The sequence below is a fragment of the Macrotis lagotis genome, chromosome 1 (assembly GCF_037893015.1).
Source record: "Macrotis lagotis isolate mMagLag1 chromosome 1, bilby.v1.9.chrom.fasta, whole genome shotgun sequence".
Taxonomy (NCBI): Eukaryota; Metazoa; Chordata; class Mammalia; order Peramelemorphia; family Peramelidae; genus Macrotis; species Macrotis lagotis.
Genome location: NC_133658.1, coordinates 833,757,966 through 833,830,054, shown reverse-complemented (window position 1 = coordinate 833,830,054; position 72,089 = coordinate 833,757,966). Strand labels below are relative to the sequence as shown.

The window sequence follows — 72,089 nt, the reverse complement described above, 5'->3', positions numbered from 1 at the left end:
AATCTGCATCTTAAAATTTTAAAAGATGAAAATGTTTTTAAAATAATAATCTTTTAATTTAGGAATTAATTGTAGCCTAAAAATCCTAAAGAAAGGGCAGGTTGAAAAATCTTAGAAATAATATATAAGTTCATTAAAGAAAATGAAAACAAGTATTTTGTGCCAAGTTCCTCACAGTTACCATTCTCTTTCTTTGGAGTTGCTTCACTCAACACTTCACTGAAGTGACTTTCTTAGCCACAACTATTCAAGACACTTGAGGAAGTACAGCATGGAGAGATAGAGGTGGGGACTTTTGCCTTTCAGGCAGATATTACCCAGCTTATGTCCTTGATTATCAACACCCTTTATTCCAATAAAAAACAATCTTCCTTCTACATGAAGGCATTTCCAATGCTTCTGATGCCCAGGACAAGATCCATTATGAGACTCTGACAGATTCTCCCAAATTGGACAGTGATAAAGAGCTGAAGATTGGCATCATTCAACACTCAGGAACATTCTCTAACCTTGGTGTACACCAGCATTGGCATGACAAAAGATGATTTGATTAATAATTTGGGAACCATTGCCAAGTCTGGCACCAAGGTTTTCATGAAGGCTTTGCAGGTTGGAGAATACCTTGGTCAGTTTGGTATGGGTTTTTTCTCTGCTTACTTGGTGGTAGAGAATCTAGTTGTCATCACCAAGCACAATGATGATGAACAGAATGCCTGGGAATCTTCTGCCTGATGGCTCCTTCATAGTTCATTCTGACCAAGGTGAGCCAATTGAGAGAGGTCCCAAGATGATCTTACATATGAAAGAAGATCAGACAAAGTATCTGGAAGAGAGGCAGGTCGAGGAGGTGGTAAAGAAGCGCTCATAGTTCATTGGCTAGCCTATCACACTTTATTTGGCGAAAGCATGAGATGATATGGCTGAAGATAAGGAGGAAAAAAAGAAAAGTCAGCTAAGGATGAAGAGAAAACCAAGACTGAGGATGGAGAATCTGATGAAGAAGATAAAAACAAGGACAACTACATTGATCAGTAAGAACTGAGCAAGACCAAGCACATCTAGACATAGAATCCTGATGACATCAGCCAAGAGGAGTATGGCAAGTTTTATAATAGTCTCACCAATGACTGGGAACATCATTTTGCAGTAAAGCACCTCTCTGTGGAAGGTCAGCTGGCATTCAGAGCTCTGTTGTTTATCCCCTGCCAGGCTTTATCTCTTTGAAAACAAAAAAGAACAACAGTAAGCTTTCTGTGTAGTATGTGTTCGTCATGGACAGTTGTGATGAGCTTTTTCCTGAATATCTTAATTTTATCCGAGGTTGGTGGATTTTTGAGGATTTGCCTCAGAAAGATGCTGTAGTAGAGTAAGATCTTTTCACAAGAACATTGTGAAAAAGTGTCTAGAATTCTTCCCTGAACTGGTGGAAGACAGAGAGAATTTCAAAAAGTTCTATGAGACCTTTGTGAAACATCTGAAACTTGAAATCCATGAGGACTCAACCAACAGGTGCCCCTTTTATGAACTACTATGCTATCACATGTCTCACTCAGGAGTTGAGATGACTTCCTTGTCTGAATATATATATAATATATATATATAAAATGAAGGAAACCCAGAAATGCATCTACTATATCACTGGTGAGAACAAGCGGTTGGTCAACTCTGCTTTTGTGGAATGGGCATAGAAGCATAGCTTTGAAGTAGGCTATATGACAGAGTCTAGTGATTAGTATTGTGTGTAGTTGATAAAGGAATTCAATAGAAAGATCCTTATCTCTGTTACTAAGGAAGGGTTAGAACTTCCAAAGGATGAAGAAGAAAAGAAAAAAAATGGAGAAAAGCAAGGCGAAATTTGAGAACTTGTATAAGGTAAAAAAGGAAATTCTGGTTAAGAAAGTTGAGAATGTAACAATGTCCAATTGACTGGTGTCTTTTTCTGTTGCATTGTGACTAGTACATATGGCTCAACAGTCAACATGGATCACATAATGAAGGCTCATTTTACAACTGTACAATGGGTTATATCATGACCAAGGAAAACCTAGAAATAAACTTGGATCAACCCATTGTGGAGACTCTCAGGCAGAAGACTGAGGCAGACAAGAATGACAAGGCTGTGAAAGACCTGATGGTGCTGCTTTTTGAGACAATTGCTATCTTCAGACTTCTCCTCTGAAGATTCCAAGATTCACTCAAATTGAATTTACCACATGAATAAAATCAGGTCTTGACAATGATGAGGATGAGTTGACAGCAGAAAAACCTTATACTGCTGTCCTAAAGAAACCCCACCTCTTGAAGATGAAGATGCATTCCCATAGAGGAAGTACATTATATAAACCTCTGCATCAGATACCACCTTCTGTATAATTCCCTTTGATTCCCACAGCAACAGTAGAGGCTCTGTCCTGCCTAGTTCCATTTGTCCTGTAATGTTTTTTTCTTTTTTTTTTCTTTCTTCCTGTTTTCTTGTGTATTAGGGAAGGGTTTACAGGGTTCCTGTTCCCCCTCTCCTGATCTAGAGAATAGGATGTTGTGTATTGTGGGCTGTTAATATTTGTCTTCTTCTGAAATTAAAGTATGCAGAATAAAGAAAATGCAGTTTTACATAGAAAAAAATGAAAACAATATACTAAAACATTTAATATTAACAAAGTAGCCCTTAGGGAAAAAATATCTCTAAACGCTTCAACCATCAAAAGATTTTAAAAAAGCAGATAAGGGGCAGCTGGGTGGCAAAGTGGATAGAGTACCGGCCCTGGAGTCTGGAGTACCTGAGTTCAAAACCAGCCTCAGACACTTAATAATTACCTAGCTGTATGGCCTTGGGCAAGCCACTTAACCCCATTGCCTTGCAAAAACCTAAAAAAAGAAAATAGAAGAATTGTTAAAAAAAAAAAAAAAAAGCAGATAAGCAAATTAAACATGAAACTAAAATAAATAGGAAATCAACAAATATTTTTAAGTCGAATTAAACCTTAACATGGAAATTTTGAAAATCAAAGAAGGGATTAATAAAATTAAAAGCAAAATTCTATTGAATTAATAAAGAAAATGGGCTGGTTGGTGTTTTTTAAATATATAAACCCTTTGCTAATTTGATTAAGAAGAAAAAGCAAAACAAAATTATCAGAAAAAAACTAAATTTAAAATAAATGAAGAAAAATATTAGAAACTTTTTTTGCTCAATTTTAGCCAGCAAAATATAATCCAAATGAAATGTATAGATATATACATGCATAGTAACTGCCCAGATCAACAGAACAAGAAATAGATGACTTAAACAGTCCAGTATTAGAAAATGAAATTGAGGGGCGGCTAGGTGGCTCAGTGCATAGAGCAATGGCCTTGAGAGTACCTGAGTTCAAATTACCTAGCTGTGTGGCCTTGGGCAAGCCTCTTAACCCCATTTGCCTTGCAAAATCCTAAAAAAAAAAAATGAAATTGAGTAAGCCATAATGGTGATCCTAAGATGGATTTACAAGAGACTATCATTCAAAGCATACTTAAAGACAATATTACTTAAATTGTTTGAAAAAGTAACTAAAGGGGGCAGCTAGGTGGCATAGTGAAGGGGCAGCAAGGTGGTGTAGTGGATAAAGTACCTGCCTTGGAGTCAGGAGTACCTGGGTTCAAATCCGGTCTCAGACAATAATTACCTAGCTGTGTGGCCTTGGGCAAGCCACTTAACTCCGTTTGCCTTGCTAAAAAACCTAAAAAAAGTAACTAAAAGTTTCTGAAGTTTTTTCTATGATATAAATATAGTCTTGATATCAAATCCATACAGACAGAGAAAAAATATAGACCAACATCCCTAATGAACATCTGAAGGAACTTTAAAAAAATACTAACAACTTTACTACAGCAACATATATAAAAGATTATACACTATATTTAGGTTAAATTTATGCCAAAATACAGGGTTTAGTCTGTAGTAGGACAACTGTCAACTTATTAATAATAAAAACAAAGAAGGTATGATTATAAATAAATTGCTTTTAACAATGTAGAACACCCCCATACCTAATTTTTTAAAAAGCACTATTAAACAGGAACAAAATTTCCTTAATAGGATAAATATCATCCACCTAAAACCAAGAACTAGCATTATATTTATAAGGAATAAAGTGGAAGTCCTTCAAATAAGATCAAGTATAAAGCAAAGATGTCTATTACTACTATTTGAAATAGAACTTCTACAGTAGTAAAATAAAATTTAAAAAAGAAATTGAGGAAATAAAGATATGCAAAGGAAAAACAAAACTATTACTTTTAGCAGATGTTAGGATTGCATCCTTAGAGAACTCTAAAGAATCAACTAAAATTAATTGAAAAATCTATCACTTTTTCAAAGTTTCACATAACTTTTGCAAAACCACATAACTCACAGACACTGATATATATTTTCAGGACGTAATTATCAGCAGGAGTATACCAAAAGAGAAAATTCATTTAAAATAACTACAGTAAATATAAAACACTTGGGAGTCTACCAATAAAGATACATAAAGGAATTATGTGAAAGCAACTTCCAAAAATTCATTACAGACTCGAATAACTAGGGAAATATTAATTGTTCATAAATCAAGCTAATAAAATAAAAATGACAATATTATATAAATTAATTTCCTTATTCAGTGTTATTACACTCAATTGTGAAATAATTACTTTGTAGAACTAGAAAAAATGACAATGCAGATTATTTGGAGGAATAAAAGATTAAGAATCTCAAGGGGAAATAATTTTTTTTAAGTGGGATGCTACAATGCAGTAATCATTAAAATGATTTGACCCTAATTAAGAAATAAAAAGATTGACAAATGCAACAGATTAGGTACAAAATGTGCAGAAGCAAACAAATACAGTAAACTAGTGGTTCATAAACTGTAACTAGTGAGGTAATAAATCTCAAAAATGGAAAGTAGTTTGCTGGAGACTACCTTCTCAAATCATATAAAATCTACATTGATACATGACTTAGACGTGGAATGTGCCAATGTGACAATAAAAAATTAGATTAAGGAAAATCACCTTTCCTCTGAATAGAGATGTCACATCCAATAAAGAGATTGAGGGAATCACAGAAAGCAACATGTATAATTTTGACTATATGAAATTTAAAAGTTTTGCCCCCAAAAATCTTAATGTAGTAAAAATTAGAAAGGAATAACTCCTTAGGGAAAAAAAATCTTTGCAACAAATTTCTTTGATTAGGGTATCATTTTCAAGGTATATATTTTTTATTTTTATTAAATATATTATTTGAGTTTTACAGTTTTCCCCCAATCTTGCTTCCCTACCCCCACCCCCACCCCACAGATAGCACTCCGTCAGTCTTTACTTTGTTTCCATGTTGTACCTTGATCCAATTTGGGTGTGATGAGAGAGAAATCGTATCCTTAAAGAGAACAGAATTCTCAGAGGTAACAAGATCAGACAATAAGATATCTGGGGGTTTTTTTTCCAAATTAAAGGGAATAGTCCTTGTACTTTGTTCAAACTCCACAGCTCCTTATCTGGATACAGCTGGCACTCTCCTTTGCAGACAGCCCAAAATTGTTCCCAGTTGTTGCACTGATGGAATGAGCAAGTCCTTCAAGAACATCACTCCCATGTTGCTGTTATGGTGTACAGTGTTTTTCTGGTTCTGCTCATCTCACTCAGCATCAGTTCATGCAAATCCCTCCAGGTTTCCCTGAAATCCCGTCCCTCCTAGTTTCTAATAGAACAATAGTGTTCCATGACATACATATACCACAGTTTGCTAAGCCATTCCCCAATTGAAGGACATATACTGGATTTCCAATTCTTTGCCACCACAAACAGGGCTGCTATAAATATTTTTGTACAAGTAATGTTTTTACCCTTTTCCCTCATCTCTTCAGGGTATAGACCCAGAAGTGGTATTGCTGGGTCAAAGGGTATGCACATTTTGGTAGTTCTCCAGAAGGGTTGGATGAGTTCACAGTTCCACCAACAGTGTAATAGTGTCCCAGATTTCCCACATCCCTTCCAACAATGATCATTATCCTTCCTGGTCATACTGGACAATGTGAGAGAGGTGTGAGGTGGTACCTCAGAGAAGCTTTAATTTGCATTTCTCTAATAATTAATGATTTAGAGCATTTTTTCATACGGCTATGGATTACTTTGATCTCCTCATCTGTAAATTGCCTTTGCATATCCTTTGACCATTTGTCAATTGGGGAATGGCTTTTTGTTTTAAAAATATGACTCAGTTCTCTGTATATTTTAGAAAAGTGCTTTGTCAGAATCATTAGTTGTAAAGATTGTTTCCCAATTTACTACTTTTCTTTTGATTTTGATTACATTGGTTTTATCTGTGCAAAAGCTTTCTTAATTTAATGTAATCAAAATCATCTAAGTAGTTTTTAGTGATGTTCTCCAACTCTTCCCTAGTAATAAACTGTTCCCCTTTCCATAGATCTGACAGGTAGACTAGTCCTTGATCTTCTAATTTGCTTATAGTATTGTTTTTTATGTCTATGTCCTGTAACCATTTGGATCTTATCTTGGCAAAGGGTGTGAGGTGTTGGTCTAGTCTAAGTTTCTTCCATACTAGCTTCCAATTATCCCAGCAGTTTTTATCAAAGAGGGAGTTTTTATCCCAATGGCCAGACTCTTTGGGTTTATCAAACAGCAGATTACTATAATCCTCTCCTACTTTTACACCTAGTTTATTCCACTGGTCCACCACTCTATTTCTTAGCCAATACCAAACAGTTTTGAAGACTGATGCTTTATAATATAATTTTAGATCAGGTAGGGCTAAGCCACCTCCTTTTGTGCATTTTTTCATTAAGCTCCTGGAAATTCTTGACTTTTTATTTCTCCATATGAATTTACTTACAATTTTTTCTAAATCATTAAAGTAATTTTTTGGAATTTTGATTGGTAGGGCACTAAACAGATAGTTTAGTCTTGGTAGAATTGTCATTTTTATTATATTAGCTCTCCCTATCCATGAGCAGTTGATATTTGCCCAGTTATTTAAATCTGATTTAATTTGTGTGAGAAGTGTTTTATAATTGTTTTTCAAAAAGATTCTGAATCTGTCTTGGCAAATAGACTCCCAAATATTTTACAATGTCTGAGGTTACCTTGAATGGGATTTCTCTTTCTAGCTCTTCCTGCTGTTTCTTGCTAGACATATATAGAAAAGTTGAGGATTTATGAGGGTTTATTTTATAACCTGCGACTTTGCTAAAATTGCTAATTGTTTCCAGTAGTTTTTTAGATAATTTCTTGGGATTCTCTAGGTAGACTATCATGTCATCTGCGAAGAGTGAGAGTTTTGTTTCTTCCTTCCCAATTCTAATTCCTTCAATTTCTTTTTCTTCTCTAATTGCTGATGCTAACATTTCTAATACAATATTGAATAGTAGTGGTGATAATGGGCACTCTTGTTTGACCCCTGATCTTATTGGGAATGCCTCTAGCCTCTCCCCATTGAATATAATGCTTTTTGATGGTTTCAGATAGATACTGCTAATTATTTTAAGATCAGTCCATTTATTCCTACACTCTCTAGTGTTTTTAATAGGAATGAATGCTGTATTTTGTCAAAAGCTTTTTCAGCATCTATTGATATGATCATATGATTTCTGATAGGTTTGTTGTTGATATAATTGAGCATACTAACAGTTTTCCTAATATTGAACCAGCCCTGCATTCCTGGAATAAATCCTACTTGATCATAATGTATTATCCTAGTGATGACTTGTTGTAATTGTTTTGCTAAGATTTTATTTAAGATTTTTGCATCTATATTCATCAGGGAAATAGGTCTATAATTTTCTTTCTCTGTTTTAACGCTTCCTGGTTTAGGTAACAGTACCATATTGGTCTCATAGAAAGAGTTAGGCAGAGTTCCATCTTTCCCTATTTTTCCAAAGAGTTTATATAGGATTGGAACCAATTGTTCCTTAAATGTTTGGTAGAATTCACTTGTGAATCCATCAGGCCCCGGAGATTTTTTTTTAGGGAGTTCAATAATGGCTTGTTGAATTTCTTTTTCTGAGATAGGGTTGTTTAGATATTTAATCTCTTCTTCATTTAACCTGGGCAATTTATATTTTTGTAAATATTCGTCCATTTCACTTAGATTATCAAATTTATTGGCATAGAGTTGGACAAAATAATTTTGAATAATTACTTTAATTTCCTCCTCATTGGTGGTGAGTTCACCTTTTTCATTTATAATACTAGCAATTTGGTTTTCTTCTTTCTTTTTTTTAATCAAATTGACCAGAGGTTTATCAATTTTATTGGTTTTTTCATAATACCAACTTTTGGTTTTATTTATTAATTCAATGGGGTTTTTTTTTGCTTTTGATTTTATTAATTTCTCCTTTAATTTTTAGAATTTCTAATTTGGTATTTGATTGGGGATTTTTGATTTGTTCTTTCTCTAATTTTTTTTATTTTCATGTTTAGTTCATTGATTTCCTCTTTCTCCAATTTATTCATATAAGCATTTAGAGCTATAATATATCCCCTGAGAGTTGCTTTGAATGAATCCCATAGGTTTTGCTATGTTGTTTCATTATTATCATTATCTAGGATAAAATGGTCAATTCTTTCTATAATTTGTCTTTTGGTCCACTCATTTTTTAAAATGAGGTTATTCAGTTTCCAATTTGCTCTGTGTCTATATCTCCTTGGCCCAGTATTGCATATGACTTTTATTTCATTGTGATCTGAGAAAGATGTATTCACTATTTCTGCCTTTCTGCACTTGATCATTAGGTTTTTATGTCCTAGTACATGGTCAATTTTTGTATAAGTTCCATGTACTGCTGAGAAAAAGGTATATTCCTTTCTATCCTCATTCAGTTTCCTCCATAAGTCTACCATATCTAACTTTTCTAACAATCTATTTACCTCCCTAATTTCTTTCTTGTTTGTTTTATGATTTGATTTATCTAGATCTGATAGCAGGAGGTTGAGGTCTCCCACTAGTAGAGTTTTGTTGTCTATGTCTTCCTGTAATTCTTTCAGCTTCTCCTCTAAGAATTTGGGTGCTGTCCCACTGGGTGCATATATATTCAATATTGAAATGACTTTATTGTTTTTGGTACCTTTTAAGAGGATAAAGTTTCCTTCCTTATCTCTTTTAATGCTATCTATTTTTGCTGCTGCTATGTCTGAGATAAGGATTGCTACCCCTGCTTTTTTTACTTCAGCTGAAGCAAAATATATTTTGCTCCAACCTTTTCCTTTACTCTATATGTATCTCTCTGCTTCAAATGAGTTTCTTGTAAGCAGCATATTGTAGGATTCTGGTTTTTAATCCACTCTGTTATTTGCTTATGTTTTAAGGGAGAGTTCATCCCACTCACATTCAGGTTATGATTACTAATTCTTTATTGCCCTCTGTGCTATCTTCCCTCTGTTTGTATTTTTCCGCCTTTCCCCCCCTTTTATCCATATTCCCCAGTATTTCATTTTTGAATACCACCCCCTTCAGTGTGTTTGCCCTCCTATATCACACCCTCCCCTTTCTTTCCCCTTTCCCTTTTTCCCTTTTCCCTTCCCTTCCTTGTTATTTCCCCCTTATTTCCCCCACTCCCCTTCCCTTTCTCCATCTCCCCCTCCCCTTTTCCCCTTTTAATACTTGAAAGGTTAGCTGTTTTATAAGTTAACTGAGTATGTGTAGGTTTACTTTTAGCCAAGTCTGATGAGAAGAAGATTCAGGTGTTTCTCCTCTGCTCCCTTCTTGCCTTCTATTACCATAGGTTTTTTGTACCTCTTAGTGTAATGAGATTTGTCCCATTCAATCCCCTCCCTCCTCCCATCTCTTTCCTGTCCCCCTTTTTAGGGAGGTAGTGTATTTTTTTAGATCATTCTATCTGGGTCATAGAAAATTCTGAGTGTCTGTCCCTTCTAGTTCAGTATATTCTATTGAATAGAGTCAAAATTCCTGAGAGTTATTGGAGTCTTTCTCCCAAGTGGGGTTAAAGCCAGTTACATCCCATTAGATAGCAGTCTCATGGATAGGTCATGGATGTCCATCATTTCTGGCTAGGTATATTCTTTCTGTTAGAGTTACATTTCTCAGGATTTATGAGAATCTCTCCCCGCCCCCTTGCTGGGATATAGCCAGTTTCAACTTACTGGACTGCATTTTTTCCCTTTTACTGCCCCCCCCTTTTTTTACCTTTTCTTGTGTCTCTTGAACCTCCTCTTTGATGTCCAAATTTTCTGTTTAGCTCTGGTCTTTTCATCAGAAATTTTTGGAATTCTTCCATTTCGTTAAATGTCCATCTTTTTCCCTGGAAGAGAAGGCTCAGCTTTGCAGGAAAGTAGATTCTTGGCTGCATTCCAAGCTCCTGTGCTCTTCGAAATATCTTGTTCCAGGCCCTTCGATCCCTTAAAGTTGATGCAGCCAGGTCCTGCGTGATCCTTACTGTGGCTCCTTGATATTTAAATTGTTTCTTCCTGGCTGCTTGCAGGATTTTCTCTTTTATCTGATAGTTCTTCAGTTTGGCCACAACATTCCTTGGTGTTTTCATTTTAGGATCTTTTTCTGGTGGGGATCGATGTACTCTTTCAATAACTACTTTGCCCTCCGATTCCATGATATCAGGGCAGTTTTCCATCACTAGATCCTGTAATATTAAGTCCAGGCTTTTTTTCTCTTCAGTGTTTTCAGGAAGTCCTATAATTTTCATGTTGCCCCTCCTCAATCTATTCTCAAGGTCAGTGGTTTTGTTGATGAGGTATTTTACATTTGTTTCTATTTTTTCTATTTTTTGATTTTGTTTAACTGACTCTTGCTGTCTCATGGAGTCATTAGTTTCTGTAGACTCCATTCTTTTGTGGGGGGAGGAGTTTTCTTCATTAACCTTTTGCAACTCCTTTTCCAATTGGTCAATTCTACTTTTGAAAGAGCTTTCCATTTGACCAATTGAGGTTTTGAGAGAATTAATTTCTTTTTGCATTTGCTCATTTGAGGATCTGAGAGATTTATTCTCCTTTTGTGTTTGTCCAATTGTAATTGTACTTTCTAAGGTTTTGTTTTCTTGTTGCAAGGTATTAATTGTCTCTCCCAAATTTTTAAGCTCCTTCCTTATTTCTTCAAGGAAGTCTTTCTGTGCTGGAGACCAGATTGTATTCACCTCAGATATTCCAGGTCTCTCTGCGTTGGGGTCTTTCCCCTTCCAGGAATTTTTCTATGGATCCACCTTTCCGCTGACCCTTCTTCATTATGCTGAGACCTTGAGTTGGGTGGGGCTGGTTCACCTGGGCTTGGGATGCCAAAGGCTTTACTGAGTGCAGTTTCTCTGGCTGGCCAGTAGGAGGTGCTGGTTGCTTTCTAGGGAGTGTCTGTGACCTTGGTTGCGATGCCTTCTCCCTTTGCTTGAGGGAAGGAATTGGAGCTATTGAATTCTTTTGCCTTCAATCAATGGTGGCCTTTACCCTGGCCTGAGGTCATTCCTCAGCTGGGCTGGTTCTTTTGCTCACACACCTGAGGCAGAAGTAGTTTGCAATTGTTTGTTTTGGAGGAGGTGTCAGTGCAATGGAGGCGTGGACTCAGAGTTTCTCAGACCTGAGGTGCCCAGGGATGGCATCCTCAGCTCTCCTGCACCAGACCTCTCCCCGCAGCCCCTTCCCCAAGCTCCAGGGGGACAGCACCAACACCAGGGCCTCTGCTTCCCCGTGGACCCAAGCCCCTTTCATCCAGCCCCACCACTGATCCAGCAGGTCCGGCTCTCAGGCCCTCAGACTCCCAGTTCCAATTCAGCTGTTAATTTGGCTGATCCTGGGCTGTTCCTCCCTCGCCTGTACTGGGCCAAAGCTGCTGTGGGAGACAAATCCTGAGGTAGATCTTCCTCTCCTGGCTTTTCTTTCTGGGTTTCCTGGTTCAGCTTTCTTTTAAAAGGTTTGTTTCATGTGATAGATGGGGAAGAGATCAGGAGACTTTAGAACTGTGCCTGTCTTCTCTCTGTCATCTTGGCCAGAAGTCCCCAAGGTATATTTTTAAATGGTACAAATTAATAAGAATATCATTCCTCATGTGGTCAAAAGATATGAATAGCTAGTTTTCAAAGAAAGAAATACAAACTAACCATTTGAGAAAAATCTCCATATTATATAAATGATTAAAAATATAAATTAAATAACTGTGAGGCTTTACCTCACTGCTATCAGATTGAAAAAACTGACAAATGTTGAAAGAGCTATGGGTAACACGCATTTAATGCACTGTTGGTAGAGCATTGAATTAGTGCAGCTTTTTTGAATTTCAAACTATGTCCCTAAATTCACTAAATTATTCATATTCTTTGAACCAGTCATTCCCCAAAGAGACCAAAGAAAAAAGGAAAATATCCTTATATACAAAACTATTTATAGCAATTCTTTTCATAGTGGCAAAGAAAAGAAACTAATAAGGTGCCCATCAACTCCGGGGAATGGTTGATATATGATCATATAGCACTATTGTGTGTGGCATGAAAGGCATGAAAGAGGTTCTTTAAGAGAAATGTGAGTTAACTATCATGAATTGATGCAAAATGAAGTAAGCAGAAGCAGGAGAATGATTTATATAATACAAACATTTTCAAAACACACAATTTTAAAAGACTTGGGAACTCTGATAGACATAACAATTCCAGAAAACTCATCATGAAACATGCAACCCACCTCCTGAAAAAGAGATGATAGATGCAAGGTACAGATGAAGACATACATATACATAGATATAGATATATTTTAGACATAACCAATGAAGGAATTTGGTTTGCTTGACTAAGAATATTTGTTGTTAGAAGAGTTTTGTTTTTCCATTGGAGGATTGGAAAAAAGAGATATTTTTTGTTAAATGAAAAAATAAATCTTAGACAAGTTTTTAAAAGAATGAAATTACAGAATGTGAAAATTTTTCCTTGTAAAGACATATCAAATATTAGACTGTTATGGTGTTAGGTGCACTAATAAAGGCAATATCAATGATTGAAAAAAGAGTATTCATTTTTCTAGATGCAAGAGGTTATTATTCTCAGTCACTTCACAATTCTCTATTGGGTCTGAATAGATGTTTTGTACTATGGTTATTTATTATAAAAATAAGAGCAAAATAATAATTATTGATAAAATAACTTTTTGCTTTACTTGTTGCTTTACTTTTTCTTTCAAAGCATTGTCAAACATGGTACAATACTACATTCCTAAAGTAAGAAAGTTACCAGCCTCATTTTATATATGAGGAAACTGAAGCATAAAGATTGAATAATTGTCCCAAATTTATAAGCAGGTCATTGGTGGAGCATGTAGCAATACGTAGCTCCCCAACTTCTAAATCTTGATCCTGCAAGAAACTCACTATGATTGTAAGTTGTGGCAGAGTTGGCAGTGATATTGTTTTCTTTATCAATGAAATCATAAATCCAAACAAAAAGTCAGACAATAAGAAAAATCCCTAATCTAGTGTTTTCTCTATTGGACTATAAACAGAATTCCCTAACACTTTGTACTATATGCTGTCATCATATAAAGATATTCTATTGTCACTTATCACCACTTATACAGTCTCTGATCATGTTTAATTATCCTTACAGTAAATCTCTGGGGAACTAAAGGTCTTTTGTAGAGTTGACCCAGTCTTAAAACCATCACAGTTGATCTGAACCTCCTTTAGACTAAACTGAGACCAAAACTACTCCAGTATCCTATGAATCATAAAGTCACACATTTAAAGATAGAGGGACCTCAGAAGTCACTTTTCCAACATTTCCATTTTAAAGATAAGGAAATCCAGGACCAGTAGGGGTAAATGACCTGTCAAAGTTCACACAGGTTATAAATGTCAAAGTAGACTTTGAAAACTTTATATTTCTGTTATTAAATCTAAACATTAGGTAGACTCTTAGAGGTCCCATAATCCAGTCCACACTTGAGAATCTGGGTGGCAGGGAGGGGAGATAATCCCTTTGTTTGAAGACCTCCAGCAATGAAAAATTCACCTTCTGAGGTAGCACATTACATTTTGGTCAATATAAAAAAAATTAAAAAGAGGAATCAAAACAGTTAAGCAGGAAATAAAATTATTGGAAGATAGTGCTCCCAATTACATGTCAATAAAATTGGAAACAAACGAAATAGGTGAATAGTTTTTTAAAATATGAAATAGATTCAAAGAAGAAGAAATACAGAATTTGAAGCATTTAATCTAAAGGGGGAAAATTAAATAAACAATGATTTAACTCTCAACAGGGGAAAAACACTATAGGCCTAAATAGATGTTACAAATCATTCTTTTGGGGGGGGGTTGTTTTTGTTTTGGGTTTGTTTTTTTTTTTGCAAGGCAATGGGATTAAGTGATTTGTGCAAGTCACACAGCTAGGTAACTATTAAATGTCTGAGACTGGATTTTAACTCAGGTCTTCCTGACTCCAAGGCCAGTGTTCTAGCCACTGTACTGCCTAGCTGCCTCTGATTTTATCAATTATTCAAAGAACAATCAACTCCAATACTATTTATATTTGTTATAGAAATAGAGAAGACATTTTATCAGTTTCCTTTTATGAAACAATATGACCTTGATACCAAAACTAAAGTAAGATAAAGACAAAAAGAAAGAAAACTATAGATGAGTATCTCTAATGAATAGTAATACAAAAATATTGAATAAAATGTTAGCAAAAAATTCTACAACAACACTGTCAAAAGATTATTCACTATGATCTGATTAGCTTCCTATCAGAACTTGATAACTGTTTCAGCATAGAGGAAACTATAAATATAATTAATAGCAAAAATAATTATAAATAGCATAATATAGCTATAGATGCAGGAAAAACTTTTGTCAAAATATGAGTGGTCTTATAGGAAAAGCAATCTAATGTGGAGTTTTATACAGTTCTAGAATGCTAACTGCAGTAAAAAGGAAAAGAAATCAAAGACCTAGCAACAGGCTACAAAAAAAAATAAATTACTTTTGTACGACCTAATAATTGACTTACAGAATTCTAAAAATTAAATTAAAAATTCAGGAAAATAATAACTTCTACAATGTAAAAGGATATGAAATAAAATAAAAATAAAATAAAATTAAATTAAAAAGTCACAAAATCATCCTTTCTACATATTTGTAACAAAACTGAGCAAGAAGAGATAGAAAATGAAATCTCATTTGAAATAAATATGCACTATATAAAATATCTGAATTCACCTATCAAAAATAGTCTACTTAAATGAATACATTTACAAAACACTATTTGTAGATATGTAACACTTAAATAGGAGTCAAAATATCACTTGCTTATGGATGAACCATGATGACAAAATAATAAGGAAATGATAATTCTACCCATATTAATTATTTTCACTTTGGGAGATTTTTAATCTCTCATTTACTAAGTCCTCAGTAAATATGCTTTATCTATTCAGATGCAAAACTTCATAGTACTTATTAATAGCATCTCAAAATCATGAGCTTTTCAGTGCTACAGTATTTTATAGTGATGAAAATATGAAGTCCAAATAATTAATCGCTTCACTGAAATACTTAAAGGAGTCCTCTGGGAAGAGTTTGAAAGCACTGCTTATAAATAACGATTGCTGGGTCTTTAGACAGGTATTGAAGATAAATGCCTCTGATATAAAACATTATTTCAATAAATCTTTCCAGTAATGAGACTACTTTTAAGACTTTTCATCTTAAGATTGGAAGAAATAAAACTTTATCTTCAGATTTCATTCATAGGAATCAACTGAAATGCTTTGTTTCTGGTGATAATAAACAGGTATATTTTGTGATATTTTGTAGCAGAAACTGAAGGAGGCTACAATTAAAAGAGGCCATATTTCTACATTACACTTTCTTCACTTGAATTGACCATTATGGGTGGTAAAATTAATATAGATCAAATATTTTAAAGTTTGTGCATCCAGAAGGCAATTAAAACCTCAACTACAGTAAAGGGAAAAAAAAGAATACAGAACACTGAATACTTTGGGTAAGTCATTGCAATTGCATATCAGTATGGCAATTGAAACTTCACATCTACTTGAGCTTGTTCAACTAAGATGACTATTTCTGAGAGTTTTATCACCATATTAGCAGCTTAATCCAGTTCAAAACAAACAAGATGCTATCAGTGCTTCAGCAACACCAATTCCTATACCTTGTAACCATAACACAATAGATCTTTTAATTTCTAAATCCTTTACTGTCTTGACTGTACTTTGTGCAATAGCATCACATTTTATGATTCCTCAAAAAATATTAACTAGAATAACCAGTACTTTTTATCTGAAATTATAAGTTTAAATGCTTTTGTCATTTGATCAACTAAAGCACCACCACCAATATCAAGAAAATTGACTGGAGTGTCTCCACGAAGTTTTATTATAACTATGTGTATTGTGGTCATAGCCAAAACAGCACCATTTTCTAAACACCCTATGTTTCCATCTAAGCCTCCATAGCTGAGATGTGCTTTAGCTGCTTCTTTAACTCTCTTATCTTCCTGAGCCCAGTCTTGCAGATCAAAGATTTTATTTTGACAATAACATAAATTAGAATCAACAACCAAACACAGCACATCTCCATCTGCATCTTCTACCACTGGATTTATTTCTACCATGGTTGCATCATATTTCAAAAATAGTTCATACAACTTGATCATATTATCTGTTACTGAATCCATAAGATTTGAAGGCAATTCCAAGTCTAGTGACTTGTTAATTTTTGATGCCTTCCAAAATAACAGGATGCTCTGCTGTAACATCCTCATTGTTGACACCACCTTGAGAGCTTCCAATCAGAACAAGTCTTTTCCAATGTTATTGCAAAATAATTTTCTTTCCAGGGATGTCTATGCTCACAGACCAAAATATAATTTCATATTCTACCCTTTTCCCCTGTTTACATGGTAAAAAACTCCTTCCCAAACATTTTAGCAGAAACAGTTTTTGCTTCTTCTGGAGAAAAAACTATCTTCACTTCACTTTTGAGAATACACTCAAATGCTCTTTTTTCTCTACCGGTAGCTAAAATTTGTGTCTTTATCACAGTGCCATTAGAACCTAATTTTTTGGCAACTGCAGAAGCTTCAACTGGTGATTTTGTCACTTGTCCCTTCCATGCTCAAGTATTCATGGAGAGAGTTTCCCTTGTTGCTGATATTGTAGTTTGAAGTCTTGGTTATTCAATGGTCCAGAAATTCCCAATACCTTAGTAGCAGTCCCTGATGCCTCAGCACCACTACACTCTACCCATATTAATTTGTAGATTCAGTTTGATAAAATATGATTTATAATAAATTATTCATCTATACAAAATATTCATCTGGGAAAGTAAAAGATTAAGAATCTCCAAGGAAAGGTGGAAAGAAAATCCAATAGTAGCATGTTTCAAACTATACTATAAGTTAGTAATCATCAAAAGCTTTCTATATTGGTTAAAAAATAGAAAATTTGATCAATGTGGCACATTAGATAAACAAGACTCAAAGACAACTTCACATAGAAGCATAGAGTTCAATAAATAAAGAACAATAATTACGCAGATAAAGACATCCTATTAGACAAAAAGGTGCTAGGAGAACAGGGAAACAATCTGGCAGAAATTAAGTTTAGACCAACATCTTCTGCTATATTCCACAATGAAGTGCAAATGAATAAATAAGAAATGTAAAAGTCTTATCAAGGAAGGAGGTAACTTTCACATTGATGGTTAAGGGGAAGAATTCTTACCAATATAAAGTGAGAAGATTATCACAAATGGCAAAAAGAACAATTCTGATGACATGAAAGTGAAAAACTGAGCATTCAAGGTAAATGTATTTAATATTAGAAGTGAATCAATTAACTAGGAAAAATCATTGCAACATCTATCATCTTTCTCTCTCTCTTATACACACACACATATACACACACTCAGACACACATACACACACATGCACACCCCATGTGCTCTGTATGTCTGTCTCTACTTAAACACATACATGTAACTGATCCCACGTTAGATTCCACAATAGATCCAGGTCAAATGAAGAAATGCAAGTTAGCAATAACCACATGAAAAAATGTTTTAAATTACTAATAATAAGAGAAATGCAAATTGAACATCTCTATAATTCAAGCTCATAGCCCTCAACCTGGCAAAAATGGAGAAAGAGGGAAAGAGTTATTATTGGAAACTATGAGAAAAGAAAAAAATGCTAATTAATATAGTATTAGTGATGCTGTGAATTGGTTCAAACATTCTAGAAAATAGTTTGGAAAAATACCCCCAAAGTTAATTAATTGTACATGTTTTTTGGTTCAAAAATGTCAGAAACTGTCGGTCATGTATATTTCATTCCAAGGATATTAAAAAAAAAGAGGTAAAGAATCTATATGATAGTACTATGTATAACAACACTTTTATTGTGGCAAAGGGAACAAAGTTTTTGCCTATCATGAGAAATGACTAGACAAATTGTGATAGATGAATGTAAAGAAATAACAAGAAATAATTAATAAGACAGTCAGAGAAACTTGGAAAAACATCTGTGAACTGATGCTATAGAAACAGAGTAGAACCAAAAGAATAATTTACTAAAGGATTACAACAGTAATGTGAGGGAAAATAATGTTTAAAAAAAAACTTCAAAACTCTAAATTAACCATTTCAATCAGAATATTTCAATGACATTACCCAAACCTCAAACCTCTACTAAACCATTTCTTCCCTTTCAAGCAGAATTACATTAATATTGTATCCTATTTTTAAGTTTTCAGAGGACAATTCTACAAGTGTCCTAGAAAGTTTGATTTGGCTAACTCAGATAATAGTTTAAGCATAACAAAGAAAAAGAAGAGAATTCCCTCATTTATAATCAGACTTCTTTAATCTAAAATCACTGTTCAAGGGGAAAAAAACTAACTTATTCAAAGATCATAAATATAGAGGAAGTCAAATGGACCTATATAATAAAACAAAGTAAGCTTAGCAGTACCAAGTAGAGGGATAATTGCATATGTGAGGCCCCTAGAAATCTCAGAAAGCAAATATCTGCCAAAATGTAAAAAATCATTACTATTGGTCTTATTATGCTATTTGTATTCATTTAGTTCAAAGGGAATTAGCCTATAAAGATTGCTCAACAGCTTGACACCATCACTGTCATAGCTTTACTTTAAAATTTCATTTTGCAATTTTATTCTTTATGTGTTCTCATAGATTCCCACTAAAAGGAAAGAGTCTGAACAGTCTTTTAAATGCTTTGAAAATAACGTACCCTCTTATTCTAGATTACTAACTGTCTCTTTGAATAATAAACTTCCCTACAGTTAAAAAAGTGGATAATAGAATAACCAACAGTCCCTTTTTGAGAGAGGTGATTTCAAAGAAATAGAGCTCTGTAATTAAAGTGAAAATGAAAAGTGGTCAATTGTATAACCAACAGCTTCACATTTACATTTAAAAGGAATTCTGGGTCGGGTACTATATTTCATTCCAATTACCCAGTGGGCCCTCCAGCTCTTTCTCTGTCATCCAAATAGACTTAGGGTTTCAAAAAATGGCAATATGCCCTGTCATTTTTGTGAAGTAAGGTAAATCTGGATGAAAAAACAGTAAGTCTAATACTATAGAAGTTGAAGAATGCCAGAAGGAAAGCAAGCGTATTCTAAACTGCCTGGAGGGATAATTGTTTAGGAGAACATAAGAGCTAAAAGTAACCAAAAAGATCAACTGATCCAAAATTTCTTTTTTGGAGAAAAATAAAATGAGGCCCCAGAAATGAAATGATATGGACAAAGTCACACAGATAATCTGTGTGGGAAGTGCAGCTTGACCTGGAGGCAGGAATACCTAAATTCAAATCTGATCTCAGCTATAAACTTACAGCAAGTACCCTAAGTGACTGTCTCAGTTTCTTCATCTATAAAATGGTGATAAAATAGCCCTGATCTGTCCAGGGTTGTTGTGAAAATAAAATTAAATAATATATATCAAAATAATCTGTAAATCTTAAGAGAAAACAGAAATAGTTTACATCTGTATATGCTTTACATACAATCATACCACACCTAACATTGTCATTGAGTTCAATGAAAAGAAAATTTAATAGAAACATTACAGAGCATAATGATACTAAAAATAGAAGGAAAGTACATTCCTTAGATGATGTAGGAGACAGAAGAAGGTGGTTGTTGGGGTGATGAAGGGGAAGAACATATAAGAAAGTGGAAAGATTTGGGGCTAAATTCATCAAAGCAAGGAGAAAATATCTCAGGATATTATGACTTAAGGCACAACTGAACTGAGTTGAGTTGATCAGAAAAGGGTGAAGGACTAGTGATCTTTAGTTAAGCATTTACAGCATTTAGATGAGGATATTATTGGAAAACATAGTTCATGAAGCAACAATATATAGAACATGTCACAGAGGCTAATTAGATGGCATAGATGATAAGCCATTGAACTTCGATTCAGGAGGACTTGATTCTCAAAACCTGCCTCAGACATTTACTAGTTATGTTACTCCAAGCAAGTCACTTAACTCCAAGCAAGTCAGTTTTCTTATCTGTAAAATGGGGTTAATAATAATACCTAACTTCCAAAGTTTTTGAGAAGACAAAATAACATTGCAGAATGCTTCATAAATTGCAAATCACTACATGAATGATATCTATCATCCATGATTTTCCTTGAACTAATATGTTGCTTTTATTCCCCATTTCGCAGTTGAGGATACTGCAGCTCTCAGAAATTAAATGACTTGTCCAAGTAAGCAGAATTAATAAGTTTTGAAATCTTCAACTCCAAGTTGAGAGTTACTCAGCATGTTTAAGTGGAAAAAGCACTGTCAATAGAATCAGAATTTCAGATTCAAATCCTAACGCTTATATTTTCTAACCCAGGATTAGACACTGAATCTCTCCAGGTCTCAGATTCCTTATCTGTGAAATAAGGTAGTTGAATTAGAAGGATTTTGATGGATGTTCCATCTATAAATCTATGATCCTATGAATTTTGACTGCCATCACCAACTTTAGACAGATGTGACCTTTAGCAGCTCACTTTTCTTATGTTATGGTGATACAAAGCTGAGATAATCTAGTTCATCCAGCTTTCCAGTGAATTTAATTTTATCCAGTCACAGGGAAGAAAATAAGGAAGATAAATTTCTAGTAGGAAGGAATCTTAGAAGTCATATAGTTGGGGAAGCTAGGTGGCACAGTGGATAGAGCATCTACCTGGAGTCAGGAGAACCTGAGTTCAAATTAGACCTCAGACACTTAATAATTACCTAGCTGTGTGACCTTGAGCAAGTCACTTAAACCCATTTACTTGCAAAAAAAAAAGGAAAAAAAGTCATGTTCTCCCATTCCTTCATTTTGCAAAAGAAACTGTGTTACAGTTACCTATCTGAGGTAGAATTTGAACTCAAGACTTCCTCATTCTAAATCTACTTGCCTAATCATTACCTATCACACTACTTATTCGTTACAGGTTTGAAAAGCAAAAGCAAAAATTCTGATCTATACCCAACCAATTATAATTCCATTTTGACCAAAAGATCCAGTTGGTCTTTGTTTGCACAAGCAGGAAAACCAACCACAAAGCATTTTGGTACCTACCATGTTGGTAAAATGAAATAGTCCTTCTCCTCAAAGAGTTTACATTTTCTAAAAGGAGATAGAATGCTTACAAATATTTATAAAATATATACCTTAAAATTTGTAATTGGACAAGTAAAGCTAATGACTTCATAACAAATCAAGAATCAATCAAACAAAATCAAAAGAATGAAAAATAGATGAAAATATATAATATCTCATTGGAAAATCAACTGACCTGGAAAATAGATCCAAGTAAGATAATTTAAGAATTATTGGACTACCTCAAAACCATGACCAAAAATACAAAGAAACAAACCTGGATATCATACTTCAAGAAAATGCCAAGGAAATCTGCCCTGATATCCTACAACCAAAGGGCAAAATAGACATTGAAGGAATCTAACAATCACTTCCTGAAACTGACCCCCAAAATGAAACCTTCCAGAAAAATTATAGCCAAATTCCAAAACTCCAAGGACATGGGGCAGCTAGGTGGCGCAGTGGATAAAGCACCAGCCCTGGAGTCAGGAGTACCTGGGTTCAAGTCCGATCTCAGACACTTAATAATTACCTAGCTGTGTGGCCTTGGGCAAGCTACTTAACCTCATTGCCTAGCAAAAACCTAAAAAAAAAAAAAAAAAAAAAAAAGACTCCAAGGACAAGGATAAAAGATTGCAAGCAGCCAGAAGGAAAAAAAAATTCAAATATTAATCAGAATTTAGCAGCTTCATTACTAAAGGATTAGAGACAATAGAATATGATATTTCAGAAAGCAAAGGAACTAGGACCAAAACCCAGTATCAACTACCCAGCAAAATTGAACTTAATTCTTAAGTGGGGGGGGGGGGGGGGAATGGTCATTCAATCAAATAGAAGGCTTTCAAAACTTCCTGATCAAAAGATCAAAGGTGAACAAAAAATGTATTTTCAATTTCAAGACTTAAGAGAAGCATAAAAAGTTAAAAGGAAAGAGAAAATATAAGAGAATTGATAATGCCAAATTGTTTACATTCCTAAAAGGAAGATTATCCTTATAATTCTTAAAACTGTATCATTTTTTTGTACAATTAGAAGTATACATGTATAGAGTACAGATAGAAGGTGACTTTGAGAGGATGATGTAAAAAAAATTAAGTGTTGAGAAAAAAAGATTACATTAGGAGAAGAAGAAAGGGAAAAGTAGAATGGAGTAAAGTATCTCACATGAAGAGGAACAAAAGACTTTTCATAGTGGAGGGGAAGATGAGAAGGTAGGCAGTGGGTATTGCTTGAAGCTTACTCTCATCAGAATTTACTCAAAAGACGGAATAACATGCATAAACAGTAGAATATAGAAATTTATCTTATCCTACAGGTAAATCGGAGGGGAGGAGGCTAATCAAATGAGTAGGGGTGACCTGACAAAAGGGAAGGAAGATCTGGGGAGGCAATAGAAAAAGCACACCACTGGTGAAGAGGGAAAAAGTGAAAGAAGAGAAACAGAATGGGTAAATACAGAATTATCATAGCTTTAAATGTGAATGGGATGAACTCTCCCAAAAAAATGGAAGTGAATAGCAGAGTGGATTTAAAAACCAGAATGTTACAATATGTTGCTTACAAGAAACAAACTTGAAGCAGGGACACATACACACACAGAGTCAAGGTAAGGAACTATAGCTGAATATGCTGTAACATATAGTTTTTAAAAGTAGGTGTATCAATCATGATCTCAGACAAAGTAAAAGCAAAAAAATAGATTTAATTGGAAGATATATGGAAGAAAACTGTCTTGCTAAAAGGAACAATGAAGTAATATCAATTCTAAACATATATGCTACAAGTAGTAAAGCATTCAGATGCTTAAGGAGAAGCTAAGTGAGTTACAGGAGGAAAATGATGGCAAAACAATACTAGTGGAGAACCTCAACTTTTCCCTCTCAGAACTAGATAAATCTAGCCACAAAATAAAAATAAAGAGGTTAAGGAAAGGAATGGAATTTTAGAAATGTTAGAAATGACAGATATCTAGAAAAAAAGAATGGGCATAAGAAAGGTAGACCTTTTTCTCCATGGTATATGGCACTTGCACAACAATTGATCATGTATTAAGCCCTACAAACTTCAAAATCAAGTGTAGAAAGACTAAAATATTAAATGCATCCTTTTCAAATCATAATGCCATTAAAATTACATTTAATAAAGCATAGAGGATAGAGTAAAAATTAATCAGAAACTAAATAAATAACCTAATTCTAAAAAAAGTGGGACAATGAACAAAGATATAGTAAATAATTTCACTAAAGAGAATGACAATGAGACAACATACAAAATTTATAGAATGAAGTCAAAACAATACTTAAGGGAAAATTTATTTTTTTAAATTCTTACATCAGTAAAATGGAAAAAGAATAGATCAACAAATTGGGCATACAACTAAAAATCTAGAAGAAAAAATTTTAAATCCTCAATTAAGTAATAATTTGGCAATCATGAAAAGCAAAGATGAGATTAATAAAACTAAAAAAAATTATTGATCTAAGAAATAAAATTAGAAATTGGCTTTATGTAAAAAATAGGATAAAATAAACTATTCTTTAATATGATTTTTAAAAAAAGAAAGAGGAAAATCAAATTTCCATAATGAAAAATAAAAAGGATAAATTGACCACCAAAAAAGAGGAAATTAAATCAGTAGTAACAAAATATTTTGCCCAATTATATGCCAACAGCACCAACCCTGGAGGCAGGAGGACCTGAGTTGACCTCAGACACTTGATTACCTAACTGTATCCTTGGGCAAGTCACTTAACCCCATTGTTTTGCAAAACGCCTAAAAAAACCAATTATATGCCAATAAATCTGACAATGAAAAATGAAATATATTGCCAGATTAATAGTAGAGGAAACAGAATACTTAAACCCATCTTAGAAAAAGAAATTGTACAACCTATCAGTGAATTACAGAAGGAAAGAAATCCCTAGGGACAGATGGATCCACAAGTAAATTCTACCAAACATTTAAAAACAGTTTATTTCCAATACTAAACTTTTTGAGAAAAATAGGTGAATGAGTTCTACCTAATTCCTTTTAAAACAATAAAGAACAGCTAAAACAGAGAAAGGAAAACACAGACCAATTTCTCTATTAAATATTGATGCAAAAAATTTAAATAAAATACTACCAAGTTGATTATAGCATTATATCACAAGAATCATATACTATAACCAGGTGGGATTGATGTCAGGAATGCAGCATTGATTCAATATTAGGAAAACTATCAGCTTAAGTGACCATATCAATAACAAAACCAGCAGAAATTATATGATTATCTTAATAGATAAAGAAAAAGATTTTTTTACAAAATACAGCATCCATTCCTTTTAAAAACACCAGAAATATTAGGAATAAATGGAGCCTCCCTTAAAATGATAACTAGTAGCTACCTAAAACTATTAGTAAGCCTTATCTGTCAGAGAAATAAGCTAGAAGTCTTCCTGATAAGATAGGGATAAAGCAAGGATGGCCATTATCACCACTATCATTCCATATTGTACTAGGAATGTTTCCTTTAACAATGAGAAAATAAAAATAAAAATAAAGGAATTAGAATAGGCCATGAGGAAACAAAAGCCATCACTTTGCAGATGATATGAATACTTAGAGATTCAATTAAAAACTACTTGAAAATAATTAACTTTAGCAAAGTTTCAGTATATAAAATAAGCCCACATAAATCATGAACATTTCTATATATTACTAATAGTCCCAAAGCAAAATGTAGAAAATTTCATTTAAAATAGCTGTAGACAAAATTAAATATTGGGGTTTCTATCTGCCAAGGCATACCCTTAAATAACTGGAAAGACAAAGTAGTAAATGAACATAGTAACCTAGCATTTGGTAAGCCCAAAGACCCCAGATTTTGGGATAAGAACTCACTTTTTGACAAAAACTGAAGGGAAAACAGAAAAAAAATATGGCAGAACCTAGGTATAGGCTTATATTTACACCATTTACAAAAATAAGGTCAAAATGAGTGCATGATTTCGACAAAAATGGCAACACCATAAGCAAATTAGAAGGGCAAGGAATTGTTTACCTCACAGATAATTGGAAAAGGGAAGAATTTATGACCAAACAAGTGATAAAGAGCATTATGAAATGTAAAATAGATAATTTTGATCATATTAAATTAAAAGTGTTTGCACAAGTACAAGCAATGCAAAAAAACAACTGGGAAGCAATCTTTACAAGAAGTATTTCTGATAAAGGTCTTGTTTCTCAAATATAGAGAGAACAAGTCAAATTTAAGCAAATACAAGTCATTCCCCAATTAATAAATGGTCAAAGGATATGAACAGGGAGTTTTCAGATGAAGAAATCAAAGCTAGCTACAGTCATATGAAAAAAAAATGCTCTAAATCACTATTGATTAGAGAGATGCAGATTAAAACAGTACTAAAGTTTAATACTTGCAGTTTGACTAATGTAATAGAAAAGGAAAATGATGAATATTGAAGGTATTGTGAAAAAAATGGAACACTAATGCAGTGCTGGTAGAATTGTGAACTGATCCAATCATTCTGATGAGCAACTTGGAACTATGTACTTTGATCCAGCAATACCACTACTAGGTCTGTATTCCAAAGAGAGCATAATGAAGGGAAAAGGAACTATAAGTACAAAAATAATCTTAGCAGCTGGTGACAAAGAATTGGAAATTGAGAGAATGCCCATAAATTAGGGAATGGGTAAACAAGTTGTGGTAAATGAATGTAATAGAATACTATGCTGTAAGAATTGAGGAGCAGGTGGATTTCAGAAAAACCTGGAAAGACTTATATGACCTGATCCTGAGTGAATTGAACAGAACCAAGAGACCATTTTACAAGATAATAGCAACATTGTATTATGAATGCAGATCAAAGCATACTATTTTCATTCTTGCTATTTTAATGGTTCTTTTCTTTTGGCCTGCTTCTTCTTTCACAACATAACTAATTTGAAAAATACTTTACATTTTTGCACATACATAAGCTGTATAAAATTACTTACCATCTTAAGGAAAGGTGAGAAAGGGAAGGAGAAAATTTGGAAATCAAAAAAAAATTCTCAGCAATACAATGACATGACAAGTCCAAAAGACTCTTGAGGGGAAATACTATCCACATCCAGAAAAAGAACTATGAAGTCTGAATGCAGAGCAAAGTATATTATTTTCTGTGGTCTGGGGGGTTGTGTAGCTTTTTCCTTTTGCTCTGTTCCTTTTGCAACATAACTAATGTAGAAATATGTTTAACATGATTACTATTTTCATTTTTGCTATTTTTAGTGTTTCTTTTCTACTTTTTTTCACAACATAACAATTCTGAAAGATACTTTACATTTTTGCACATACTTAAGCTGTCACAAATTACTTGCCATCTTAAGGGGAAGGTGAGAAAGGGAAGGAGAAAATTTGGAAATCAAAAAAATTAAATAAATATACAAATATGTAACTGGGAAAAATTAATATTCTATTTAAATAAGTCATTTTTTAAAAGAGGTGGTATTTTGAGCTGAGCTTTGAAAATTTACTTTATTTTTCAGTTAAATAATTTTTAAACCTCCAATCATTTATTTCCTGCATTCCAACTAAAGTGATTAATTATCCACTTGTCACCTCAGCAAAATTTCATGTTCATCTTAAGATAATTGGAATGTAGGATAGCAAAAAAAGAGAAAGGGAAACACTAATTACCTATTCATCAATTTGAAATACTGTCATTTTTATGTTTACTTCATTCCCACAACTCTTTGAAATAAGTCCAAGTTTTGAAGATATGTGAATGGATGAATGTATGATGAGATCCTCATTGTGGATACTTTCTCAAATAGTGACAATCAAAATCCATCCATTTATTTCTCCTTCTTCTATGTGAGTTTTGCTCATGTCTTCCCATAAATCTTCTATTGGGGCTTTTATCCAACATACTGAGAGTCTTTGCCTATTGCTCTTGACATTGCAACAATGAAGCAAACAAGCCACCTATCTGTTATCCCTTCCTTTTGCTATATCATTAGCCCACCTTCTTTTTTAGTGATACAAGATTTTTCTGCTGCCACTTTTTCTGCCCTTTTCCTTCCTGATTTTTCAGTGGTGATGTGCTGCTTACCCCTTCACACCCAGCATGCACATTTTCATTGCCCATTGCATGACCTGCATCTTGAATTCTTCTCTCTGATATGCATCAACACAATAAGATAATTCAAGGAGAAACTCTGCATAGAGCTTTCCCAAAAGGCCATTTAGTTTATTTTTTTCCTGTTCAATTCTGAATTTAAAAAATTTGGATGTCATAGAAAAAAAATGGAAATCTATGCTAAAGATAATGTTACAGAAATCATTAATCATTACTAATTGATAGTATTTCAAAAACTATGAAAACCCTAGGAATAATCAAGTTACTCAATTATTAGCAAGGAGAAATGTACGATTCTATTGACTTCCCATTATTCTAAGTGGGATTCAATCATCTAGTATCTATCTGAGCAAACTCATAATATCTTTCTCAACTTTCTCAACTGATTAACACATAGATTGTTTCTGTTTCAACATCTTCAACTGAATGGGGGATCTTGACTGATTAGCTCAACTTATTTCTGTGCATTTCATAAGAATCACAGAGTTGGAAGGGTATCATATCATTTTGTCCAACCCATATCTTTATAAACATTACCACTATAATATTCTGACAAGTAGTGATCAACCTCCATCAAAGGTTCCTAACCTGGGGTTCAATAAGTTTATTTTTAAAAATATTTTGCTAACTATATTTAACATAATTGGTTTGCCTCATAAATTCTTTGAATTCTATTTTATATTTGCAAAAGTACAACTCTGAGAGTCCTTTAGTCTCACTACATTTCCAAAGGGATGCCAAAGAAAAAAATTAAGAACTTCTCTAAATGAAGTTCTTCAATGAAAGGAACCTACTATATTTTGTGATAGAGTTCATTATGAGTATTAGAAAATTTTTCCTAACATCAAACCTAAATCCTGTTTCTTTCATTTCACATACTTATCCTAGTGCTGCCCCCAGGTTTAAGCAGAATTAGTCAAATCCCTCCTTTACATAATGGTCCTTCAGATAATTAAGGATAGCTAATATGCTACCCTTAGATCTCTTATAAATCTAAATTCCCCCAGTTCCTCTACCAATCTTCATATGACTTTGCCCAGGTCTCTTACCATCTTCCAGATGTCTTTTCCAAGATGTGGCATCCAGTACTAAACACAAAACATAGATATCATTGAACTGATGGTAATTTAATATAGCTAGAACATCAAACACATTAAGAACACTGATATGTATTAAGTTGGAAAGATAAGTTGGAATCAAATGGTGAAGGACCTTAACAGGTCAGTATGAAAAAAAATTGAATATTATCCAAAAGGCAACCCACAATCATTAAAGGTTTTTGAACAAGAGAATATAACTTGACCTGTGCCTTGGAAACATTATTTTATGAGTTGTGTAGAGAATTGACTGGAAAAGGAAGAGAGTAGAATTAGGGAGACCAAGTAGAAGGTTATTACAGTAGTTCAGGTAAATGGTAATACAGACTTGGATTAGGGTGGCAAACTTATGGAGATAGGATAGGAGATACATTGTGGAGTTAGACATGATAGTACTGAAAAAATTTGGATATGGAAATGAAGTAGAGCAAGAAGTAAGAATTATTCTGAGAACACAAACTCAAACAATTACCATTTGATCAGCATGTATCAAGCATTGACTACATAGCAGGTACTCTGCTGAGCTAGCATCATGATGGAAGCCTATCCAAAAATAGGAAAGTTTGAAAGAGAGGTCAGTTTGAGGGAAAGATGCTAAGTTCAGGTTTGGGCATCATGGGCTAGGTTTTATCTTCTTGTTCCAAATTGTTTAGGAGGGCCTTACATTTCAGAAAATCAAAAAACAATCTATTTTCCTTCATTCTGACCTTTGCTCTGTTGGCATCATCATGTACAAATGGAATCATGTCAATCCAATCTTTGAATCCCCTTAATGACTCTTAGTGTTTCTCAAATAAAATTCAGATTCTTGGCATTCATGGTCTTTCATCAACTGGTATCAAATTATTTTTCCATCCTTATCTCACACTGTTCCCTTGTCCCATATCCATCACACCTTGTTCTCAAAACTAAGCCACTGCTCCTATTTTATACTGAATTTTCTTTAGCACCTAGGTCATTCTTACCCAGAAACTTACAATTAACCCTGCAGTCTCCTCAACCTAGAATAACATTAGTTAAGACCTTCCCTTATCCCATTGGTGAGCTTCTGCAACCCCCATTTTGTATAAAAGTTCAGTCCTTACTTTCATTCTCCTTGATTCTATTCGTAGCTTCTGGGCTAAAAATCCATGCCTCTGTGTTGGGTATCTTTATCTCCACCCCTACATTCCAGCTGCCATTTGTCTGTTCCCCTATTAGAATGTAAACTCTCTGAGACCAAGGGCTCTTCTCTTTTGTTTGTATTTCTAATACCAATGCTTTACTCAGTTCCTGCCTGACAGATATTAATAAATGCGTGTTTTCTTGCTTCAATCATAGTAGACTGTCCCCAGAATCTGACTCAAGTTGTCAGTCCCTAAAGCCCATCAGCTAACCCCTATTTTCACCTGTTGAAATCTTATCCACATTTTAAAACCCAGCTCGTATTTTCTCTGTCATGAATCCTTTACTGATCCTCTTGGTCAGTAATGGCATAAGCTAGACTAGAACTAGATTACCACTGAGGTCCATTCGAACTCTGAGATCATCTTCTACTGAAATTTCACCTCCCTTTGGCAATTAGCATATATCATTTTGTATCTTTTTGTGTTTATATCATATACTCCTACCAGATTATGAGTTCCATAAGCGCATTCAAGGACAGTGTCTAATTTAAGTTGCTTCACTTTCTCAGTGCCCCTGCAAAGAATAAATAGTTAATACATGTTTATTAAAGACTGAAGCTTTTCTTTTCATCCCAATATTTTTCAACATTTAGATACAGGCACAGTTTCATCAAAACAACTAAAAATAACTTCTGAAAATAATAACTCCATTCAAAAAGCAAAAAGAATGCCTGTTACTAACCAACATTATGCTGAATGCTGAAATAAGAGCACATGGCCTCAGTGTTCAGGAAGCTTATGAGTTAGATGGGGAGTCAAGGCTTAGCCAAATGAAGCAGAGAACAATTACCAAATAACACAGAAGTAAATGCGTGATGGGGGGGGATACAAAATTCTTTTTAATACCTTTTTATATAAGATTAAATAAAATGCAACTCCTTAAAATCTCAGAACCTATGCAGTACTGTTACTTAATATTCTATATAGAAAAGTAGTTATTTGTCAGTCTTCATTCTCTCTGCACCCTCTCCTCCTGGATACTCTCTCCTTTCTGAGTTTTCATGACTCTGTCTCTCTCTGTCTCTGTCTCTGTCTTGTCTGTGTCTCTGTGTCTCTGTCTCTCTCTGTCTCTGTCTCTCTCTCTCTCTGTCTCTCTCTCTCTCTGTCTCTCTCTCTCTCTCTCTCCCCCCTCCCTCTCTGTTTTCTTCCTAGATGTCTGACCACTTTTAGTTTACTTAAGTGGAAGTTCATCTATATCACATATAACCATGAATATCCTCCAAGACTCCTCTTCTCTATATATATGCTTTCTTACTTGGTGATTTCAGTTCCTGGGTTAAAGTATTCTCTCTATGCTGATGATTATATTCATATAGAGAGAGATACATATTTGATTTATGTGTGTAACATATATATATATATGTTTTATATGTGTGTATTACACATGTGTATGTGTATATATATATATATATATAATAGATCTCCCTTCATCTGAACATCGGCCAATTAACAATTGATGGAAGCATCAGTATATTAATTAATGTGCTTTTCTCTGCAAGCATTGAATATTTTCAATTTATGTCCAAAACAAAAACTCAGTTTTTGCACTAAATCCACACCTCTGTTGAGAGTATCATCAAGGATCTCATCTTTCTAATCAGGAACTAATGTTTAGAATATTGGTGTTATTCTCAATGACTTATTTTATTCACCCTGGATAGCCAATCAGTCGCCAAATCTTGTCTCTGCCTTCACATCATCTCTTGTAAATGTCCCTTTCTCTCTACTAACATAGCCACTTCCCTGGTTCCATCTTTCAACACCTCTAGCCTGGATTATTGCAACAGTCTCTTATTTATCTCTTCCATTGACTGAAGTGCTTCCTTATGCCAATCCATCCTCCATATAGCTGCCAAAGTGATTTTCTAAAGTGTAATTCTGATGATATCACCTACCTATTCAGTAAATTCCAGTGACTCCTATCCTATCATTTCTAGGATCTAATATGAACTCTTATGTTTTACATTTCAAGTTGTTCAGGTTGTGAAGAACCTGGCTCCTTTCTTTCTCTGAAATGTAATACTACATTATTCACTTCCAAGCATTCTATAAGCCAGTCAGACGGTTCTACTTTCAATATTCCATATTCATTTGAACTGGTTGTTTCCCATACCTGCAATACTTCCTCTCCTCACCTACTGGTCTCCCCAGCTTCATTCAAACCTACCATCTTTAAGAGTCCTTTTCAGGTCCCCTAATTGCTAGTGCTTCTACTCTGAGATTGCCTTGTCCCTATTCTCTATGCTTCTTGAATGTATCAGTTTATATAGATGTGGTTTTCCCCATTAGAATGCAAACTCCTTGAGGGCAAGGACTTTTTAAAAATTTTTCTTCATATCCTCAGAAATTAACTCAAAACCTGGCAAAAATTAAGTAAATAGTTAATTAGTTGATTGATTTCTTTTATCTTTCTATGGTTCATTTCTCCATGGTTGTTTCTTTATACTAAGCAGATGCTCAAGTTTGAAACATTTTTGAGATGCATCTAGGGTCTCACATTTTACATAGGCATAGAGATTCTCCTACTAAAAATAATGTAACTAAAACTTTAACTTTTATTACAATACATTAGAAACTTGCCAAAATACCATCCTCAAGGTTCATCTCGTAGGATGGTTGAGTCAACATTGCAATGAAGCCATTTGGATACATTAGCTATTAAATGCCCTTGAATAGCATTCAAGACAGATTCCTTTCATACTGAGTTTTTTCCATCCCATTTATTTGTTCCTTTACATTGTTCCATTTCTCATGTTTTTTGTATATGTGTGAATATTTCTTAAAATGTGTCTCACAATAGGAGCAACCAAATTCACATGATTTTGAAAAGTTTCCTTTGATTTTATAATTCACCTCTTTAATAGTCATGTTTCTATACCCCACAGAAAATCTGTTGCCTAATATTTCATGGATCTTTTATTAGGCAGAGAAGATTCAATTATCTTCCTGGGAAAGGATGTCAGCAGATTTACAGAACAGTGCATTCATCTGAACCCTGCAATGTTTCCCTTCCCTTGGAAAACCTAACAGCCAGACAAAGAGCTTGAGACAGAAACACAGTCAAAGACATGGAAGCTAATGGGAGCAAATTTTACCTTTTAAAAAAAAGTGCAGACAAATTTTATGAGAAATTTAAAACTTCGATGTTACTATGGCTAATGCTTTTTAAGAATAATGACCTGTAATTACAATATGTCTGCTTGCTAATAAATAAGAACTTGGAATAAGGCACATCTATAAAAATGAAATATGATTTAAGTGCACCACAAGGGAGATTAGAAGTAGAGGAGCTTTCATTTCATTGAGTTTCTGAATGAACTTTCTCGCTGATTAACAAATACTAATTTGTCTAGGGTGCTTGCACAGAGATTTGAACAAAGATTAGATCAGATGGTTCCAGAGATTTTTTTTTCCAATGCCTTTGTACCCATAGAAGACCACTGTATCATTATCAATGCTTCTGCATATAGACTGCAGATATTTAAAATGAGTCAAGAGCTACCATATTTCAAATAGAGACCTATAAACTGTAGCTAATTCCCAGCTGATTAGTATCTAATATTTTCTCATCATTTAGATTGGAGGGGTAAGAACGAAAAGGAGGCTTAGAGATCATATAGTACAACCTCCTCAGTCCAAAAAAAAAAATCCTTCTAAGACTGTAAATTTAGATTGTTTCCCCATTCAAACACAAGAAGACCATTCCTCATTTTGTGCTTTTCCCTTTCCCCTGCCAGGTTTATTCCTATTCTCTTCCTCACCCATGGTTCTTCCCTTGAGCTACAATTAACCAAACTCTGTAGTACCTCCTATGGAACCTGCTTTTAGAATTCCACGGTAAACATGGGGCTCATGAGAATGGGCAAGCATAATGCTATTTATACTAGACCTTTAACCTTTGACCTGTCAGAAATGTGCATCTAGATTCCTGTTCACATACACTGCCCCTATCAAGTATCATTAAAATCCAGAAAATAGGCTCAGCCCACTTCCAGGGGAAAGTAAATAATACCGAAAAATATATTCCAGCCCAAAATCCAAGACCAATCTGAGGGTGGGGGAAAAGGTATGAAGCACACAGTATAGAATCTGAGGAAAAGAAAAAACATTTTGGATTCACCTGATCCAAATTATTATCAATAATGGATACTCTTTGGAATATAAGAGAAATTGAGTTATATTCCTGATCTCTCAGAGAACTTTCGTGAGATATGAGGTAAGAACCAAAGCATAAGGGAGATACTTCAGAGAGGAGGCATCCTGTCTTGGATGGGGTCCTTGAATTATAACACTGCCATGACAAGAAAATTCTGAAATAATAGAACAAATCAGAGGTTTTGAAGCAGGACATAGGAAATGACTATGTTAGACTTGAAGGTCATGCCTTTAGGGACCAGAAGAGGTTCTAATTTGCAGAACACCACCCACAGGTAGTGAGTACTGTATTAATTACTCCTTGGGTGGGGGACCACCCCTGTGACATACATTTTGGAGAATACCTGGAGCCAGGTGCTAAACCACTCCCCAAGCACCACCCTTGTCCAACACACTCTGAAAAGGCATTTAAGTGCAAATTAAAGCATCTCTGTACCTCACATCTCTCAGACAGGCCAATATGACCAGAAAGGACAATGATCAATGTTGGAAGGTATATGGGAAATCTGGGACACTAATACATTATTAGTGGATCTGTGAACTCATCCAACCTTTCTGGAGAGCAATTTGGAATTACTCCCAAAGGGAAATAAAAATGTGCATACCCTTTGATCCATCAATACCACTACTGGGTCTAGGCCGTGATGAGATCATGAAAAAGGGTAAAAACATCACTTGTTTTTCATAGCAGCTTTGTTTTGTGATGGCAAAGAATTGGAAATTGAGTGAATGTTCATTAATTGGGGAATGGCTGAACAAATTGTGAACACAAATAGTGTTATGGAACACTGTTGTTCTCTTAGAAACCAGGAGAGATAGGAATTCAGAGAAGCCTGGAGGGATTTGCATGAACTGATGCTGAGCAAGATGAGCAGAACCAGAAGAACATTGTTCACCCTAACAGCATCATAGGGGTGATGATCAATCTTAATGTATATGCTCATTTCATCAGTGCAACAATTTGGGACAATTTGGGGGTATCTACGATGGAGAATACCATCTGTATCCAGAGAAAGAATTGTGGACTTTGAACAAAGGCCAAAGACTGTTACTACCTTTAATTTAAAAAAAATAGTTATCTTATTATGTAATTTTGTCATCTCTTCTATTTTTTTTTTCTTAAGGATATGATTTCTCTCTCAACACATTCAACTTAAATCAAACTTGGAAGCAATATAAAGACTAAAAGACTGCCTTCTGTGGGGGGGGGGTAGTGAGATTGGGGGAAAATTGTAAAATTCAAAAATAAATTAATTAATTAAAGATGGGGGGAATAAAAAATAAATGCATTTAAGAAAGGTCTTCCAAAAGATAACTTTTTTCCCCTTTCCTCTCTTTTTCTTTGAAGATGGTCACTCCTGGCCTGGGCCACTGGAGAACTATCGCCTCAGCTCCATTTGGCCAGACTCACTTGAGTCTAAGTCCAGCCAATTCTTTTTTAAGGTTTTTTTTGTAAAGCAAATGGGGTTAAGTGGCTTGCCCAAGGCCACACAGCTAGGTAATTATTAAGTGTCTGAGACCAGATTTGAACCCAGGTACTCCTGACTCCAGGGCCAGTGCTTTATCCACTACGCCACCTAGCTGCCTGGTCCAGCCAATTCTTATGGCTGTTTTCCTTTCTCTCTTTCCCTCAGCCACTCTTGCATAGAACTTTGTTATTCAGCCTGTCCTCAAGACATTTATTGTCTCTTTCCTGAAAAAAAAAAAAAAAGTTTTAATCTGTGAACTTTGAAGACTTGTAAAATAAAAATTCTTAACTTTTCCATCTCCAGAGCTATCTGTGAGTTTTTCTACTTTAAGGACTCTCTTCTTTATTATGCAACACCCATTTATCCCACATCAATTTTACCCTTTTAGAAGGGAAAGGGGGTTGGAGAAGAAGAAAAATAAATAAGAAAGGAAAATTAGGGCCCCTGGTAGTAACATCACCCACTGGAGTTGTAGAGAACTATAGACTAAGAGATTTAAAGGAGCTAGGCTGTTTGAGAAAAGCAACAATCATTGATAAACATTTATTAAGTACTCTGTTACAGGCATTATACTGGGCACCAGGGACACAGACAAAAATGAAATAGTCCCTGTCCTCAAGCAACTTAGATGCTATTAGGGAAGACAACATACATACACACACAGAGATATATGTGCATAGACATATGTGTGCATGCATATATATATATACATATATACGCATGGATATTAAATATATTCAAATAATTGAGTGGAGGTTATCTCCCTCTAATCCTCTCTGAACCTCCAGTGGCTAGTATTTCATTAGTCTCTGGAGAAAAATAGAAAAATTCTCATCTCAAAGATGATGCTTGACCTGAAATTTGTAGGAAACCAAGGATTCTAACTGGTTGAGTTTAAGTTGAGTGAAAGCACTATTTTTTGCCTTTTGTTCTCAGAGAAGAGCATGACGTTAGGAAAGTGATGCCATGAATGAGAATGAATTGGAATTAAAGGGGGGAGGGGTACAAATTGTACAGTCATCAGCCTTGCTTTCTTCTCCAGAGTCATCAAGGTCCAATAGCCAGAAATAGATAGGACAACTGGAGATTGACCTGGATGTCCTGGGAGACCTTGGTCTTTATAAGTTTAAGTCTTTAAAAGACCTGACTGAGGCTATGTCTATCTGACTGAGGCAATGCCCAACCAGTGATTAAAGAAATAAGTATCTTACCAAGAACTCAGAACCACATTAGTAAAGAAAAAGTATCCTTTGTTGAAATGGTCTTAAGAACAGATGTCTCAAACAGAAATGGGCACATTTGGGTCACAAAATCACAGTCTTTTACCTTCTTTCTAGAAACACAAGTCCCTCCCATGTCCCCAGTTGGCTGGATATTTCAGAGGTCAAAGACCTCCCTGAAGTACCCAATTTTCTCCCAATCCCTTATCAAACCTCCCCTTGCCCACAATTTAATAGCTATGCCATTGAGAGGTATAACACAGATGTGTGAATCTGACACTTAGACTGGAGCCAGTTTATTCACTAATTCACCCATTGAATGGCCAACAATTGATTGGTCAGACCAAGCCCCACTTGATCATTGTTGCTTTCTGTTGCAAGTTTATCTACTTCTTCTCTAGGGCAATTAGGTGGCACAGCGGATAGAGCACTGGCCTTGAATTCAGGAGGATGGGAATTCAAATCTGTTGTCTCACATCCAGGACCATCTCAAGTTATACTTATATCTGGCTACTGGACCCAGATGGCTCTGGAGGAAAAAATGAGAATGGTGACTCAACTCAGCAACCCCTCACTCACATCCAATTCATGTGTTTTGGTATCACCTCCCTGATGTGCTGGTCTTTAAATGAAGGACAAACATTATTACTTCTCTATAGAGAAGTTTGTTCATAGTCAGATGTAAATTAACTTGATTTACATCCTGTAAACCTACACTCCTCACTTTGTGGCCTCTAATTATACATCAATCCACTTTATAGTTTTTCTTCATCCTCCCCAGCTGTTTCTCTATAAGATATAAATTCCTTTCCTCAGTTTCTCATAACTAATGTAGAAATGAAAACTAATCACTTATTACAGGTAAGAAAGAAATGAGGCAAAGAGACAGAGAATGTCCAGTTTGAGTGTCCACCCCGCCCCCCAAAAATATCAAACTGGTCAGACAAGACCCTCAGTGTTTCTAAGTAATTAAAATAAGTAAGAAAAAAATGAATCAAAGAATAGACCTGTTTTGCAGTCAAAACAAAAAAAAAAAAAACCAAACTACAAGGGGAAGATCCTCAGGATTTGTGCCCAAAGCAAAAACAATTGCTATTTACATTCATTTTGAGTTTTTTACAATTTTGCATTTTTTACATTCATACGTACATCCATATCTATCCAAACATTGATCAAGTGGGCTTGGTCTGAGTCCTATTGTTGGCCAACCAATGGGAAAAGTAGAGAATAAGAAGGGATCAATGATTGGCACCACCTGCTGGAAACTAAATTGATCTACAGAAGGCACCACAAACCTGAGAGAGCTGTTTATTGGACAAATAGAAGTGAAAATGGTGCTTATGTGTGACTGACTATTTTCTATAAGCTCTGATACTAAATCTATTTGTTTTATTTCACCTGCAAATCATTCATTCTATCTTTAACTTGGAGAATTTTGTGTTTGCAGAGGAGATGGTAACAATCCACTAAGCAGTGTCATTAAATGAAGTTTCTATAACATCTGGGTGGAGTCATATTCACAGGTATGAAAAATTTCTCAAAGACTACCTGGACCCTTTCTATCTGATGAAAAGGCAACCTGACTACTAATTAGGATATTTCTGCTCAATTCTATTCCCCAAGTCTGAGTTTTAAGACTTTCTCACTAATTTTTTGAAATATTTGGAATCAAATACTATTAAGAAGGACATATAAAGAGGGTATATTGCATTATTTTTTTTTTAGATTTTTCAAGGCAATGGGGTTAAGTGGCTTGCCCAAGGCCACACGGCTAGGTAATTATTAAGTGTCTGAAGCCAGATTTGAACTCAGATACTCCTGACTCCAAGGCCTGTGCTCTATCCACTGCACCACCTAGCCACTCCCTGCATTAATTTTTTAAATTTATTTATGTGTTTGTTTAAACTGAGTTAATCAGCCTAAAAGGTAATGAATTTTGAAACCCAATTACATTTCTGCCTGTCTATAACTTAAGATGTCATGTTATGCCTAGGGAAAATGTCAAAGAAAATCATTTCAGTTTTTTAAAGATCACTTAGAAACCAGAGCTATAATATTTTTGATGACAAGCCTATGTAGGAAAAAAAACATCAGAAGCTGCTGTTAGGTCCTATTATATTCTAACATTTTAATGCTACAGAGACACTAAATGTTATTCTTTTAAATTGAGTAACTAAATCACTAAAGTTATAGAAATTCTTATTCTGAAATGGGAGTAGGAGAGGGAATGGGGAGGTTATTCCAATGAAGTGAATGTTTTACGATTGCATCATTACATATTTTCATAAATTGCAATAGCGAACTTTGCTTACTCAGGTGCTAAATTTAGAATCCCAAGAGAAGACTGAAATTTAATAAGAATGGGGGGGGGGGGACAAGCCTGAAATCATTCTGTATGGCAAGCAGGGCCATGGAATGGTTTTGAGAAAACAACTAAGAATGAGTAGAAAAAGAAAAGGAAGAAAGTAAATGGGGCTTTGATTTGTGAAAAAAGGAGATGCAGAGGTAGAAACCCCATAGTGCATTGGTGTCATTGTGAAGTAGTGGGAATCCTGAAAATCCTCATCTGTAATAATGCTCTACAATGATGCTTCCATTTTCATCTTGAAGACTTCTACAGGACATGGTCCATATTACAGGTGCAGAGCAAGTGATATTGTCCCACTACAGGGACACTTGACGCACTTCTCTAGTAGCAGCCAGAGAAGAAAAAGGAAAAGAAAAGAGATACAGCAAGAAGGTTTCAAAACATTGTACTGTATATAAGTACAAAAACTTATAGAAATGGAAACAGGATATGAAAATGCAGGGACAAAGAAGAAATTAGAAGTTATTGTTGGAGAATTGTCATTAATGTTTGCCAGTCTAGAGTGGCAATGTGATAGGAAGACTGTGAAATTTTCCACCAAAAGATCTGGGTTCCAGTTTCAGCTTTATAGCTCACTTGCTATATTGATAACAGGGAAGTGTGTGGTGATGCCATAAAGATCAGGGCTCTTGAAAGTGGAAAAAACTCATAACTGGCCTGGGAGTTAGGAAAGCTCAGAATTTTTATTTCATAAGCCTACAAAACACAAGTAGTTTACAGAAACAGCATAGACCTAGAAAAGAATTTAGTTACAAGCCCAGAAACAACATAGGAAAGAGCTTAGAAGAAAAAAAAAAGAGGGAAGGAAATGGCAGGAGTTCAGGAGAGGAGAGAAAAAAAGCTTAAATCAACATAAATCCAGATACATGGAGCTGCGACCCCATTGCTCCAGCAACATAGGTCGTAAGTATGTGGTTCTAGCTTAGAGAGAGAGAAAGTGGCCATCCTACAAAGAAGAAAAGATGGGGAGGGGGATAAAAGAACTCCACTTCAGAGGACCTTGATTAAATCTATTTTCATAAGGGGTTGGACAAGGGTAGTGCTTGAGGAGTGGTTCAGTACCTGACTCTAGGTATTCTCTAATAAGCATGGATAGTGTTCTAGGAAGTAGTATTTCTTGTCCCTTAGGGCATAACCTTCAAGTACAACATGGCCTTAAACAAATTTCTTCATCGCTTTGTCTCTCATCATTGGCAAAATGAGGCTAGTACTATTTTACCTTACCAGACTTTTGTGAAGCTCAAATTAGATAATGTATGCAGGTTGGTCAGTACATTTAAAACATGTCAATGGAAACAGGTTGGTATAATAATAAAAAAAAAAGGTCTGATTTTTGAGTCAGCAAATACTGGTTTCTGTACCCTATTTGACCTTGGATAATTCACTTTTCTTGTCTATAAAAATGAGACAGTCGAAATGAGATAATGTCCAAAATTCTTCCCCACATCTTATGATTTTATTAATATCATTGATTAAGGTGCTACTATTACTTTTTTCTCTTTTAAAATTTTTTAGAACTGCAAAATGTCTGATAAAGAAGGGAAGGGAAGGAGGTACTTACACAAAAAAAATGTATAACAATTGCATAGTGGCAATACACTAACTACAGAATTTTTTTTTTCCTTTCAAAATAGCACCATATGGTGTTAAAAGCAGAGCTTGGGGTTTGAGATTTAGAAATTCAGAGATCATCATATGCAAATACACTTTTATATTACTCACAGTTACCAGAGTCTGAATAAAGTCACCAAAAAAAAAGGATAATGTGTTCCATTCAGTGGAATTACTGAAACTCAGTCCTGGAGTTAAGTGTTAATGGGCAATGAGTGGCTCAGTCTTGGAGTTTATCATATAATATTAACTACTGTTTTTTTATACCTAATTTATTCCACCGATCCAACACTCTATTTCTTAGTCAGTTCCAAATAGTTTTGATGATTGTCACTTCATGTTCCTTTGTACTTTTTTCATTAATTCCCTTGAAATTCATGACCTTTTGTTTTTGCAGATAAATTTTTCTAGCTTTATAAAATACATTTTAATAGTTTGTCATGATACTAAATAAGCAGATTAATTTAGGTAGAATTCTCATTATTTTCAGATTAACTAATTGACAGAAAAGAGAAATAATAAATGTGGGAAAATTGGAACACTAATGCACTGTTGGTGGAACTGTGAACTGATTCAAACATTCTGGAGAGCAAATTAGAACTATGCCCAAAAAGCAATAAAACTGTGCATACCTTTGATATAGTAATACCATTACTGGGTCTGTAACCCAAACAGATCATAAAAAAGAGAACAGGACCCACCCGTACAAAAATATTTATAGCAGTTCCTTTTGTAGTGGCACTGAATTGGAAACTGAGGAGATGCCCATTAATTGGGGAATGGCTGAACGAGTTGAGGTTACTGATTGTAATAGAATATTATTGATACCAGGGAAAAATGTAGACAGTTAAAGGTTCAGGCAGAACATGAAAAAAATTCATGTAAAAGATTGACTCTGACCCAAAAGAAGGTTTATTTAAGTATTGCTGTAGCAAATAGCCCTTCATTATCAAAGAATGACATCATGATGTTTGAGACAAATTACAGTGTCCAACTGGGACTGATCAGACCAATACAAGCTCTTGGATTGCTCTACCACAAGTTGGGCACAAATAATTCATATGACTGCCTACTCTAAACTTATAGATGTCACATTTCCTTTGAGTCGCCTCAATTCTGCCTTCCTCATAGAGTGCAGCACCCTCACTAATGACAACAGGCCATACTGGGTGGTCCTGTGCAGTATTTTCCATGCTATATAATCATTTTCAACGTTCTTAAGAGAAACTTTTAGGGTGTCCCAATCACTTCTTTTGACCCCTTGTGAATGCTTACCCTGTGTGAGTTCTCCATAAAATAGTCTGTTTGGCAAGCATACTCCTGGCATTTCAATAATGTGCCCACTCCATCATAGTGCACTCTCTGTAGTAATGTTGCAATGCTAGGTAGTTTAGCTGGAGAAAGGACCTCAGCAACATCAGTGACATAAGCTGCCATGAGAAGATGAGCAGTAAGGAAAGGTATAGGAGCATGAGAGGTTACCTGAGAGATCATGATCCCCAAGAGTAGGCTACCTTCACTGGAAGACAACTCAAGTAGAAGGTGAGCTTTTAAGGCATACAAAGGGAGATATAGGAAGAGGTAAATAGGAGGGCAGAAAGCACAGAGAATAGAGTTGAGATAATAGGAGATATGTTGCTGAGGTGAAGTAGCTCAACACTTAATCCTTTCTGAATGGGGCAGAGATCCATTGTTTTGTTATTAGAGTTTCAGGGAATGGCAAGGTACTTTATTAGTTCATTGACCTCATCTCAATAACATGAACAATAGGATAGGAACAGAGGAAAGGTTCATAATAAGAGGAAATAGATTAATTATAAAACATATTCCCTGCCCAATATTTCCTCTATTTGTAATATAAGAAATGATGAATGGACAGATAGAAAAAAACCTGGAATGACTTAAATGACCTGATGCTGAATGAAGTGGGCAGAACCAGAACATTGTATATACAGTAATAGCAATAGTGTGTGACGATCAACTATGAGGCCTTTGCTCTTCTCAGCAATACAATGAATCAAAGACAATTCTAAAAGACTTGAGATGGAAAATAGCATTCACATTCAGAGAAAGAACTATGGAGACTGAATGCAGATTAAAGTATATTGTTTTCACTTTTTAAAATTCGTTTTTTATTTTTTCTTTCTCATGGTTTTTCCCTTTTGTTCTGATTCTTCTTTCATAACATGACTAATATGGAAATAAGTTTGACATCGTAGCCACTGGCTACTTGAGTTTGGTTCTACCTATGAGGAATCATTTTTCAGACTCGGGAAAGCAAGGGTGGACAAAAATTTATTAAAGAAGTTACAACACATAAGAAAATGGTAGGTAAAGAAAGCCAGAGACAAAAGAGCAGCTAGACTGGGCAGTCTTTTTTGACTTGCAAATATGATGCAGAGAAAGGGAGTGAAGACAGCATAGGAGACATACTTTGTAAATCTTTTGTTTGCATTGTTAAGAGGATCTTCCTTCTTCCTTTACCTAATTTAGGCCATACCTGAGGAGCTGACCTTCAACCTGATTTGGATTGGTCCAGTGAAGAGGCCTGGGAAGTAGCGTAGATCACCCAAAAGAGACCCCTCCCCAAAAGGCAAAATCTCCAATGTGGGACTTGGGTCACTCCCAGATCACCACCCCTCCCATGAACTCTGAGGGAGAATTTAAGGAGATTTAGGAAGGAGATCTGTCTCTTTGACCTTCCAGACTCCTGCTGAAAACCCTGGTCAGCTGGCCTGATCAGTTCAATCAACAACCCATGAGTCTACTCTTTGAACTCTTCTTAACTTTTCTATCACCTTTCTTATATGTTGTAACTTCTTTTAATAAATCTCTATCTTTCCAAAACCTGCATTCCAGAGTATGAGTTCATCGCAGAACAGTTATAGAATTCAAGAAACAAGCAGAATCGACAGCTAGGTGGCACATCAGCCCTGGAGTCAGGAGGATCTGAGTTCAAATTCGTCCTCAGATACTTTAGTATCCAGCTGTGTGACCTTGGGCAAGTCATTTAACCCTGCCTTGTTAAAAAAAAAAGAAACAACATGATTGTGCATATATAACCTATGTCGGATTGCTTATTGTCTTGGGGGGGGGAGAAAGAAAAGAGGGAGAACATTTTATAAAAAAATGAATTTTTAAAATAAAACAAGCACCTCACCAATAACTCAGAACCATCATAAATGGATCAAGTGGATCCTTTTATTAAAACATCTTTAAGGATTGGTGTTCATAATAGAAATGGGCACACATTTCACATGAAATCAGGGCCTTTTTTCTCATGTGTAGAAACACAAGTCCCTCCCTTGTCCTCAATTAGCTAAGTATTGCCAAGGTCAAAGATCTATCTAAAGTACCCAATTCCTTGGGTTCAAATTCCTTATCAAACCTCCCCTTTCCCACAATGTGGCAGTAGGATTTGAAAGGGATAACTCCAATGTGTGAACCCAACTACTGGCATCACTTCCTTCACTAATTCACCTAATCTGCTAATTCTATGGTCCCTTGTCTTCCTGTGCCAGGCAAGCCCTTTCCTCTCCATATAGAGAGATTTCCCTAGCTTTGGGTAAAATGTAAATTAGCTTGATTTACACCTGTAAGACAACATTCCTCAGATTCTATCACTATAGCTTCTTTCCTCATCTTTCCTAGTTATCTCTCTGTAAGATATTAATTATTTTCCTGTTTCCCATAAACTAATATAGAAATGAAACTTAATCACTTATCACAGAAAACTATATATGTAAATTGGAAAATAAAACCTAAAAAAAATCTAAAAAATAAAAATAAAAAAGTGTAAATTGAAAAAAGCACATATTCCATGGAAATCATTTTGGTTTTCAATGAATAACCAATAATAGACCTAGGAGAAGATTTTCTGGCTCATTCTTTAGGTTTAGAATGAATATAAATAGCAACTGTATTCTGTTCTGATCAGATACTATGAAAATCTTTTCTTCCTAGATTAATATCTTTGTGATGATAAATTGAGCCCATCTTTTGTCTTAATTCATTCAGTTCTTCAGCATCAAATAGGTGTGATCTTAGACAAATTGAGATCTGGGAAAAGCCAAGGTCACCCACTGCATCCTGGACCATCACAGTTGTCTTGACCTTTATCTCACCACTGGATCTTGAGACTCTGGAGGAGAGACTGAGACTGATAACTTTGTGTAGCTCTACCCCACTCATATCTAATTCATGTGAAGTCAAGATATCACTCTTGTGATATCCTTATAGAGAAGGACAAACAATAAAGAGAATACTTCACATAATGAAGTTCTCAGCTCATCTGGGTGGGGGAAATCAGAGAAGTAAGAGATTCACAAAGTATTTCTGTCTTTTTTTATCTGGAGAGATATTACTGATATCATATTTTCCTGAAAGAATCAGAAAATATGAGTGATATAGGTGGCTAAAGGGAGCAAACAGAGGAAAGTGTTATCTCTGATAAAAACAAAGCCAACTAAAGTTGGCTTGGGTTAAATGTTTCTGGTTCAGAAACTTTTCCTTTTAAAATGTCATAATCTCACTAAATTTGCAACCACTAGCCAACATTAAAAAAAAAGCCCTAGAACTAACTAGATAAATGTTCTTATATGCAATCTGTAAGGAATTCAAATGGAAATTATTAGGTGACTCAAGATTAGAGATATAGAAAGTAAGAATAAGAACCTAATCAATGTACCTGAGACAAGGATTATACTTAATTCACTGTTCTGTACAATAACAGATTCCCTGTTATATGATCTGACAAACAATCCCCAGGCAGAGTCTGTAGCAGAATTGAACTTAACTGAAAGCTTCACTTATGCTAATTTGCTACAATCTGTCCACATTGTCCAAGACTTAAGAATATTGTATCTTCCACCTAGTCATAGTAAATTGAAATTTGTGAATCTTCTGATCACAACTATCTTGTTCATATAAGTGCTTCCAAATTTAGCTTCAATTTATTTTCTCCTGTCCATCTGAGTTTTTTTTAATCTCCCAAAACATGTAATTCCTAGGGAAATCCAATCTGGAATGATTGTTCAGGGACAATTTCTACTGCAAGGGAAAGTATTCTGATAAAAAAAATGTAACTGATTTTGGAATATTTTTCAAATTTTCTTAAAAAGTTTAGTTTTAAATTTTTCTGAAAATTGTCTGTTTATTAACTTAATCCTTCATGAGAGCATCATTATGGGTTTACTAGTTCAGAAAGAAATCTGGTGAAAAAAAGTAAAGTAAGTTTAGAAATTTTAATTTAATTGGCAAATGTGCCATTTAATTGAAGAATTAAATGTTCCCAAGAGAATTTCTTATCATAATTATAATTCACATCAAATTAAAGGTAATATATGTATTATATTAACAAATGAAAAGTAACATTAATGACGATAGGCACTGATTGAAAGAATATTGGGAATAGGAAAAAAGAAATACACTGAAATAGAAATTAGAATATATGGGTTTAAGATTCAGTTCCAACATTTTCTCTTATGATTGGATAAGTCTCAACACATTTCTAAGTCTCAATTTCATTTTATAAAATAATCTTTATGCTACCTTGATTATAATGTCATTAAAATGAAAGTTTTGCAAAATCTTAAAGAGCTATAATACACATGAGTTACTACTATTTAACTTACCCAGACATCAGATCTAAATGCCCCTTTACTCCCAGGTACTGGTATGGAATTGTTGGGAGCCAGGATCTCTAAGCTGTTTGACACAGTCACAGCAAGAAGACTCAAGGCGGTCACACCGCCTGATGGAACAACATTTCCTTCTTCAATATATATATAGGGATTCCATGTATACCAATATTTATAGGTCTATTCCTGATTGCAATAATTACTCATCCTAATAGTGGAATGACTATAAAGGAAGGATTCCAGAGAAATTCCTTGAATAAAACAGATTGTGAACTCTGTCCAAATTTAACAGGATTGCATCTCCCTGAGGCATACAAAAGGTATCAACAATATGAAATCTTTGGAAAATACAGCACTGGGAGTTCCAGGGAGATGTCAGAATATATGCAGGGAAAACAGATACAAGAAAGGTTAGGTAGAATTCCTGGGAAATTAATAGTTTTGTCCCCCTTTCCATACACAGGAATATATGATAAAGATGGTGAGAGAATAGTTAGTATAGGTGACTGATATGTGAACTCAGCCTCAGTTTATTGGGAAAGAATAAAAAGTCATAGAAACCGTGGCGTCTACCAACAAGGGCTGAAAGGAAAATTGGTTATTGAAGGAGTCAATGGACGGGTGGACAAACATAACTGCCCTCACTATAGGTTGTCAAGAGAGTATATCGAAAAACATTACCTACGCGGCACAAAAACATAAAAGCATTCCTTTAAACGAATCATATCAAAGATTATTATCAGGAAAGTTCTGCTTAATTAATAACTTTACTATGCAGCAATAAACTAGGCAACAGACAGGTTGAGGTCATCACAGTCTGAGCAGGGACAAAAAAATTAACTACATGATTGATAATCAAACTTGTAACCACTACATGGCCAAATTTGTAACTATATGAACTATATAATTGATAATGAAAATTGTAACCAAGGAAATAATTTTGGCTTTCTTGTTTGACATGATTCTGAGACTATAAAAATAAATCCAAGCAGCTGACAGTCAGCCTGCTCCTGCCTTTAACCCCTGTGTTGATTCAACTCATTTCTCCAACTCTATCCCTCCTGTCAGGTTCCAAGGATCCCGCGGAGGCTGGACCCCAACATGGAATTTTACCATAGAAACTCATGTGCTTCTCTCATTATAATGTAGCCTTAAAATGTGAGAGGACCTTGGAATATTAGGACCCTGATCTTCTGGTATTATTCATATCTCCTTATAACCAATAGTTAATTAAACACACCGAATTCTGGAATATGGCTGGAGTTCAATCCTTATCATTATCTTTACTTCATGTTCCCATCCAGGATGAAGCATTAAATTCTGCCTTAGTATAGTGCTCTCCCAAAAGTGGGGAAGGGAGCACCCTCAAAGTTGTCTCTGTATAAACTAGTCCAGGTTAGCAACAAGTCTAAGCTCCCATGCTAATCATTAGTAGGATTGAACCCATCAGTTCCCTCTATACTTCTAGTTTGCCTAAGAGAAGGAGAAAGAAGAAGAAAGCATATAACCTTTTGAAGCTTACAGATAAAGAAATGTTTGTATTACAGAGCATATACACTTTTGCTTGTTGGTTAAAAGTTTAATAGCATATTAGTACATATGCAAATGCATATACTTGTATGAAATTCTTCAATTGCAAAAAAATTCATCTTTCAGATTTCACATCCTAATAAGTTTCAAATAGAGACCTGGAAGGTCATGTAAATGAACCCCTATATATGCCATGTATAATACACCTGCAAAGCATGGGATGAACCAGTCACCATTTCTAATCTTCTCAACCAGTTCTTGAGGCAAGGTCCAAAGATTCTGAGTCAGAGAACTTAGCAGCACTTCCTTAATCAGTTGTGGTATCCAAAGATTCTGACTCACAGTTCTTGAAGCAATGAATAAAAGATATACTGCAAAAAACAACTCCCTCTAAAATATATGGGCACCCAAAAATGAGCCATCATGCACATTGCTTTTCCCATAAAAAGGACACTTTGTGCTTTGCACCACAAATATGAGAAATATGCCCTAAGGCAGAATGAAGATAAGCACACATTGGGGAAGGAGAAAGGAATAGTCACATTTTAGAATCAGTGATTAGCTCTCAAAATAGGAGCTCAATGGAGACTGAGGCATATATTATACTTGATGTGTTACTGAACTAAAATAAACCAAAGAACACATAAATATGTATATTGCCTTTATTTCCCTGATAAAAGAGTCACCTGGTATTTTTCACTGAGATACAGAATTAAAAGAAAGGAAGTGACCAACTATCTCCACTTACCTTGGTGAAAGTGTCTAGACAGGTTTTTTTTTAGTATAATTACTCAAAGTCTCAGAGACTCATGACCCACCCAAGTGAATAAGAGGTGTCAATGTGGCCTTTTGGAAGAACTCTGTGCTCTACTCAAGTTCTGCAAAGAATATATCTGACTTCTCTTTTCTATACCTGGCTTCAGATCCACAAAATCCTTACTCTATCAAATCATTCCTAGTGTCTCAGATTTAATCTTCAATGAGATATGCATGAGTCTGTAGGTCAATAATATTTCCCAGCCCCCCACCAAGTAACCCAGCAAAGCCCTTCTCTCCCTGAAGATTATATAGTTCTCCAAACTATCCTGCTATCCTAAGGGAATTTTACATGACACTACTAAATTGATACCTACTTCCTAACAGACCTGTACTACTTAAAAACACTCATGATAATAAAAGAAAAAGTGGAGTTTTCAAATCCCTATAGTGGTATCAAAGACTAAGTGCAAAATTGTTGCTCCACTGTGACTCAGTAACCTTCCAGTCCTCCAGCTATGTAACTTCACACTTACTCCTCTCCTCCCCAAGAAGCTCCATGAAATTCCTCTTTGCTCTCAAGAATTTAGTTCTTTCATTCCTTCAATCATTCATTTGATACCTACTCATTACATGCCTTCCATTATCAAAGCATAGTGTGAACCACCAGGTATACAATTAAATTAAAGTCCCTGTCCTCAATGAACTTACATTCTACAGGGGCAAACAATGTGAACACAAACAGATCAATAGACAATAAATACAAAATAATTTGGAGATGTAGCAAGGCTCTAAAATTTTGGATATTGGGAAAGACCTCATATAGCAGATTGCACTTGGATTTGACCTTGAAGAAAACTGGAGATTCTAAAAGAAAAAAATGAAGAAGAAATGCATCCAGGCACAAGAAACAGGCAGTCTGTGCTATCCTCCTTCATAACCAATCAAGTAAATAAAGAGGAAAAGTAAACAGTCAAGGATCTCTCTAAGGTTTTTGGGCAACTAAAAGAATGATCATACTGTTGACAGAAAGGGACAAATTACCCTACCACTGGGTAATTAAGCTCACAACCTAGGAGTCATTCTCAGATGTTCATTATCTTCCCCAAACCCAATCCACCCCGACCCACCCTGATATAATCTGTTGCCAAGGCTTGTCAATTTGCAAAATCTCTTAACTATATTCCCCTCTGCCCTCTGGCACTGTCATCACATCACACCTGAATTATTGCAACAGCCTGATGGTAGGTCTGCTTACACCTACCTGATGTTCTACCCCACTCCAATCCAATCTTCATTCACCTACTAAAGTGATTTTCCATGTCTCACATACACACACACACACACACACACACACACACACACACACAAAACCCTACTCTTTAAACTCCAGTGATCTCTTATTAACTTAAGGAGCAAACATAAAATGCTATTTAGCATTCAAAGACCTTCATAAACTGGGCCCCTCCTAACTTTCTAGTCTTCTTACACCTTACTCCCAACACATACTTTTTTATCCAGTAATGATGGCCTCCTGGCTGTCCCACAAACTAGACACTCCAATTCTCATTTCCAGACATTTTCTCTGATGTCTATCCCCCCCATGCCTAGAATGCTCTCCCTTCTCTGCTCAGACCTCCCTACTTCCTATAAGTTCCAAATAAATTCTTACCTTCTTCATGAGGCCTACCCCAACCAGGCTTGATTCCAGTGCTTTCCTTCTGTTAATTATTTCCTATTTATCTTGAATATAGCTTGTTTTGTAGATATTTGTTTGTATGATGTCTCCTCTTTTAGATTGTAAATACCCTGAAGATAAGGACTGTTTTTTTTCCCCTCTTTTTGTTACCCCCCACCCCCACCCGGGGTTTAGGCACAAAGTAGGCTAGGCCCTTAACAAATGTTGATTGATTCAATGAAATTGGGGAAAGTAAGAGATCTATTCGGGACAAGTGGAGCTTGAGAAGTCTATGGTCATCAAAATGAAGATGTCTGAGAGACATGGCTAATACTTCAAGTTTATTTTGTATATAGTTTTAATTTACTTCTCTGTGTACATATTGTTATCCCAAGACCTCATATGCCCAATCCCTTTTCCCTTCCTTCTCTACCCTACAACCCTCAGGAAAACTGTACAACTCCCTAAGTGCAGGAATTGCTCTGTCTTTGCATCCTCAATGTCTAGCACAGTGACTGTCATGTCAAAGGAAGTAGAAATGCTTTTTGGACTGAATTAAATATTTAAAAAATCTTTTAAATCACCTAGATTCACACTCTTATTTTACTGATTAAAAAAAAAAAACTGAAACCCAGAAAGTGTGCTCACATTTACACTGGCTAGTTGGTGGCAGACATGGCTAGAGAACCCAGAAAGTCTTAAAATTTATTTCAGGTTTAAGTCTGTCACTCTACTTCCCAAGTGTATTTTAATTTATTTAACCAAAGAGGGGCAGTTATGTTTAGTAGAAAAACCACAGGACTGGGAGACAAGAAAACTGACATCTAGCCCCAGCTACTCATTATGTGACTGTGGACAGATAATTCATAGGTAGACCAAGGAGTTTGTTAGAGGAACTCCAAGGTTCTTCTAGGAGATTAAAATTATGAGTCTATGAATAATACTGAAATTAGAGGTTTTTATTATTAAAATCCTAGAAATTTATCCTTTTTTTGCTCCAAAATAGGTTGAAATTTAGAGCAATGATATAACAAATTCCTTTTCCCATTTCTGAATGCTATGTCCCTTGGCATACCACCTTGATGTCCACTCCCTTCAGTGCCCCAGCTGATGGGCCTAGCTTATAAGGCTCTTTTCTCTGTAGTTCTGTGTTTTTTTTCTGACAGCATAGAATTCTCTGTGTCAGGTTCACACTATGTATAACTCATAGGTTCTAATAGCATTGGAAAATGAAAATATTTAAGTATGCCTCCACAAATCTTTTATAATATTCTCCCCATCAGAAGTGTTTGATGGTGGAGAAATCAAATCTGGGATAAAGGGGAGAAGGGCAAAACAGTGGGGGAAAGGTTGTTATGGTTTAAGTGAACCACTTTTCTATTAACTCAAATCTTGTAGTAGGGAGAGAGCAAAAAAATCCTCACTGAAATGAATAATGGTGTGATAATGTCAACTTCCTTTTTCTTCCTGATAAAAAAATAACTGCATATCTACAAGACTTAACATGAGGGTAGCAAACACTTTAAATATTATTTTATATATAGCATCATTGATCTAGAGCAGAAAGGGAATTCAAGATAAAACCTAATTGAATCTCATCATAAAAATAAATAAATTCACTAAGGAGACTTGCCGAAGTTCAAACAGATAACAACTATCACAGGTCTTTTGACTCTAGACCCAGTGATCTTTATTCTGTATTTGCATTGTCTCAGTTAAGTGTTGAAATCATAAGATTAAAAGAGTTAAAGTTGGATAGGACCTTAGAGATCATCTACTCCACTTCTCTTATAGATGAGGAAAATGAGTCTTAAAAAGAAGTGACTCACTTAGGAACACAGAGGTAGTAAGGAGAAAAACTGGATTCAAACCCAGATCTTATGACTCCAAAATCAAATATTTTTTCCACCAAAACACGCTGCTTCTTCAGCCAGTGGTTCTCAAGCTATTTATTGGTAGAGGATTCTTACACTGTAAAGTACCTGGCATAAGCAGGGGAAAACATAGCCAATAATGTGTGGAGAGTTTTTATGTTTCTTTAATACACATTTTCTGAATACTATAGGGTTTTTTAAAAAACCTGGAGGCTCCAATTATGATCACAAATTTTTTATTTTCGTGTGCCCTCACATCTGATATGAGACAAGAAAAAAATAAAGCTTTAAAGAAAAACACAGAGGAATAGCAATGACATACAAAGAAAGAACTTGATGACCTAATTTACTACTCCATAACATTCAAAATTTTATTGAAAGGAGATTAAAATTATCCTTGTCAGTAATTACATATAAATAACTAAGTAGATAAACACATAAATCTATTTGCGTGTGATGTGTTGCCTAATCAAAAAGCAAGATCCAGGACACATAGTCAAAAAGAGTGCAAATTTATTATTATATTCCTTTTACAGTATTGTGATCTTTTTTTCTGTAGTAAGGTTAAAAAAGACATTTTGTATTTACATTATACATTCTACACTTAACTAATCTAGGAAGTTCTGAAGAATATAATTGTATGGGTGATCCATTTATTGACTAGAAGCAAGAAGCAGATAAGATTACAGGCAGAGGAGAAATTCAATCAGCATCCCTTATGAGGTGCTTATATTTATTAACACCAATAAAAACTCTATGTTTGATAATGGAGCTTTTATTAGAAACATGAAAGGACTTTTGAGATAGAAACAAAATAAGGTATAGGTCCACCATAAGAAAAAGGACTGATATAAAACCAGCTGTATTATTGCCAGTTCCCTATATTTTTACCACCATTACCAAAATAATCATTTTAGGAGTTAAGAATTTTAAGACATAATAAGTCCAATGCATGATTCAAATCAAACCCATCCTTGATTCACATAGCTAGCTTATTTTCCATTCCCTAAAATTTTTCCCAATCAAGTCAGAGCAATTAGAATGAAATTAAAGAAAAATATTGAAATGTGTTGAGACAACATATATATATATATGTAATATACATATAATTATGTATATATAGATGTTCGTTTGACCCTGACATGATTTCATTGATATGGAGAACTCCCTGTGAACAAAGTCCCTCTACCAATAATGTGGATTGGAAACTGTTTTGCACCTTGAAGATTTATAACTGCCTAAAAGCACAAAGAGGTCAGTGAATTTACCAAGATCACATAGCCAGTCTATGTTGGAATTAAGATTTGAACCCAGTTCTTGGAATGCCTCTTTCTACCCACTGTACCAACTAATAATTCATATCAGTCATGAAAGTTTATAGAAAACCATGTCACTTGGCTGCCCAGAGAAGTTCATCAGTATTGTACATCAGTTTCATGATGGTGTGCATGCCTGGGTTCTGGATAGCGGACGATGCTCTCAAGATTTCCCAGTCACCAGTGGGGTGAAACAAGGATGTGTCCTTGCTCCCATGCTTTTTAGCATGATGCTTTCAGCCATGTTATCAATGCCTTCACTGAGGATAAATGTGGCCTCAAGGTCAGCTACTGCACTGTTGGCAAATTCTTTAATTTGAAATGGCTACAACCCAAGACCAAAGTGGAAGGAGAATTGGTGTGTGATCTTTGTGGCCTTTGAAGCTGAGATACAACAAAGTATGGATTCTTTGCTGCTTGTTCTAATTTTGGTCTAATAATTAACACCAAGAAAACACAGGTGCTCCATCAGTCAGCACCACATCATCCATACGTGGAACCATCGATTACAACAAATGGAGAAGTTTTGAGTACTATGGACAAGTTTGCTTACCTTGGCAATGTCCTTTCCAAGGATGTACACACTGATGAGGTTGACACAATCAGTATTTGGAAGACTCCAAAAGAAAGTGGGGGGGGGAGAAGAGGTATTAGACTGATTACCAAACTGAAGGTCTGCAGAGCCATTGTGTTGAACTCATTGCTATATGCCTGTGAAACCTGGATAGTCTGCCAGCACCATACCAGGAAACTGAATTGCTTCCATATAAATTGTCTTGGGAAAATTCTGAAGATCACCTGGCAGGAGAAGATACAAGACACTGAGGTCCTTTCTCAAGCTAATCTGACAAGCGTTTCAACATTATTACAAAGAGTGCAACTACAATGGACTGGTCATTTTGTTAGAATGCCAGAAGTACACTAGCCACAAAGACTATTTTATGAAGAACTCATGTGGGGCAAGTGATTAAGCGGGTCAAAAAGAAACAATACCTGGACACTCTGAAGGCCTCTCAAGAACTTTGGAATTGATTATACAGCTTGGGAGACACTGGCACAGGACCACTCAGTATGTCATCATTGGAGAGGATGCTGAAGTCCATGAGAAAGATAGAATTGAAGCAACTCAAAGGAAATGTTAGATTCATTAAGTTTAGTGAACCCACACCAGGTGTTCACATGGACTATTTGTTCCCAACCTGTAGTAGAGCATGCCAAGCTTGTATTGGTCTGATCAGCCACAATCAGGCACCCTGTAATTTGTCTCAAACATAGAGATGTCATTTTGGTCTAGAGTTACTGAAGCCCAGTGCCAAGACAAAAGTCAGGATGTCGGGAAATGGCTTAATGCATTAGATGACCTTGATATCTTCAATTACTGACCATGCTCCCTGAGCTCCACAGCACCTGCTTCAGTTACAATTGAAACAAATTGTCCTCATCTGCCTTTTCTGCAGGGGGAAGCCTTTCCATAGTTGAGTAGACATTCCCCCTTCTTAACTACTTAATGGGTTTTAAGTCAAATGCTTCCCCTCAGCCTAGTTTAACCCATCTGTCAAGATGATTTGCCAAGATGTGTTTGTTGAACATGTTACAGCTTCTTGGAACCACAGGTGAGAGTTAAGTGCCAGGTAATCACAAAAGTTGAATGAGCTGACCTGAAAAAGGCTCTGCAATCTCTCATAGCAGAGGTTCTAGGTCTCCTTGAACTCGCCATTTACCTCATATATTTTAAATATATGTGTATATATATATATATATATATATATATATATATATATATATATATATATACATAAATACATATGTATAATATATAATCACATTACATGAATACATTACCATAAAATGATTCAAGGATGCTAATATATGTTTTTCTAATTTTTGATTAACTAATATATTAAACTCTTTCCTTCTCTGCAAATCAGTAAAACGTTCTGAACAAATCTTGACCTATATGCTTACTAGCTTTGATATTTTAGACAAATCAAAACTTTCCTTAGCATGTTTCAGTTGGAAAATGGAAAACAATACTTATAATATCTATCACACAAATTTGTCATAAGATATTGTATCCCATTCATTCTCCTTTTCCCACTTTCCAGCTTAAACCAGATGACTATTTTCAGTCATGTTCTTTATGTTGTTCGGTTCCAGGCTATCACAGCACTGCCAAGATATAGCTAATCATCTGGGCCATCACCTCAATTCCCTCCATAACCTTTCTGTATTATCTTACCTCATTAAATGTAAACTCTTTAATGACAGAGTAGTATGTTTTTATTTTTATTTCTAGAGTTTAGGACAATACCTAGTCCATAAGAAGTTTATCTACCCTATATATCATCCTATTTATCTCTCCATCTATATATCATCTATGTTCCTATCTGCCCAGGGACTAAAATTGTGCCTATTTTCAGGAAAAAAAAGACCTATGGTTAGCTGAAAGACCCAGAACTTGGAGAATTACAAGAGATGTTTTTTAAGGCTCCTTCCTTTATGCATTGTAGATGTGTTTGTTATTCCTTCTAATATTGTGTCATTTACAAATATGATAAATATACCAACCATTGCCTTATCTAAGACATTACTAAAAATATAAAACCACACAGATAAAAGCAAATATAGTGTACAAGAACCCTCCACTGGAGATTTCCTTCCAAAATGATAATGAATAATCAAGAATTGTGGTTTTGGTTCTCAGTCATTCAATCAGTTCCAAATCCACTCAACTTTATCAAATCTATATTTTCCTTATGAAGAGTATGAGAGACAGTCAAATGGTTGGTTAAGCTCTAGGTAAACTTCATATATCATTTATCTAATCAACTAGTCTAGTAGTTTTACCTAAAAATGAAATAAGTTTAGTATAATCTTTTCTTAATAAAATTACACTTGCTTTTTAACAATCTCTATTTCTATTTCTATAGAATCTATGTCTATAGAATCATAGGACCAGAGTTTTTGACTTGTCGGTTTATTTTTACACACTCCTTTTAGGGAGTTAATTTTTGGTTGTCTCATTGTCTCCATTTGAGAATGCTTGGTTTAAATATATTTGCTGCTGTTTTTAACTTGGGTATTCCATAATTTAACAATTATGCATTTCCATTTCATTTAAGATTTTTGGCATTGAATTGATATAGTAGTTTTTGATAAATGTCTTATTTTGCCTTGATTTGTCATATATTACCACTTCTCATTGCTAATTTGGTTTTCCTCTCTCTTTTTTTATTCATTGGTATTTTAAAAATCAGATTTTACTTTTATTTATGATGTTATGGTTCTTTTGCTTTTAAATTTGCTTATCTCTTCAATAATTGTCAGATTTCTTTTTCCTTATTTTATTGATTTCTTAGGGGCTTTTTCTTAGTCCTTTTTTCAATTAATTGATTTTATGTCTCTTTTTATATGAATTCAGATATTATATAATTATAAGATAAATATTGACTCTAGCGAAGAAATGAAAAAAATTAGCCTTCTTCCCTTTTTAGCAGAGGCCTAGATATGCGTATGAAAATTTGCATTTAGGAAGATTCAGTTAATATATTTTGAGAAGGAAGGAACAAATCACTCCTGTATCTCTGCCAAGAAAACCTCAAATTTTGTCACAAAGAGTTGGTCACAACTGAAAAATAATTCAACAGCAAAAAAACCTGTTAATGTATTAGTTAATTTTTCTGGATTGCTTTGTATTTCTTAGCTGTAAAGGATGGCTCACTGAGTAGAAGCAAGATATATCCAGAAATTAAGAATATATAAAGCAAAATATAATAATATGTTATCTTAAAATGTTTCCAGACATAAAATTTTTCTCCTATGTCGTTGGTTATAGCCAATTTTTTTTTCCATTTTATCCATTCATTGTTTAGCATAACATTATTTTATATCCATTTAATTCAGTTCATATGTCCCAAGCTGGTAACAACTTTACTGTTATAATCTATAAATAATTAACTTAACATTCCTACATTTGTGAGTTACTTATTTTTGTAAAGGTGCTAAATGATGTTGAGTTGTAAATTGACTCCTTAAAATTTCCATTGCCATAATGTTTGTGATTACCATATGCAAATGGTTGCCATAAGTCTGTGATATCTAATTTTTCTGACATTTTTAAATAATTATTTTTCTTTTATATTTACCTAAGTCTGAAAACAGCATGTCTAATCTCCAGATATTATTGTCCTGCTACCTAGGAAGAATGATCAACTGAATAGAGTACAAGGTTCAGGAAGACCTGGGTTTGAATCTTGTGTCACATACTTACTATATGATCCTGCGCAGATCAATTAATTCATTTGAGCCTTAATTAACTCATTCATAAAACTGGGATAATAATAGTAGCTACTTTACAGGGTGATTATAAAGTTCAAATGAAATAAAGTATATAAAATGCATTATAAACTTTAAAGCACTATGTAAATAAGCTGTTAGTGTCATTGTTGGAATCACTGTTCCTCATTCTAGTCATCTTTCAAAGAGAATTAATACTAGAACTAGTCACTATCCTTCTATTCTTTTTCATTTAATGTTCTGAAAATAATTAAGCAGGTAGATCAAAAACCACTGAGGGAATAGAATGAAAGAATTGAGATATAGGTTCATTTCCCAGAGACCTTAAGGAAACATCATCAGGACAGACACAAAAGTAAAAAAAATATGGGACTTCCCACCTGTTTTTTTGTCTGCTGAGTGTCTCTATTTTGAGAGTTTTCAACTCTACGTTACTTGGAAATCATAAACATTTTGTATCTTGACATCTACTAAAAAGGTTTTCCTTACCATTTTTGTGGGTCAATATGATGTCCTGGATATTCTGGGCAACTTCTGTGTATGGTAACATGTCGGTTCTAGTAAAGTTAATTTGGTAAATTCTCAAGTATATTGGGGGTGTTGCATTTGTTGTCCAGGGATTTGGCTTTAGATTTGGATTTTTTGAAGTTCAGCAAACTTATTACAGTTCCCAACACAGAGTATATACTTAATAAATGTTTGTGGACTTGACATGTTTCTGGCATATAATTCTGGCCATATAATACCTGCATCAGAAAGTTATAAGACAAATGGCTATGTGAGGTCTAAGGTAATTAGGCAAGGTTGACTATAAGAGGTGGGTTTTGAATTGCCCTTTAAAAGATTGATAAAAAATATCTGCAGATATTTTCTCATAAAGTGTCAAAGGTATAATGTTTGAAAAGGAAACCATTGAACATGGATCATGAAAGGATCCATGGAATGACCAGAATTTAGTAACAGAAATTTAATTCTCCTCTTTTTAATAATACCATTTCACCTCTTCCTCTGGATAGTCATGATACCTCAATTAAGAAATGTCCAACATAGGGGCGGCTAGGTGGCGTAGTGGATAAAGCACCAGCCTTGGAGTCAGGAGTACCTGGGTTCAAATCCGGTCTCAGACACTTAATAATTACCTAGCTGTGTGGCCTTGGGCAAGCCACTTAACCCCACTTGCCTTGCAAAAAAAAAAAACTAAAAAAAAAAGAAACATCCAACAAATCACATCATCTTTCTGAGCTTCAGTTTCTTTATTTACAAAATAGGGATGATGATAATATTTGTCATGACCTACAGGAACATAGTGAGGAAAACTTTATAAGCCTCAAAGTCCTTTACAAATGTATTGCTATAATTCACTTTGTAGGTGAAAAAATAGGTTAAAAGTTGGAGTGAGATGTACTATTTCTGTCCTAAGATCTCCAGACCATGAATGGAAACTTTAGGCCTGTATTGTTACATATTAATATAAAGCTGACTGTTATCTGCTTCATTAACTTCTTTGAATTCTGGTGCCAAGTCAAGTAAGACCAACAAACATTTCTGGAATGCCAACTATGTGCAAGTGGTTTTTTAGGCTACAAAAGAAGATACAAAGGTAAATGAGATAGAATTCCTGTATTTTAGGAATTTATAATCTAATAGAAGAGATAAAACATGTACACAAACAAATATAATACAGGTGCAATAGGAGATTACCAGAGGATCAATAAAACTCTGACTGAGAAGGCCAAAAATGGATACTGGGAGATAAAGCATTTGTGCCAATTCTTGAATAATGTGTAGGATCTAAACTGCTAGATTTATGAGAGGGTATTCCAGGCACGGCAAATAGTCTTTGGAAAAAACAAACAGAGATGTGAATATTCAGGGTCTCCTCAGGATATAGAATAAATTAGTTGGGTGAGAGCATTGAATACATTCAATAGCCAAAGAATGTGAGGAAGGCCTGATCCTCCTTCTCTTTGGGGAAAGGCTCTGCCAACACTGAATATGAGCTTCCTTTTAGCTCAGAACCAAGGCCAAGAAATATAGCCCCTACAATTTGGAACTATGCCCAAAGGGCAGCCAAACTGTGCATATTCTTTGATCCAACAATACCATTACTAGATCTGTATTCCAAAGAGATCATAGAGGGAAAAGGACCATGTGTAAATTTTTTATAGTAGCCCTTTGTATGGTGGCAAAATATTGGAACTTGAGGGCATCCCCATCGATTGGGAATGGTGATATATGAATGTAATGAAATATTATTGTACAATAAGGAATGATGAGCAGTCAGATTTCAGAAAAATTGGAAAGACTTGTATGAACAGATGCAGAGTGAAATGAGTAGAATCAGGAAAACATTGTACATACCATCAACCATGAAAGCTCAGCTCTTCTGAGAAACACAAAGATCTAAGACAAGTACAATAGACTCACAAAGGAAAATGATAACCATATTCATCTAAAGAACTGATGGATTCTGAATGCTAACCAAAGTAAACCTTTTCATTTTCTTTATTTTTTTGTTTTTTCCTTTTGATCTGTTCTTTCACAACTGTGACTAATATTAACCCAAATATAACCCATTTCAAATTGTCTACCATTTTAGGAAGAAGGGAGGGAGAAAAATTCAAACTCAAAATCTTGTAAAAATGAATATTAACAATTGTCTTGACATGTAATTGGGAGAAATATAAATATTATTAAAATCAAAAAAGGTAAAAAAAATATAGGCTCCTATCTGGACCACAGGTAACATTTGCATAGTATTGAATGAAGTTTTATTCTTTTCAGTATACTTAGGAAAAATATGAAAATTCTTTTCAATATACTTAGGAAAAAAATATGAAAATGTGATTTCATGAAACTATAAAAAAAGTCCAGAATCTGTCCTCAAGCAGATATCAATAGTGTAATCTGGTAGTATTAAAAGTTAAGAATATTTAAAAGTTACAAATTTATATTTACTTTTTTTTAGAAAAATATCTCTTATAGAATCTCATTGAAAATAATAATAACTAGAACATAAATAAAAATTTAAGGTTTATAGTGTGTTTTACAAATATATATTTCTAATGTAGTAATGGAAAAAGAAGAGGAAAAACTATGTCTTTTATCCTTAAAGAATTACTAAAAGATAAATGAAGGTATTATGTTGTCTTGATCACAATGACTGCATATTCACAGCTTGGAAAAAAATATATATATATATAAAATTTGATAAGACAGTTGAAAAACAAGGTTGTCAACTGAATAAACCATGAATTAGAATTAAGGAGAACTAGAAACTAATCCTAGCTCTGCCACTGGTTGACCTGTGTGCTTCCAGACAAATCACTTAACATCCTTGGTTCTTCACTTCCTTGTGTTTAAAATAAGGAGAGAAAGAAAGATAGTCAGAGAAAGAGAGAGAGAGAAAAAACTGTTCTCTTTCCATATCTAGAATATAATGGAGAAAAGGAAAAACATGGTTTGAAAAGACAATGATAGATCTAACTGATAAAGCTAATGAGTTGTAAGATGAGAATGGCATAAAATGAAGCAAACAAAGATCACCTTCAAAAAATTGAGTCAAACTCTCCCTGGGATACTTCTTATTTCTATTATGATCAATAGCATGATCCCACAATGGCCTAATTATCAATTGTACAAATTTGTAGGAGACAGTAAATGAACAGGAGAGAAATAACCCTATGCTTTTCTACAAAATAAATGTTCAAAATAAATAAGCCATGAAAATACAAAAATCAAACTTCTTGTTTATGTCCTAAAGGAAATCAAAAGTGGATCTAATGAAAATCTATGCAATAGTAAGCCTAATAAAGATGGGTTATGTTCTAGCTCTTATTTCTCCTCTCTTTTGTATTTAGTTTTCATAGAAACCCAGTACTAAAACTCTAATGAGACTTGGTTATTAATCAGGATTAGAAGTACAGTGTCTCAAAAGTCTCATTGCTCTTTACACTTTAATAATTTTACATTAAAACCCATATAAAAATCATCATTTGAAAGTTTGCTTTTTAAAATTCTTATAAACAATTTAGCTTTGAGGATTTTTAATTATCAATTTTAATTTTGCCTTGTCATTATGAATTGCATGTGTAGCAGTTTCTGGATATTTTCTCACCCAATAGATCATCAAAAGAGGTCCTCTTTCTTGACCACCCTAGTCATATAATCTTTCTCCACTATACTTTTCTTCTGGGGTCACATTGAAACTGTTGTGTTTGCAGCAAAATCTAATTCTATGGGTGATGCTAAGGTTATGGTTACAAATGCAATCCTTTTAATCACTGAGCAGCATCTGATTGAAATTTTTACAAAATTCAAAAAACCAATTTTAATAAATTTAATAAGTAACCTTTCAAGTGGTTTTTTTTGGTAAATTTGAGTATTTATGCTTCAACCTTAAAATGCACAGACTTTTGAGATGCCCTATGACTAGCAACAAAGGATTCAACACATAGGAGGCAAAATGAAAGACATCTTTTTATTATTACTTTCAACAAATATATTTCATTATTAAAAGATTCTACTCTGTCACAAGATTCTATCAACTTGTGATCAGTTAGACTAATTGCCAATAACACACAGGAGGTGAGATTTTTCTCTGATTATAGTTAGTCTACAACTTGAGCAACCAGGAAGTGACATCAGTACTTGAAGTCTTTAGTCTTCTGAGAAAATCAATTATTGAATATGATCTCAGTACCTTTTAGAGGAAATTAGACCAATTTGCATGGAAACAGGGCTTAAAACAATGCTTCTACTACAAGTCTAGTAGTATTACTGGGTCAAATGGTACAAACACTTGTAACTATTAAGACATGGATCTAAATTGTTTTCTAGAATGGCTGTACCAATTCATAACTCCACAAACAGTACATTAATGAGTCTATTTATCCATTGCCACTCTAACATTGGTCACTTTTCATTTTTGTCAGCTCTGCAGATCTAATGATTGTGAGGTGTAATCATAGAATTGCTTTAAATGTTTCTCATTTTTTCATATGAGTCTTGATAATCTGGTTTTTTTTTTTCCTTGAAAGATTAGCTGCCCATATCCTTTCACCATGTATCAATTAGGGAATGACTAATATCTTTTAAAATAAATATTTATTAATATATTTAGTTTCTATATTGACCAAATTTCTTCTTTTATCCTTCCATCTCCTTTATTCTAAAGAGCCATTCCATATGATACAGTCTTTAAAAAAAGAGAAAAAAATCAGCAAAACTAATCAAAAGATAGGCTACGATCCATGCCTCTCACTACTGATATTGAGAGATGTGGGAATATCTTATTTCTCTTTTGGGGGACCATACTTGTTCTTTCTAATTTTGCAACATTCACCTTTGAAATTTAGGTGCTTATTCATTTCATTTGCATTGTTACAATATTCATATATATATATATATATATATATATATTATATTTATATATGTATATATATATATATATTGATTCTGCTTATTTTGCTCCAAATCAGATTCTGATTCTATAAATCTTTACCTGCTTCTCTGTAGTTACCATATCTGTTGTTTCTAACATTGCAGTGATATTCCATTACTTTCAGGTACAGTAATTAATAATTTTTTTTAAATTTAAAGTCACAGATGTTACTGGTGGTAAGCAGAAATGTCCAAGTCTTACATCTCCTTCAGAGTTTAATTGAATACATTTCCTCCAGGGAAAGCCTTTCCTGACTTACACACTTCAATGACTATTCCCTATATTACCTAATTTCCCTTTCAGCAATCCTTATTACTAACTCCCCTTACACCAGAATGTTAATTTCCCTCATTCTACCATCAGCTGCCAGGAGACTCAGAGTTAAAACAAAATCAAAGAATCACCAAATTTCAAATTTGGAAGGGGATCTTACAATTTATGATTGAAAAAAATATTCCTATTGTAGAACCATTAAGCAAAAAAGAAATAGAGATTATGACAGAGATGAAATGAGCAATTTTCATTACATAAAACCAAAAGGAGCAAAATAGATTTAGTTCTTTATAAGGAAAATAGTTAACTGGTGTTTGGAAAACCTTGTAACAAATTTCTCTGACAAAAGTCTAATATACATTATACAGATATGGATGATAATATAGATAGATATAGATATAAACAAACATTTATAGACTTTACAAATGCAGAAAAATAAAAGCCATTCTCATTGTAGATAAATAGCCAATGCATATGAATAGGCAGTTCTCAAATGAAGAAGTTACCAACAGCCAAATGAAAAAATTCTTCAAAGAAATAATAGTGAAATAAATGACAACTAATTCATCTCTGAGGTTTCACTTTATATCCTTCAGATTAGCAAAGATTGCAGAAAAGGAAATTGATAATTGTAAGAGGAACTGTATAAGAACAGGCCCACTAATGTACTTCACTGCTAGAGGATCTGGGAACTTTCTAAATATTTTGAAACCCAATTCAAAAACTAAACCAAAAAGTCAATAAAATAGGCATAATCTTTGACCCAGTATATACAACCCCAAAGAAATCAGTGATAGTGGAAAAAAGATTCAGATATACAAAAACATTTATAACAACATTTTTGTTATAACAAAGAACTGAAAACAAAATGGTTACACATCAATATGGGATTGGCTGAACAAATTAGAGAATATTAATGTAATGGAATGTATTATATCATAAGAAATAACAAATATAATAAATTTATAGAAACATGGGGAAAGTTATGTGAATTTATATGGAATGAAATAAGCAGAATCAGAAGAAATCCCATGATAATCTCAAAAATGTAATGAGAAAAATGGAAAATTAAAGGTACTCTGATTAATGAAGTAACCAATCATGAATTCAGAAAACTGATGCTAGAGAGGGCCACTCACTTCTTAGCAGAAAGATAATGTTCTAGAAATGCAGAGTGAGAATATTAATTTTCAGACATAGTGTGCTGAATTGTTATTGCAAGATAGGCTTCTGTAGTTATAGGAAAAGGAAGATAATAATAATAATGTAAGAAAAAAGAGAAAGGAAGGATTTTTAAAATCCTTTAAAAACACAGAGAAAAAGGAGACAAATGGGTAATTTTATTAATACCTAGACCTTTGGAATAGATGGGGAATACAAGGCAGATAATTAATGTATTAGCATAGATTTGTTTATCTAATATATCATCACTCATTTTCACCGAGGTGAGAATAATAAATACCTATAGTTTTTCTTATAAAAAGAGCAGCCTGACAAGAAGCCCAGAATTTAAAAATCAACTTATTCCTCCAAATAAACAAGTTAAGAAGGAATTGTCTTTCTCAATCCAACATCATGCAAAAGGAAAGTCAGAAATCTTTTTGAAAAGAATGCCACTCCAAGTTTACACTCTCTTAGATGTGCCAATAATCAAGAGAGATTCTGAAGGACAAGCAAAGAAACTACTAGAAGTAATGTAAAACTCAGAACTGAAGACAAAATTTCAGATGTAGTTTGCATAGGACAAAGTATGGAGAAACTAAAATCTCTTTTCTCCCAAAAGCTATACTTGATGCTTCTGATTTTACCCTTCCTCCTCATACCACAAAGAGAACTTACTTCTGTCAGATTCCGCTGTTTCAATATTATTATCCTCAGCTAGGTGACAATGAGTGTGATAAGTCCGAAAAACAAATCTGGTCTAAAACATTAGTTAATTAGCAAGGATTCTCCTTCTAATGCCCTAACTCAGATTCCAGAAGGATTTAAAGAGAGCAATGAAACAATTTTTAAATTTTAGGGGAAATATTTTTTAATAAATAGGACTTTTCAGGTCCCCCTAAATTCTGTCTTTTTAATATGTTTCTGGGACTAGCAGTCTTTTAAGTTCCCAAAGGGGGAAAAATGTTCTTATCAGTTTATAAAGAAGACTTGGTCTCTGGTAGCTCTAATTTCAAACATTGCTGGGTATCATTTTTTCCACAGCTATACTATTTCAAAACTGTGATGTTAAGTCCAAATCTCATGACTTAGATGTGGCAGTGGATAGAGCACCAGCCCTGGAGTCAGGAAGACCTAGTGAGTACAAGTTCAACCTTAAGCCTCTGAGCAAGTCACTTAGTCTCTATTTGCCTCAGTTTCTTCATCTTTAAAAAGGGGAATAACAATAGCACCTACCTTCCAGAGTTGTTGTGAGGGTCAAATGAGATAGTAATTATAAATGTGCTTAGCAAAATATTGGATATATAGTAAGTGTCATATAAATGTTAGCTATTATTTTGATACTATTGTCTTTGAAGGAGAAACGATTTTGTTAAAAGATTTTTGCAAATCTTTTCTGTTTATATTGTTTGTATTCCTCCATTATTTTCATCCCTGAGTACTAGTACTTTGCTAAGATGAATATCTTGCCAATTTTTAAAAACTGATTTTACTTTTCTTCTATTGCTTTATGAAATCATATTTTTCATAATCATACTATATCTTCATAAAAAGCAAAAACTCATAACCTTAATACTAACATTCTGCTAGTGTTGCCATCAAAATGGCTATATAAAAAAGAAACATGGAATGCCTCCAAATAATTAAAAGTATTTGTCACACGGTGGACAATAGAGTGAAGACTCTGGTAGAAGTGATCAGACTCCCACATGTAACCAATGAAGAACTATGAAGATGACCTGAAGCAAAAGACATCAGGAGAGAATTGTGTGACAGGAAGAGAAGATGAACTGGTCCCATAGCAAGAATGAAGGATGACAGGTTGATAGCTAAAATGTTTCTTTGACAATCTCAGAAAACAAGGAGAAAAGCAAGTAAGGCCTCTGGAACACTGAGTAGACCTGTTGAAGCAAACTTGATAGGACAGGAGGTTCCAGTGGGAAAATTCCAAATCAATTAAATCATAGATACATTTGAGTGCTTGTGTATTCATAATTATTTCTGAATAACATTTATTGCATTAAGTAATTATAATAATTTACTTAAGAAGCACAAAATATTTATAAATTCTTAAATCACTATTTCAAACTTTTTCTAAAGGATTCATCATAATTCTAAAGAAGGGTTTTTAAATTCATTTTTAGTTTCTTTGAAAATAATTGTTTCCTTTTATTACTCAAAGTCATGTTTAAGCATCATAAGCATTTCACTTGGTCTATTTATTTTATAATGTTATAATAAAGTAACAAGATTATTTACATTTAAATTACCTTTCCACTTTAGGATCATCATGATATTAGATTTTTAGTCTTATTTTTCAATATTATCAATTTTACAGAGAAAAATTTTCACCTAACAATTTAAAAATATATAGCCATTTTCCTTACTTGTACAACAAACATTTATATCTCTATATCTTGAATGTATCATTTACAAAATGTAAGTGAATAGGTGGCATAACGGGAAAAAAATATAACTTTGTTCCAGGAAAAGTCAAGGATGTGGAAATAAAACATGTATTTTTATGTTTCCATTGTTATTTCTATTTGGTTTAGGACCCCCATTACTGGTCTTATTGTAAATGAATTACTGAAGATGATGGCAAATCTTGAAGTAGAGTTTCTACCCCATAAAGTGTTTTAGGGTAAAAAATGGCCAGGCCTGTGAGTAATCATTATTTCTCAATATTTTTGATTTGCTTTTATTTTTCATATTATTAGAGAGAACCAAATGTTTAATGTCCCCCAGTATTTGCTTATCTGTTTCTCCTCTTGAAAGAAGTCTATTTATATTGCTAATAGCCTGGTTTTTCAAGTATGCTGTCTCATCTTTTTTCCTGCATTTCCATTAAGTAAGCTATTAGCAGCAAGTCACTGTTCTGGGACTGGGGTGCCTTAGATTAATAAGAATTGTGCATGAATGCCTTTCAATCATGCCCTCACTATTTGTACATACCTGCTCTAGGCAGATATTTCCAAAAGAAATTCCTTACAGTAATGAGCACATGGCTCATCCATGAGTCTTAATGACTTCCACATATTATTAATATAGTTGGTTTAATTTCTTCAGAGTTGTCCTTCACATGAAAGGACCTAGGAGATAAAGATCAGTTTTCAAGAACTAGAATGAAGGGATTCATCAGGTTTTTCAAAAAAGTACTGACCCCACCTTTCCCTATCACCAGACAAAAATTGTATACTACATATTATTGATTCCTTGCGAATTTCTTTGTTCTGTCATATACTAGATATAAATTCAAGGATTAATTATAGTGCTTTGCTTATTAAAAAATATTTTTCCCTCTTAAACTCTCTCTTGGAGGCAGCTTCAATTACCTTTTACATAAGGGGGTTTTGATTTTTTCATTAGTTATCCCCTAAAAAATGATTTCATAGGCAGATTTGAGAAACTATCTTGAGTTTGAACAGCAGTGATAAAAACTAGTCTTCTTTACAGATCCTATATCACCTACTATGGTGCATGTACTTATATTGTCGAAAAGGTATAACTACTCATAATCACTAATATCCCCAAGCCCTAAAAGAACAATGAATGCTATGGTTTTAGGGGGATCCTGGATTGATTCATTGAGAGGAAATGTTGACACTAAGAGGAAAATGGGATTATATGGGCCTAATTTTGCAAACAGTATATCCTTTTTCTTTCTTATAATTTAAGTATATATGGTAATATATATCCATAAAAATGTCTAAATGGTCAACACTTGCCAAGAAGATGTGTTTCACTCTTGCTTTGTCTATATAGACCTTAAAACAACTGATTTTTTTAAAACTAAACTTTTATATGATATATTATTATGGTCAAAGAAAACACAGGACTATTATGTCACAAAGCAAGATAAATCCTTCATCTAAGTACATATCAGCATTGTTTGAGTGTGAAACTAACAGAAACCTCACACTGCAGTTAACATTAACTGGACAGCTAAGAGCAAAGTGGTTAGAGATTTGGAATCAGTTGTAACATTGATGATGATAATGGTGGCGGTGGTGGCAATGATGGTGATAAAAACAACTAGCATTTACATAGTGTTTTAAGGTTTACAAAGCAATTTAAAAATATCTCATTTTCTCCTCCCAACAGTCTTTACAGATGAGAAAACTGAGGCAGGCAGAGATTGTGATTTTCCAAGAGACATAGGGATCATAAGTATCTGAGACAGATTTTGAACTCAAGTAGTTAACACAGTGGCTAGAATGTTGAACCTAGAATCAGAAGGACTTGACTTCAAATTTGATCTTATGCATTTATTGTTTGACCCTGGCAAATCTCTTAATCTCTACCTTTTGAACACTGGAGATAAAAATAGCACCCAGGGTTGATGTGAGAATAAAATGAGATAATATTTGCAAAGCAACATGTAAACCATAAAACATTGTGTATATGCTAGCTATGTTATTAGCTATTGTTATCAATTGTCAACATCAAACCTTCCCAGAAGTAATTCACAATACATTGTGATTTAGAAATAATTTTATTAAGAAGATCAGGGTGAAACTCTGTACATAATGAAGACTTGAACCTAATATTTAATCAATGGAAAATAAATTCTAAGGTTGGATTGGTAATATCTAAAATTATCTTAAATGAATATGATCATATGCATGTTTTCCCCCATTAGATTAGTCTCATAATTTGATACAGTGCCTGGCCCATATTAAGTGTTTAATAAATCCTTGTTAATTGATTGTCTGACTCACTTGAAAGTACCTTAGAATTATCAAACTGTAAAATATTTTTAATTATTAAGGGACTTTGTTTCAAAGGTCAATCCAGATAGGTTACAGATTACATCCTTACAGGAAGCATCAAAATCAACAAGCTAAATCCATCTGTGCATTTGGCGGTAAATGACTTTACTTATTTAATCCAATGGATTTATTTATTTAGTCCAATTTTGGGATTACAAATCTGAACCTAATTGTCCTAATGGAGGATAGAAAAAGGGGGATTAAAAAATTAACAATTTTTATCTAGTATGATCCAAAAGAAAAGAAAATGCTGAAATTATGGATAACTGGTCTCGGTTTCATAGCTAGAAATATACCCACATTGAAGAAGGGAAGTTTTACAATTTATCATTTGAAATGTGTTTCAGAAACATCTAACTCCTTTTCCTTGAATTCTGTGTTCACCAAGTGATTTTTCTAATACATAATTTATTTATTCTCCTGATTGGACCAGGAAGATCCCCTAAGTAAATGGCTTTGCTGGCCTCCATTTCATTTATAGTGTTGATGACTGGCTTTTAGGAATACTCTAGACATGTACATTTGCAAGCTGTAAGCCAGTTTCCCAGGACCTTGAATAACCAGCCTATTCATAGATGTTCTGAACCAATAGAGCTGAGAATTAACAAATTGAACCATAGGTGAACTTACTAAGATATAGAAAATCCATAATCCTCTTCTTCGAAAAACATGCCAGTTGTAATTGCTGTTAATGGTGGTGAGGGCAGTGATGGTGGTAGTAGTAGTAATGGCAATAGTAATAGCAGTAGTAGTAGCAATATCAGTAGCACTAAGCAGGAGCAGTAGCCAGTGGTAGCAGCAGCAGGAACAGCAGTAGCAGTAGCAGTAGCAGTAGCAGTAGCAGTAGCAGTAGCAGTAGCAGTAGCAGTAGCAGTAGCAGTAGCAGGAATAGGAGTAGTAGTGTGAGTTAGTTAAGATCCAACAACCAACAAAAATCATGAAATAAGAGTGATGTGAATCTGTATTTAGTAATTCAGGACCAGGTCACTGTCACCAGAAATTATAGAACAGTTATCCTTAAGGAACCTGGACTCACTGATGAATGCAGATTATGCAAGGAAAGGGGATAAACTGTGTAACATCTCTTCAAGCTGCAAAAATTTAACACCTAGGCAAAGAGTTGAAAATTGAGATTATCATAAATTCTGGAATGATTGAACAAGTTGTGGTATGTTTGTAATGGAATTCTACTGTGCTGTAAGAAATTATGAAGGGGTGGTTTCAGAAAAACCTAGTAAAACTTAAATGAGCAGATGCAAAGTGAGGTGAGCAAAACTAGGAGAATGCTATAATACTTGTAACAATAATCAACTGATAAGACTTAGTTACGCTGAACAATAAAATGATTCATTTAGAGAACTGATGAATTCTTTTATGTAATATGACTAAGTAGAAATATGTTTTCCATGACTTGATATATTTAATTTGTATCCTACTTATTCCTTTCTCAGTGGATGGAAGAGGTATGAAGGGTTGAAATTAGGAACTGAAAATAAAAATAAAATAGAAAATTTCCTTTCTTGTCCATGAGAATAGTTATTATTATCATTAGTTGAAAAATATATGAAACTACTACTATGGAAAAAAATTTAGTACCAACTGAATACCAAGCAAGACAACCTCAGGTTTAGGATTCTGCATCAGAAGCTTACCATACTGATAGATATTAAATCCCCTTACTACAAATTTAGACTTCAAAATTTTCTTGGAAATCCAATCAATAAAGTATACTGGAACAAGAACATTATAACAGATAAGTTATATAAACTATAAAGATAATGTACACCTAGATGTAACAATGATACACATAAAGGACAACATTTTTTTTTTGCATGGCAAATGGGGTTAAGTGGCTTGCCCAAGGCCACACAGCTAGGTAATTATTAAGTGTCTGAGACTGGATTTGAACTCAGGTACTCCTGACTCCAGGGCCTGTGCTGTATCCACTATGCCACCTAGCTGCCCCAAGGACAACATTTTTAATGTTATCATACATAAAGTTGAGAATAACCTTTTTATAGAAGTAACCATACCAAATACTATCAAATAATCTCAAACCTATGGAGAACTAAAAGCTTTTAAAATATACAGATCAGAAAAAATCAAAATCATATTGGTACAGGATTTTATAAACTCTAGCATTCTGATAATGAAATTTTACTGATGTTTTCCACAAACTAACATTTTTATTTATTTATTTTAACACTTTTAATCAACTACTAAAAGTAGCTATTTTATTCATTTCTGCAGTAGTCCATAAAGTAGCAAGATAATGATGCTTCAAGATCATTTCTATTTAATCCTACTAAACAAAATGAAAGTATTTTTCTTATAATAATTGTAATAATATTGTGAAGTAAGCAAGAACATGAAGTTAAGATTCACCAAAAGAATACTAGAGCATAGAATACTATAGAGCATTAAAACATAAAGAATAGTGAGATGGAGTTCTATTTATTTTGTAACTGAAATTTAATTTTATTTTTCCAGTTACATGCTATGGTAGTGTTTAACA

The 72,089-nt window shown here is 34.3% G+C and overlaps 2 pseudogenes; one reads left to right on the top strand and one right to left on the bottom strand.

Moving 5' to 3' along the window:
- The window catches only part of LOC141507371 (heat shock protein HSP 90-beta pseudogene), a 5,080-nt pseudogene extending 2,756 nt beyond the window's left edge, over positions 1-2,324 (top strand).
- Positions 2,325-16,007: 13,683 nt separating this feature from the next.
- Positions 16,008-58,475, bottom strand: LOC141507364 (succinate--CoA ligase [ADP-forming] subunit beta, mitochondrial pseudogene; annotated as a pseudogene).
- Between the last annotated feature and the right edge of the window lie 13,614 nt (positions 58,476-72,089).